Below are 72089 nucleotides of genomic sequence, written 5' to 3'. Positions count from 1 at the left end.
TGACGACAATAAGAAATGGTTTGATGCAATGCAAGATGAAATGAAATCCTTGTATGATAATCAAACATTTGAGCTTGTGAAGTTGCCAAAAGGAAAGAAAGCTTTGCAAAATAGGTGGGTTTATAGGTTGAAGCATGAAGAAAATTCTCAATGTCCAAGGTACAAGGCTAGATTGGTGGTCAAGTGCTACATGCAGAAAAAGGGAGTTGACTATAATGAAATTTTTTCACCGGTTGTGAGAAGATCTTCTATTAGGACTGTTTTGAGTTTGGCTGCAAGTCTTGATTTAGAGATAGAGCAGACAGATGTAAAAACTGCTTTCCTTCATGGTGATCTTAAGGATGAAATTTACATAGAACAACCTGAAGGTTTCATGGTAAAAGGCAAACAGGATCATGTTTGCAAACTGAAGAAGAACTTGTATGGCTTGAAGCAAGCTCCAAGACAATGGTACAAGAAGTTCGAGTCTATTATGGTAGAACAAGGCTACAAGAAGACTACTTTTGATCATTGTGTATTTGTTAAACAGTTTGCTATTAATGATTTTATTATCCTTTTGATATATGTTGATGACATGCTTATTGTTGGTCAGAATGCTTCCAGGATTGATATGTTGAAGAAGCTACTTGCAATGTCATTTGCAATGAAGGACCTTGGGCCAGCAAAGGAGATTCTTGGCATAAGAATCGAGCATGATAGAAAGGAGAAGAAACTTTGGTTGTCACAGGAGAAATACATAGAGACAATGTTGCACAGGTTTCAAATGGAGAAAGCAAAGGCCGTCAGTACTCCTCTTGCTACACACTTCAAATTGAGTTGCAAGCAAAGTCCATCAAGTGATGAAGAGAAGAAAGATGTAAGACCCGATTAATTAATGGCTAATTAACCCATAAATGAGAATTGATTCTAGAAAGCCAAAAATGTTATTTTTATGGCTTAATGTGATAGAGGAGATTGAGATGAGAATTTCGATACCAATTTTATAGAAATCGGACCAAAATTGGACCGAACGAACCAAACTGGTCCAACCGGACCCAAAGTGGGCCCTTGGCCCAACTAAACTAAACCAAAACCCTAGTTTTCAGCACTCTCTCTCCTCACAACACACTAAACACGCTGAAAATGGAGGCTATGGAGGGAAGAACACTCTCTCAAGTTCTTTCTCTCACTTGATCTTCAAACCACCATAACTTTTGATCTAGAGCTCCGATTGCCGCTCCGTTTGCGGCCACACGTTCACCGCGGAGAGCTCTACAAAACCCATACAATTAATCTTGAGGTAAGCCCCGTTTTACTGTTCGAAATTCCAGCCCTTGATTTCGAGTTTCATGAGTAAAAATGTTGAGATTTTGGGTTCTTTGATGTTATAGGACCCAACTCTCTTGAAGGAGAAGGTTAATCTTGTCTCCTTGGACCTTGGGTGTGGTAATATTCTCAACCCTAGTGTAATTTGTTGTTCTATGAGGTTTGGGCATTGAGATGTTGTGTATGGGTATGATGATTGTGGCTTAGGTTGTGTATATGTGAATATTGGAGCTTGATTGGTGATTTTGGAAAGCTTGGAAGAGGGTTTTGTGTGATAAAATCTGTTCTTGGAGGTGTTGATACCTTGAGAGCTTGTGGACAAGTGGTTTGGAAGTGCTCCGGTTGAGCTTGGGAAATTGGCTAAGATATGGTTTCGGTTTCCCGTATCTAATATGTAATGTGGTAGGAAATACTTAGGCTAGAGGCCCTAAGATAGGCATTGAATTGATGATGTTGTGGAATGGTTGAGATATATGATGTGATCATATGTGTGATTATGAATATTGATGCCTTGATTGTGTGATATGTGAGAAAATGCATGTTGTGATATATGCTTGATGAATGATTGAGGTTGAATTGATGGGTGGTGCCATATTGTTGGTGAGTATGATGATTATGTATAATGATGGTTGATTGGAAATTGATATTGTTAGAAATTGGGATGAGAAGGATGTATGACATAATATTGTGTTTATCCTTTGGCCTTTTGATTGAGAAGTGTTAAAATGGTTGGAGGTAGTTTTGAGAATTTTGGTAAAATGTCAATGCGTGAGTTGAGGATGGCTTGTTGTTGAATTTGGTACACTTTGATTGATTTCAAAGAAAAGGGATGAAATTGGCATGTTTTAATTGATTTTGAAAAGAGTTGAAAGTGGCTTGTTTTGAAAATGGCACTTTGTGGTTTTGAATGAAAATATGGTTTTTGTGCATACTTTGATGGGACATAACTTGGACTACGGATCTTTGATTTGTGCCAAATCTGTTTAGAAATGAAATTGGATCCGAGATGTCCATGCCGTTCGAAGAACGGGTGAAAAATGATTTAAAATGAGAGAGTTATGACCGTCAGAAGATTGGGGGTTGAATCTGTGAATTCTGCAGCTTTTAACTTAGAAAATTTTTAGCAGAATGACCCCTCGCGCGTAGGCGCACTTGGCGCGTACGCGCCGTTCTTCGAGAAAGCATCATCCACGCGTGCGTGTGGTGTGCGCGAGCACGTCGATGCGCTGCATCGAATGCCCAGCCATTTTCCAGAAAGTTGTGCCAGAGTTGTGCCAGTTTTGTGCCTGGGGCACAATGTACTCGCGCGTATGCATGGCTGACGCGTGCGCGTTGTTTGGCTAATTTTCAATCCGCGCGTTCGCGCGTATGACGCTTGCGCGTCGATGAGTTTTAAGGCCATCCACGCGTGTGCGTGGAGTGCGCGTATGCGTGGCCCTGTTTTCATCCCTAAGTTGATTTTTGAGTTTTAAAAGCCAAATTTCATACTTCTAAGCCTCCGATCTCACCACTTATGTCTTAAATCATTATGATATGCCTAGCATGAGGAAAAGGGCTAGTGAATGTGGTAACTTGCGAGTGAAGCAAGGGAAAAATGAATGATCCATGAGGATCAAAGATGATTATGTGAGATGTGGAGGATGGCGGTGGAAGTGCTTGTTATGCCATGGGCCGAATGGCCGTAATTGTTAATGAATTGGCTGGTTATGGATTTAACCGTGAGCCGGATGGCTGGATTATGCCGTGTGGCGGCAGAGCCATGTTTATGGCTAAGTATAAATGCATATATGCTGTTGAATGAATTGTGAATGTTGGCACTTCCACCATTGGAGATGAGGGTTTCCCTGGGTAGTAGCAATGGCTAGCCACCATGTGCTCCAGGTTGAGACTCGAAGCTCTGTTAACCCAATGTCGTAAGTGTGGCCGGGCACTGTGAAAGGCCCGGATGAGCTCACCCCCATAAATATTCACCAGTGATGGTGATGGATAAATATTCACCAGTGAGGGTGATGGATATGGATCATGATTATGATCAAGTTTATGATGAGTATAACTCGAGTTGGGGATGCACGACAGAGGGACAGTCCAATGGTTAGCTACCAGGACTTGTCGGGTTGGCTCTATAACCGACAGATGATATCATCAGCCACTAGGGACAGGCATGCATCATAAGCATACTACATGAATTGTTTGAGATTGCCTATTGACTGCATATTACTTGCTAATTGCCTAAATGCCTTATCTGTTCCTATTTGTAAATCTCTTGTCTGATATAACTGTGTTTGCTATATTATACTCCTGCTGGTGGTTGGGAGGTCTGAAGGAATTGGAAAGGGAAGTATTAGTTAGAATGAAGGATCTTTAGTCAGTTGCCACTTACGGTTTAGCTTGTTTATAAGCTTTGATATTACCTGGAGGAAGTTCTAGGATTGCCTTCGGCTTTCCTCTATTATTATGTATTATATATGTGGAAGCTGTTACCATACTGGGGACCTCTGGTTCTCACCCATGCGGATTTTGTAGTTTTCAGATGCAGGACGTGAGGCTTCTCGTTGAGGCATGCTGGAGACTTCTGGATTAGCGAAGATCCTTTGTTCTTGGGACTCTGTTTGGTTTATATATCTTGTTTAGATACTTTTATCTCCATTAAATAATACAAACTGTGATGACTCCTTCTAGAGGGGATTTTGGAGAATAGGTTGTATGTATTTGTGTCCCTTTGGGTTTCCTTTGGGGTTTCCTTATTTTATTATATGTATATATTGCTATGCTCGGACTGGTTCTCTTCGCAGCCGGATTTTGAGTCTTGATATTCTTGTTTTTGACACTCTTTATATATATGACCTCGCGTTAGCTTATCCCGGTTCGTTACGTTATCGATCGGAGTGTTGCGCGTTCGAGTTACGGTTTTTGTTTACCCCCTTTTTCTACAAAGGCTCCTAGTTATAATCAATTATTCATACTACTATACGTACTAAATTTTTGTTTTAGAGGTCGTAATACCTTGCCATCTCTGAATTATGACTTAAGCATAAGACTTTCTATGGTAGGGTGTTACATTATGGTATCAGAGCAGTTCGTTCCTGTAGAGCCTGAGGAATGGACTGACTATGCTTCTGTGCATTCTCTGTATGTGTGTTATGTGCTGTTAGTATATCTACTTGATATAGTTAGCATAAACGTTCATGAGCATGCATTTGGGACTTTGAAACACTAAACTTCCGATATTGAGACTGATCAACTTAATATCGATTGTTTGGTGTGTATAGGAACCAGATGGCATCTCATGTACGCGGTAGAGGCCGTGGGAGAGGTCGTACTAATGCTCGTGCACCGGAGAATAACCCTAATGACCCGGTGAACTTTATTACTGCGTTGGAGAACATGGCTGCCGCTATGCAAGCCACTGCTGAGGCTCTTGGTCAACAGATGAACAACCATGGCAACGACAGAAATGGAGCTCAGGGACCAATGGAGATCAGGACTTTCGTTGTGTTGGTGAACAAGTGTGGGGTTGCTGAAGAGTGTGTGAAGAGGGCAACCGCTAAGAAGAGAAGTCACAAAGGATCATTTCCACAGAACCGAGGGAATAGCTTTTCACCTAGAGGTCCGCCTTTCAAGCGAAGAGGTTCCTTTAGGAGGCCCAACAATAACAACTCCCAAGGGAAAAGGTTTGGGAAGCAACCTCAGAATGATCAAGTTTGTACTAGGTGTGGAAGTCACCATCCGAGAGCACCATGCAAGGCCGGATGGGGTTTGTGCTACAATTGTGGAAAGGCAGGACATAAGCTCCCATGGTGTCCGAAGCGGCAGAAGCAAGGTGCTGGGGAAGCACAACAAACTGGTCGAGTGTTCACCACCTCAGCTGTGGGTGCAGAAGGATCCGAGACACTCATTCGAGGTAACTGTGAAATGGCTGGTCAAACTTTAAATGCTTTATTTGATTCGGGAGCATCGGATTCATTCATTGCATTCGAGAAAGCCCATGAGTTAAGATTGAAGATCATAACCTTAGGTTATGACTTAAAAGTGTATAATGCTACTCATGAGGCCTTGGTAACTAGGCTAGGATGCCCGAAAGTTTCATTTAGGTTCAAGCAGCGTGATTTTGTCCATAATTTAATCTGCTTACCGATGATCGGTCTTGATCTTATCTTGGGATTGGACTGGTTATCTGAGAACCATGTCCTGCTTGATTGTTCTACCAAGTCGGTGTACTTTATGCCGGAGGATACAGAAGGGCCGGTTGTGGTGAATAATTATTACTTGAATTCAATGATGGTGAACTATTCTGGAACCGAATGTCAGGGTATCCTGTTGTTAACCGCGGGTGTTTCGGGTGATGATCAAAGGTTGGATCAGATTCCGGTAGTGTGTGAGTTTCCGGAAGTGTTTCCCGATGATATTGAGGAATTTCCACCTAACCGAGAGGTCGAGTTTGCTATTGAATTGGTGCCTGGGGCGGGACCAATCTCAAGTGCTCCTTATAGGATGTCACCGTTAGAGATGGCCGAGCTAAAGTCTCAGTTTGAGGAATTGTTGGGTAAGAACTTTATCCGACCAAGTGTTTCCCCGTGGGGTGCTCCAGTGTTACTGGTAAAGAAGAAAGATGGAAGTATGCGACTCTGTGTGGATTACAAGCAGCTGAACAAGGTCACCATAAAGAATAAGTACCCATTGCCGAGGATTGATGATCTCATGGATCAGTTACAAGGAGCTGGGGTTTTCTCTAAGATCGATTTGCGATCCGGTTATCACCAGATATGGGTGAGGGGTGAGGATATCCCTAAGATCGCTTTCAGGACTCGTTATGGTCATTACGAGTACACTGTAATGTCCTTTGGGTTGACGAACGCTCCTGCAGTATTCATGGATTACATGAATAGAGTGTTCCGTCCGTTTCTGGATAAATTCGTGGTTGTCTTCATTGACGATATACTAATTTACTCCAAGACTGAAGAAGAGCATGCGGAACACTTGCGGACCGTGTTGCAGATTTTAAAGGAGAAGAAACTCTATGCGAAACTGTCTAAGTGTGAGTTCTGGAAGAGTGAGGTGAAGTTTTTGGGTCACGTGGTGAGTAAGAAGGGAATAGCCGTAGATCCAACCAAGGTAGAAGCTGTGATGGATTGGAAGCAACCAACCACAGTAACTGAGATAAGGAGTTTTCTGGGTTTAGCTGGCTATTACCGAAGGTTCATCAAAGGCTTTTCGCAATTAGCTTTGCCGTTGACAAAGTTAACTCGCAAAGACACTCCGTTTGTTTGGACTCCTGAGTGCGAGGAGAGCTTTCAGACATTGAAGAAAAAGTTGACCACTGCACCTGTGTTAGTGTTACCTGAGCCGAACGAGCCTTTTGAGGTGTATTGTGATGCATCGTTAAAGGGCCTAGGGTGCGTGCTGATGCAGCATCATAATGTGGTGGCGTATGCCTCACGACAGTTGAGACCTCACAAAGTTAGTTATCCTACGCACGATTTGGAACTCGCTGCGGTTGTGTTTGCCTTGAAGGTGTGGAGGCATTATCTCTATGGGGTTAAGTTCCAAGTCTTCTCCGATCACAAGAGCATGAAATACCTCTTTGATCAGAAAGAGCTTAATATGAGGCAAAGGAGGTGGATGGAATTGTTGAAAGACTATGACTTTGAGTTAAATTACCATCCTGGAAAGGCGAATATAGTGGCGGATGCGTTAAGTCGGAAGTCGTTATATGCGTCTTGGATGATGCTTCAAGAGGAGAAGTTGCTCAAGGGATTCGAGAGTCTAAAAATTGGTGCTCGAGAAGTATCTAGAACCTTGTGTTTGAGCCGATTAGAAATCTCGAGTGACTTTAAGTCCGAACTCCTAAAGGCTCATGAAAATGATGAAGCGTTATGGAAGGTGTTACCGGCTATCGAGCAAGGAAAACAGTGGAGAGTGTCGGAAGAAAAAGATGGGTTATGGAGATTCAAGGGTAGGATCATTGTGCCGGATGTTGGCACTTTGAGGCAAGATATCTTAAAGGAGGCACACAAAAGTGGATTCTCCATTCACCCGGGGAGTACTAAGATGTACCATGATTTAAAGGCGATGTTTTGGTGGCCGGGTATGAAGAATGATGTGGCGGAATATGTTTCAAAGTGCTTAACTTGTCCAAAGGTAAAGATTGAACATCAAAGACCTTCCGGGATGTTGCAACCCTTAGAGGTTCCGCAATGGAAGTGGGAAAGTATTGCAATGGACTTTGTGTCGGGATTGCCAAGGACTAGGACTGGTTTTGATGCTATCTGGGTGATCGTGGACCGACTGACGAAGTCAGCTCACTTTTTACCCGTTCGGATGACTTACACCCTTGAGGAGCTAGCTCGGTTATACATAAAGGAGATTGTGAGACTCCATGGTGTACCTGCTACTATAATCTCTGATAGAGATCCTCGTTTCACTTCGAGGTTCTGGGGTGCATTTCAGAAAGCTTTTGGAACTCGATTAAGCTTGAGTACAGCGTACCATCCTCAAACAGACGGTCAATCCGAGAGGACGATCCAAACACTAGAGGATATGTTGAGAGCTTGTGTTTTGGACCAACCGGCGAGTTGGGATCGGTATATGCCGTTAGTAGAGTTTGCATACAATAATAGTTACCATGCGAGCATCGGAATGGCTCCGTATGAGGCTTTGTATGGGAGGAAATGTCAATCTCCGCTATGTTGGTATGAAGCTGGAGAGAAAGGTTTGTTGGGGCCGGAAATGATAGCTGAGACCACTGAACAAGTGAAGAAAATCCGAGATAGGATGCTTACGGCGCAGAGTCGCCAGAAGAATTATGCCGACCAGAGGAGGAAGCCCTTGGAATTTGAAGGAGGAGATCATGTTTTCCTGAAGGTTACTCCAACCACAGGAGTAGGTAGGGCGATTAAAGCAAAGAAGTTGAATCCTCGATACATTGGTCCATTTCAGATCCTGGAGAGGATTGGACCGGTGGCATATCGGATGGCTCTACCACCTCATCTTTCGAACCTGCACGATGTGTTTCACGTGTCACAGCTTCAGAAGTACACTCCTGATGCTAGCCATGTGTTAGAACCTGAATCGGTTCAGTTAAGGGAATATTTGACGCTTCCGGTGGCTCCAGTTAGAATTGATGATACTAGTATTAAACGATTGCGTGAAAAAGAGGTTTCATTAGTCAAAGTGGCTTGGAGTTGAGGCGGTGTTGAGGAACACACTTGGGAACTCGAGTCGGAGATGCGAACGGATTATCCGCACTTATTCTCAGGTAATTGAATTTGAATTTTGTGGGCAAAATTCCCAATTAGGTGGGTAGAATGTAAGACCCGGTTAATTAATGGCTAATTAACCCATAAATGAGAATTTATTCTAGAAAGCCAAAAATGTTATTTTTATGGCTTAATGTGATAGAGGAGATTGAGATGAGAATTTCGATACCAATTTTATAGAAATCGGACCAAAATTGGACCGAACGAACCAAACTGGTCCAACCGGACCCAAAGTGGGCCCTTGGCCCAACTAAACTAAACCAAAACCCTAGTTTTCAGCACTCTCTCTCCTCACAACACACTAAACACGCTGAAAATGGAGGCTATGGAGGGAAGAACACTCTCTCAAGTTCTTTCTCTCACTTGATCTTCAAACCACCATAACTTTTGATCTAGAGCTCCGATTGCCGCTCCGTTTGTGGCCACGCGTTCACCGCGGAGAGCTCTACAAAACCCATACAATTAATCTTGAGGTAAGTCACGTTTTACTGTTCGAAATTCCAGCCCTTGATTTCGAGTTTCATGAGTAAAAATGTTGAGATTTTGGGTTCTTTGATGTTATAGGACCCAACTCTCTTGAAGGAGAAGGTTAATCTTGTCTCCTTGGACTTTGGGTGTGGTAAGATTCTCAACCCTAGTGTAATTTGTTGTTCTATGAGGTTTGGGCATTGAGATGTTGTGTATGGGTATGATGATTGTGGCTTAGGTTGTGTATATGTGAATATTGGAGCTTGATTGGTGATTTTGGAAAGCTTGGAAGAGGGTTTTGTGTGATAAAATCTGTTCTTGGAGGTGTTGATACCTTGAGAGCTTGTGGACAAGTGGTTTGGAAGTGCTCCGGTTGAGCTTGGGAAATTGGCTAAGGTATGGTTTCGGTTTCCCGTATCTAATATGTAATGTGGTAGGAAATACTTAGGCTAGAGGCCCTAAGATAGGCATTGAATTGATGATGTTGTGGAATGGTTGAGATATATGATGTGATCATATGTGTGATTATGAATATTGATGCCTTGATTGTGTGATATGTGAGAAAATGCATGTTGTGATATATGCTTGATGAATGATTGAGGTTGAATTGATGGGTGGTGCCATATTGTTGGTGAGTATGATGATTATGTATAATGATGGTTGATTGGAAATTGATATTGTTAGAAATTGGGATGAGAAGGATGTATGACATAATATTGTGTTTATCCTTTGGCCTTTTGATTGAGAAGTGTTAAAATGGTTGGAGGTAGTTTTGAGAATTTTGGTAAATGTCAATGCGTGAGTTGAGGATGGCTTGTTGTTGAATTTGGTACACTTTGATTGATTTCAAAGAAAAGGGATGAAATTGGCATGTTTTAATTGATTTTGAAAAGAGTTGAAAGTGACTTGTTTTGAAAATGGCACTTTGTGGTTTTGAATGAAAATATGGTTTTTGGGCATACTTTGACGGGACATAACTTGGACTACGGATCTTTGATTTGTGCCAAATCTATTTAGAAATGAAATTGGATCCGAGATGTCCATGCCGTTCGAAGAACGGGTGAAAAATGATTTAAAATGAGAGAGTTATGACCGTCAGAAGATTGGGGGTTGAATCTGTGAATTCTGCAGCTTTTAACTTAGAAAATTTTTAGCAGAATGACCCCTCGCGCGTAGGCGCACTTGGCGCGTACGCGCCGTTCTTCGAGAAAGCATCATCCACGCGTGCGTGTGGTGTGCGCGAGCGCGTCGATGCGCTGCATCGAATGCCCAGCCATTTTCCAGAGAGTTGTGCCAGAGTTGTGCCTGGGGCACAATGTATTCGCGCGTATGCGTGGCTGACGCGTGCGCGTTGTTTGGCTAATTTTCAATCCGCACGTTCGCGCGTATGACGCTTGCGCGTAGATGAGTTTTAAGGCCATCCACGCGTGTGCGTGGAGTGCGCGTACGCGTGGCCCTGTTTTCATCCCAAAGTTGATTTTTGAGTTTTAAAAGCCAAATTTCATACTTCTAAGCCTCCAATCTCACCACTTATGTCTTAAATCATTATGATATGCCTAGCATGAGGAAAAGGGCTAGTGAATGTGGTAACTTGCGAGTGAAGCAAGGGAAAAATGAATGATCCATGAGGATCAAAGATGATTATGTGAGATGTGGAGGATGGCGGTGGAAGTGCTTGTTATGCCATGGGCCGAATGGCCGTAATTGTTAATGAATTGGCTGGTTATGGATTTAACCGTGAGCCGGATGGCTGGATTATGCCGTGTGGCGGCAGAGCCATGTTTATGGCTAAGTATAAATGCATATATGCTGTTGAATGAATTGTGAATGTTGGCACTTCCACCATTGGAGATGAGGGTTTCCCTGGGTAGTAGCAATGGCTAGCCACCATGTGCTCCAGGTTGAGACTCGAAGCACTGTTAACCCAATGTCGTAAGTGTGGTCGGGCACTGTGAAAGGCCCGGATGAGCTCGCCCCCATAAATATTCACCAGTGATGGTGATGGATAAATATTCACCAGTGAGGGTGATGGATATGGATCATGATTATGATCAAGTTTATGATGAGTATAACTCGAGTTGGGGATGCACGACAGAGGGACAGTCCAATGGTTAGCTACCAGGACTTGTCGGGTTGGCTCTATAACCGACAGATGATATCATCAGCCACTAGGGACAGGCATGCATCATAAGCATACTACATGAATTGTTTGAGATTGCCTATTGACTGCATATTACTTGCTAATTGCCTAAATGCCTTATCTGTTCCTATTTGTAAATCTCTTGTCTGATATAACTGTGTTTGCTATATTATACTCCTGCTGGTGGTTGGGAGGTCTGAAGGAATTGGAAAGGGAAGTATTAGTTAGAATGAAGGATCTTTAGTCAGTTGCCACTTACGGTTTAGCTTGTTTATAAGCTTTGATATTACCTGGAGGAAGTTCTAGGATTGCCTTCGGCTTTCCTCTATTATTATGTATTATATATGTGGAAGCTGTTACCGTACTGGGGACCTCTGGTTCTCACCCATGTGGATTTTGTGGTTTTCAGATGCAGGACGCGAGGCTTCTCTTTGAGGCATGCTGGAGACTTCTGGATTAGCGAAGATCCTTTGTTCTTGGGACTCTGTTTGGTTTATATATCTTGTTTAGATACTTTTATCTCCATTAAATAATACAAATTGTGATGACTCCTTCTAGAGGGGATTTTGGAGAATAGGTTGTATGTATTTGTGTCCCTTTGGGTTTCCTTTGGGGTTTCCTTATTTTATTATATGTATATATTGCTATGCTCGGACCGGTTCTCTTCGCAGCCGGATTTTGAGTCTTGATATTCTTGTTTTTGACACTCTTTATATATATGACCTTGCGTTAGCTTATCCCGGTTCGTTACGTTATCGATCGGAGTGTTGCGCGTTCGAGTTACGGTTTTTGTTTACCCCATTTTCCTACAAAGGCTCCTAGTTATAATCAATTATTCATACTACTATACGTACTAAATTTTTGTTTTAGAGGTCGTAATACCTTGCCATCTCTGAATTATGACTTAAGCATAAGACTTTGTATGGTAGGGTGTTACAAAAGACATGGAAAAAGTTTCATATGCATCAGCCGTGGGTAGTTTAATGTATGCTATAGTGTGCACAAGACCGGATATAGCTCATGCTGTTGATTATGTTAGTCGTTTTGTTTTAAACCCAGGAAGAGAGCATTGGAATGCTGTAAAATGGATAATGAGATATCTTCGTGGTACTTCTAACATAAAGTTGTGTTATGGAAGTGATAAGCCTATTCTAGTTGGTTACACTGACTCAGACATGGCAGGAGATATTGACTCTAGAAGGTCTATTTCAGGCTTCTTGATCAACTTTGCGGGTGGAGCTGTGTCTTGGCAATCAAGATTACAAAAATGTGTTGCTTTGTCTACTACCGAGGCCGAGTTTATTGCCATTACTGAAGTGTGCAAGGAGATGCTTTGGATGAAGAAATTCTTGAAGGAACTCGGGTTTACTCAAGAGAGGTATGTGTTGTTTTGTGATAGTCAAAGTGCTATACATCTTGGTAAAAATTCTACTTTTCATTCTCGATCCAAACATATTGATGTGAGGTATCATTGGATACGTGATGTTTTGGATGCTGAGTTGTTGGAACTTGAAAAGGTTCATACTGATGAATGGTTCAGATATGATGACCAAGGCATTACCAAAGATGGAAGTTTGAAATTTGTTACTTAATCGCCGGATTGGCGGTTACCTCCATATAGTCGTGAGGGGGAGATTTGTTGGGTTTTTGGGCTCCCTTCCTATGTTGAGAAAAAGCCCAAATGCTAGTATCCAAGCTCATGAATAGTTGAAGTGGCTGCAGTGAGTTAGGGTTGAGAGAGAGAAGTCATTTGCAAGGAGAACACCAAATACTAGAGAGAAAAGAAGAGAGAAAGTTATTTTCACACATACACAAAACTGTCTCTATAAATTGGTCGCTGCAGATTCGTTAACCGTTGGATCGAACTCAAATTTGGACAGTGTGTTCTACATATCTGATTCTTTGATTTCACTGTTTGGATATTTGATTCGATATCTGTAGCTGGAGATATTGGCCACGCACAGTAGCTCTGTTTTTGTGGTATTTTCATCTTCTTGTTCTTGTTTTGAAAGCTTTGAAACTTGGGTTGTTTGGCTTGTTGTATGCACGTTTTGCGCAGTAATTTGTGACTCTCTTGTACCCTATTTTTCATTATAGTGAAGCTATTTCTTGGTCTTGGTGACTCGTGATTTTTATTTCTCTCATTGAGGAGGTTTTCCACGTTAAAAATTTTGGTGTGTTAGCTTGTTTCTAATTTCTGATTTATGTAATTTTCCACTGCTATTGGGTATTATTGTGCTGGTATTAATATTTGTTGTGAGTGGATATTATTGCTTCACTAATTCTTGCAAGAAGGAAATTGTGTGTTTTATTCCTATCACTAAATGTGTAACCCAACGGGTAAATAAAAGAAATCGAAAAACTATGTGCCGCAACAAATTCGATCACCATCCAGTTACTCAAAAAAATATATTAAAAAAAAAAAAGCAAAACACCGTACTTTATGAGATAGAAATGGGTTATGTTTTACTTATTTGTATATCAAATATCAAGATAACATCTTTTATTCTTCCCTTATTTTTATATCAAATATTAAGTTGATTAACATTTTTTAATAATAAATTTTATTTTCGAAATTTTTTTCTTTCACAAATAAATATCCATTCAGCAAATATAATAATAGAGGTAGGAAATAAAAGTAATAGAATAATTAAAAAATATTTTTTTTTCTTTCAAGAACTTACTTTTTACTGTAATTTGTATCACTTTAACATATTTCAATTATTTTTTAATTTATATACAAAATGAGCACTAGTTTCAGAATCAAGAAAGTATGAATAGGTTGTGAAGCTTGTATTGAAGAAATGTTTAATTACTCTGTTGGTCTCTATAGTTTTGTAAAATTTTTAATTAGGTTTTTATACTTTTTTTCCTTTTAATTGAGTCCTTGCACAAATTTTTTTTTAATTGGGTTCCTATATTTTTTTTCCTTTTATTTAGGTCTCTATACCAATTTTTTTTAGTTAGGTTCCTATAAAATTAAGTCAATTACTACTAAGAGGGACTTAATTGAAAAAAAAATTAGTACAGGAACCCAATTAAAAAAAAAATATAAAAACCTGATTGAAAATTTCACAAAACTATAAGAACTAACAGAATAATTAAATCTCGAATAAACTACACATTTAACGCAAATATGTAATAATAAATACTTCAAAACAAATGTCTTAACTGAATGTATAATTCAATTTAAAGACATAATATTTCTATTGTATATGTAATTATATTTATGGGGTATGAAACACGTAGTAGAATAACACTGAAAAATGTCCAATTATTTAAAGAAAAAATGGTGTCTCTTTTATCATCTAGGCACTATTTATTTCTTTTTCTAAATTTTTAATTTAAATTTTGTTTCGGTCCAGTCTAACGAACCGGAAATTCGAGTCCGAACGACCAACCGACCCGACAACTGGTCATGCTCGAGCCGGGAGGCGACCCACACGACACCTCTCCCTCTGCGTGTAATTAGACAGCTGAAAAGGAAACTTTAGCAAAGAGGGTCTGGGCGCGTAGGGCCTATTACGGTACAGACTATATAAGGGGAGGGGGCGAGGGGCATACCCCTCCCCCAGGTACGTCACCCACTCTTTTCCCTAATTGCCGCCTTTGTACGGATACTGACTTGTACGTCAGAGTCCTTTTGCAGGTGACCTCCTCCACACCAAATCGCGAACCGGTGGAACCTCACACCTCGGCCTCATTCCCTTCACGTTGCCCCGGGAGATCTTAACGCGCGGAGGCGATCCGAACCCAGCTCCCCAGCGCTTCCTGGCATCTGGCACATCCGACCTGTTTAGGACCGAGCAATCGAACATTGGCGCCGTCTGTGGAGAACCTGGCTTGAATGAATTTCTTGTTGGGACCAGTTGAAGGGCATGAGGAAGGCGAAGCGCACGAGTTCCCGCTCTCGTGAAAGGCGTCCTTTCGGGGGGACGGGGGGCGATAACGCAAGAATCATGCAGGAGTTGCGCCACAGAGTGCAAAATCTTAAGAGGAAGCTCGCGGCCAGGGATCGTTATCGACCTAGCCTGAGTCTATCTCACACCCGATCACCTCCGCGGAGAGCGGAACCCCGTGGGAGAAGTCCCCAAAGGAACTACGTCAAGCGTAGAACGGGTTCCCGATCCCCCTCGGCCCACGCTGAGTCAGAAGGCCAGGACAAAAGCAGGGAAAGACCGAGAAGGCGACAAGATCCCGTAATCTACGCCCGGCCCTTCCCGACCCATGCTGAATTGGAAAGCCAGGGAGAGAGCAGGGAGAGGCCGAGAAGGCATCGAAATCCCATAATCATAGGAGCAATCCCTTTCCACCACACCATCCTCAAGGTCCGGCTGCCGAAACACTTTGACAAGCCAATGGACATGAGATATGACGGAACCTAAGATCCTTAGGAATACCTAACGGCCTTTGAGGCCAAGATGAATCTCGAGGGGTGGACGACGAGGTCAAGTGTCGCGCTTTTCCCGTGACCCTGGCAGGACCGATAATACGATGGTTCAATACGCTCCCAAAGGGGTCCGTGACGACCTTTACGGACATAACGTGCAGCTTTCTAGCACAATTCACCACACGCATTGCCAAAGACAAGCACCCGATCAACCTCCTAGAGGTTACCCAAAGAAACAGGGACCCGACCAGGAAGTATCTTAACAGGTTTAACGACGAATGCTTGGAGATTGATGGTCTGACCGACTCGGTGGCTAGCCTATGTCTGACGAATGGGCTGTCAAATGAAGACTTTAGAAAACACCTCACCACCAAGCCCGTATGGACCATGCAAGAGATCCAGAACGTGACAAGAGAATTCATTAACGATAAGGCGGTTAGCCGGGTGGTGGTGGCCAACAAACGGCAGCCCGCCAACCCTCCTCTCAATCATTCCGGGAACAGGGAAAGGCCGAAGGAGCCCTCCAAGGATGGAGGACTGACTAAACATTTCAAGCCCTTTCCCCGAGTCAGAAAGTTCACAAACTATACCCCTCTGATGGCCCCGATTGTTGAGGTCTACCAACAAATAGCCGATAAGGGCATCTTGTCGAAACTCCATCAACTCAAGGACAGAACTGGCAGGAACAAGAGTCCCTACTGTGACTACCACAAAGGCTTCGACCATAAAACCCAGGACTGCTTCGATTTAAAGGATGCTTTAGAACAAGCAATTTGCGAAGGCAAACTGACGGAGTTCTCGCAGTTCATAAGGGAACCCAGGAGGAGAGAGCGTGAGTGATCCGACGACGAAAGAAGTCGAGCTGTGAAGCCGAGACAAGAGCCCGACGAAGACAATGACTGCGGCCTCACTATCGTTAATGTCGTAGTCGGAAGAGACACAACCCCAAGGTCAAAGTCGGCAGCAAGGAAAGACGCCAAAATCTTGGCCGTATCATCAAGTAACCATGGGAACCTGTTCGGGAAAGCTCCAAGGATATCGTTTGGACCAGAGGACCAATGGTTCCACGACATCCCGAAGAACCCCCTATGGTGATCACGGCAATAGTCTGAATAGGCTTGGTCAAGCGAATCCTCGTGGACACCGGAGTCAACTCCAACATCATGTTCAGGAACGTCTTCAACGCCCTGGGTCTCCGGGAAACTGATCTAAACACCCATTAGCACGGAGTGGTCGACCTAAGGGACAACTTCATAAAGCCCGATAGAGTAGTCTCCCTCCTGGTTCGCATCGACGGAGGAAGAAGTAAGAGGTCGGTAATGGCGGAGTTTGTCGTGCTAAGGGACTCCACGAGTTACAATGCCATCCTGGAGAGGAAAACAATCAATGAATTCTCTGCCGTGATATGCACTAAGCTTTTGGTCATGAAATTTGTCACTGATAATGGATCAGTGGGATCCCTTAGGGGAGACTTAGAAACGGTAGTTGCATGCGACAACGCCAGCCTCTCCCTAAGGAAGAGATCGAAGGAAGCATCCGGGTCTTCCTAGCCGACTTAGATATTCGGGTTGATGACAGACCGAGACCCGAGCCTGAGGGAGATTTGGAAAGATTCAGGGTTGGGGACACGGAGGACAAATTCACCTTGATGAATGGAACCTCCCCCACAACTTGAAAGAGTCCCTTATGAAGGCCATAAGGACAAACGGCGACCTATTCACCTGGACACCAGCTGACATGCCAGGAGTTGACCCCGAGTTCATGTCACACCGACTAGCCGTGAGACTAGATGCCAAGCCGGTTGCCCAGAGATGAAGGAAGATGTCCCAGGAAAGAGCCAACGAGGTAGTCAAGCATACGGCCAGCTTGTTGGAAGCAGGGTTCATCAGAGAACTTGACTACTCGACATGGTTGTCGAACGTAGTACTTGTCAAAAAGGCCAACGAAAAGTGGAGAATGTGTGTCGATTATTCAGACCTCAACAAAGCATATCCCAAGGACTCTTTCCCCCTTCCTAACACTGACGCCCTGGTGGACGTGGCAGCAGGTTATCGTTTCTTGAGCTCCATGGATGCGTACTCTGGGTATAATCAAATACCGATGCATCGACCTGACGAGGAAAAAAAGGCGTTCATAACGCCAGGGGGCACTTACGGCTACAAGGTAATGCCATATGGATTGAAGAATTCAAGAGCGACTTACCAAAGACTGATGAACAAAGTCTTCAGCGATCTAATCGGGAAGTCGGTAGAGGTGTATGTGGATGATATCTTGGTGAAGACCAGCCAACCGGAAGACTTAGTCAGTGACCTGGAGACCGTGTTCATGTCTCTTTAAAGACACAATATGAGACTTAACCCCCTCAAATGCGCTTTTTCCATGGAAGCCGGGAAGTTCCTAGGGTGAAGCCATTTTGCGAATGACAAGCCCAGGGTGTATCAAGGACGTGCAGAGGTTGACCGGAAGGATTACAGCTCTATCTTGCTTCCTCGGTGTATCGGCGGCCAAAGCCCTCCCCTTCTTCAACCTCATGAAGAAAGGGATAGCTTTTGAATGGACCCCGGCTTGTGAAGAAGATTTCAACCATTTCAAAAACATACTCTCAGCACTACCGGTCCTAGGTAAGCCCAAGGATGGCGAGACACTATTTCTATATCTGGCAGTAACGGATGAAGCCTTGGTGGTCGTCCTCGTCCGAGAAGAAGGAAAGACCCAACAGCCAGTCTACTTCATTAGCGAAGCGCTACAAGGCGCGGAGCTAAGGTACAGCAAGCTGGAAAGCTAGCCTATACACTCCTGATCTCGTCCCGAAGGTTGAGACAGTACTTCCAGGGACATCAGATCATCATCTGGACGGATCAAGCGATTCGCCAAGTCCTGCAGAAACCTAACCCATGCGGGACGGATGATGACCTGGTCAGTCGAGCTGTCTCAGTACGATCTGCAATATGGGCCCAGACACGCGATTAAAGCCTAGGCAAGGGCCGACTTCCTAGTGGAAGTAACCGGGGACCCTCAAGAGACCCTAGACACACGGTGGAAACTCCATATAGACGGAGCTTACAACCAAACGTTTTGGTGGGGGGGGGGGAGGGCAGGGATAATCCTTGAAATCCCGACCGGAATGATATACGAGCAGTCCATCAAGTTCGAGTTCCGGTCTCCAACAACCAGGTAAAATACGAGGCCCTTATTGGAGGCCTGCCTCTTATCAAAAGAGGTCGGGGCGACCAAAGTGGAGGTAAATAGCAACTCTCAAGTCTTCACCTCCCAAATCAATGGAACCTACCAAGCAAGAGATTCCTTGTTACAGAAATACTTGAAAAGGGTAAAAAATTTGAGTAAAGAATTCGATGAGGTCGTGGTGCAGCACGTTTCGAGAGAAAGAAACGCATGGGCCGACCTCCTGTCAAAGCTGGCAAGCACGAAGCCAGGTTCGGAAAACCGATCCCTGATCAAGGATTGGTAAAGGAACCAATGGTCACATTGTGCATAACCCAAGCAGCCGACACCCCTTCATGGATGGATCCGATTACCGACTTCTTGGAGAATGGTAAGCTCCCTAAGGATGAGAAGGCTGCGAAGGTGATAAGGGGGGAAGCGGCCAAGTACGTGATAGTACAGGGTCAACTGTTCAAAAGAGGACTGCACCAACCCTTGTTAAAGAGCCTGCGCCCCGATCAGACGGACTATGTCTTGAGCGAGGTCCACGAGGGATGCTGCGGCCACCACATCGGTGGAAAGGCCCTAGCCCGGAAGCTCGTTAGGGCCGGTTACTATTGGCCTTCAATGATGTCGGATTCCCTAGAATTCGTGAAAAGATGCAAGAAGTTTCAAGAAAATGCAAACTTCTATAGGACCCCGGCAGTGGAGTTGAGTTTGCTGATGGCCTCCCGACCTTTCAGCCAGTGGGGAGTTGACCTTTTGGGACCCTTCCCGGTAGGCCCCGGACAGGTTAAGACCTTTCGCATTAGTCTTATGGTCCTACAGAATTACACCACAATCCTCCACCGGGGAAACGCCCTTCCGGCTTACCTATGGGGTCGATGCAGTGACTTCCGTGGAGGTGGGGGAGCCGAGCCCACGGTTACTCCTTGCTGGAGTTAAGGAAGCTGTGGAGAAGGATCTGATCAACAAGGCCAGGGAGATGGATCACTTGTCAGAGACAGCGTTGAAACAAAGAATAGCCCTACGGTACAACGCCAAAGTGTTAAAGAGAAGTTTTGAACCAAACAACCTGGTTCTATGACGCAACGATGTGGGCCTGCCGACCCCCGGAGAAGGGAAGCTGGCAGCTAACTGGGAAGGCCCGTAAAGAGTAAAAGAGGTAGCCGGCAACGGTGCTTACAAGCTAGAACGGTTGGATGGAAGAGAGGTGCCCAAGACGTGGAACGTGGTGAACCTAAAGAGGTTCTACTCTTAGAAACCTACAGCGGACCCAATAACCAGACGGGTCCCCGGTCTAGTAACACCCATTCTTTTTTATTCACTTTACTTGTCCCACTTTTGCTAGATTATCACTAAGTATGCTCTACCTATGCTTTGTTTAAATTTTTAGTCATTTCTTTTCTGACTTGCCGTTTCTTAATACATAATTCAGTTGTTTCATCTTGTTACTCGTCAAAATTGTTAGCACAACGGCACCTCGAGATTGATCACCCCAGGGGAAATAAGATTATGACTCCTAGTCGATGGCTATCAAAATAAAGGCCATACAATTTAAAATGTTTAATAACAGCCACAATCCGGCTTTAAAGTTAATGGCTTGGTAAACAAAACGGTAAACAGCTCAGTTGTGAAACTACCATATCCAAAATATACAAAACAGAAGGCCACAACGGCCGAAAATATTGAAGTATCTAAAAATCACTTCTTCGGGAGGTCAACAATCTGGCCATCCCAGATAGTCTTAAAAGCGCTAATAGCGGAGGTATCGAAGTCAGGGAAAAGCAGTTTAACCTGCACTTTGATTGCTTCCTCAGTGCCAATGATCGCCCCACAAGCATTCTTAACTGTCTCTTTGTTCCTCTTCTTCAAACCAGCGATCTCCCCCTTTAGTCTCGAGACCTCCGTCTTGGCATCCTTCGCTGACTTAACGGCCTCCTCCAACTTGTCCTCCAGACTGGCAACTTTGGCTTCCGCCGCAGAAGTCTGACCGAGGGAAGTATTGAGCTGGCTCTCCAAGGTCATCTCGCGATCGGTAAGACGGGCCACAGTCGCGTCGGAAGTCTTCAATTTCTCCTTAGTATCAGCCAACTTCACCTTTAAGGTCTCCACCTCGGCCTTCAGGCTTGCAACCTCTTGTTGTGACAAGCAGTACTTCCCGTCCAGCACCCCGGCCTGGGCGAGGACGGGCTCTGCTCTCCTCGTGATGGTCGCAACCCTGAGCATACAATGGTAGACCCACTTAGCTTGAGCAGCTAGATCTCCCGCATGAAAGAACTCTTCGGTGCCCGGCATGAGTTGCGAATCGATAAACCCCCCAGCGTCAAAGTTTCTCTCCATTACCATAAGCGCCCCTTCCGGGCTGGAGGTCGATTTCCTCTTTCAGGGATTCTTGACTATGGTCAAGTCGGGAACACCTGGCCCATCGATGGGCTCCTCTTCGGAAGGGGGATTCACGCTACTACTAGGAGCTGCAGCAGTGCTGGGGCCGGCGGGTTCCAGAGGAGGAGGAGCCGACTGAACCTCAGGAGTGGAAGAAGACAGCACGTCGGCAGTCAGGGTAGCAGAGCTATCATCGCTTTGCCCAAGGAGAAACTAGGCCATCAAGTCCTCAAGTCCAACATGCTCGACGGCCATGGACATTGAAATGGAGAAGACAAAGGAGTTACAAATTGAAGCAGAAAAATAACTAACGCAAGAAGAATCTATAGTAACGACTACTGGTGCACGAAATTGTGATTACACTTTTCACAACTCCGCACAACTAACCAGCAAGTGCACTGGGTCGTCCAAGTAATACCTTAGGTGAGTAAGGGTCGATCCCACGGAGATTGTCGGCTTGAAGCAAGCTATGGTTATCTTGTAAATCTTAGTCAGGAGATTAATGAGAAGAGTGATTGAATTTATGAAAAATAATTAATATGAAATAAATAGTACTTGTGATTCAATAATGAGAAACAGGATGAGGTTTCAGAGATGCTCTGTCATCTGAATCTCTGCTTTCCTACTGTCTTCTTTTCCAAACACGCATGGCTTCCTTCAATGGCAAGCTGTATGATCCTCTCGGATGAAAAATACCAGGTACAAAATACCATGTATAGTTACTGCACGGCTAATCATCTGTCAGTTCCCACTAGCGTCAGAATAGGACCCTTGTCCTTTTGCACACTGTCACTGCGCCCAACATTCGCAGGTTTGAAGCTTTTCACAGTCATCTCCTCCCAGATCCTACTCGGAATACCACAGACAAGGTTTAGACTTTCCAGATCCCAAGAATGCTGCCAATTGGTTCTAGCCTATACCACGAAGGTTTTGACCTCCGGACTCGGTCCGTGGATCAGAAACCCAAGAGATACGCACTCAAGCTGTTGCCCAATGACTACGTTGAGCTCAGATAGAAAGGAGTGGTTGTCAAGCACGCGTTCATAGGGTTGAGGATAATGATGAGCGTCACGGATCATCATATTCTCCATATTGAAGTACGAGTGAGTATCTTAGAATAGAATCAAGCGTGATTGAATAGAAAATAGTAGTAATTGCATTAACCCATTGAAACACAGCAGAGCTCCTCACCCCCACCTATGGGGTTTAGAGACTCATACCGTCAAAGATATAATATGAAGTGTAAAAATGTCATAAGGTCAAAATGAATCTCTAAAAGTAGTTTTTATACTAGACTAGTAACTTAGGTTTACAGAAAATGAGTAACTAAGTGCAGATAGTGCAGAAATCCACTTCCAAGACCCACTTGGTGCATGCCTGGGCTGAGCTTTCAAGCTTTCACGTTCATATGCCCAAAGCTGGCATTAAACGCCGAAAAAGGTGCTAGTTTTGGCGTTTTACGCCAGAAAGTTTTAGGCTGGCTTTGGACGCCATTTTGAGCCATCAAATCTCGAGCAAAGTATGGACTATTATATATTGCTGGAAAGCCCAGGATGTCTACTTTCCAACGCATTTGAGAGCGCGCTAATTGGGATTCTGTAGCTCCATAAAATCCACTTCGAGTGCAGGAGGGTCAGAATCCAACAGCATCTGCAGTCCTTTTTCAGCCTCTGAATCAGATTTTTGTTCAGGTCCCTCAATTTCAGCCAGAAAATACCTGAAATCACCGAAAAATACACAAACTCTTAGTAAAGTCTAGAAATGTGATTTTTGAATAAAAACTAATAAAAATATAATAAAAAGTAACTAAAACATACTAAAAACTATGTAAAAATAATGCCAAAAATGGTATAAATTATCCGCTCATCACAACACCAAACTTAAATTGTTGCTTGTCCCCAAGCAACTAAAAATAAAATAGGATAAAAAGAAGAGAAAATACAATAAATTTTAAATATCAATGAAGCTCATTTCCAATTAGATGAGCGGGGCTAGTAGCTTCTTGCTTCTGAACAGTTTTGGCATCTCACTTTATCCTTTGAAGTTCAGAATGATTGGCATCCATAGGAACTCAGAATTCAGATAGTGTTATTGATTCTCCTAGTTCAGTATGTTGATTCTTGAACATAGCTACTTTATGAGTCTTAGCCGTGACCCTAAGCATTTTTTTCCAGTATTACCACTGGATACATAAATGCCACAGACACATAACTGGGTGAACCTTTTTAGATTGTGACTCAGCTTTGCTAAAGTCCCCAGTTAGAGGTGTCCAGAGCTCTTAAGCACACTCTTTTTGCTTTGGACCATGACTTTAACTGCTCAGTCTCAAGCTTTTCACTTGACCTTCACGCCACAAGTACATGGTTAGGGACAGCTTGATTTAGCCGCTTAGGCCAGGATTCTATTCCTTTGGACCCTCCTATCCATTAATGCTCAAAGCCTTGGATCCTTTTTACCCTTGCCTTTTGGTTTAAAGGGTTATTGGCTTTTTCTGCTTACTTTTTCTTTTTCTTTCTTTTTCTCTCTTCTTCTCTCTCTTTTTTTTTTGCCAAATTTTTTTTTTGCAAGCTTTTGTTCTTCACTACTTTTTCTTACTTCAAGAATCAATTTTATGATTTTTCAGATTATCAATAACATTTTTCCTTTTTCATTATTCTTTCAAGAGCCAACAATTTTAACATCATAAACAACAATATCAAAAATATGTACTGTTCAAGCATTCATTCAGAAAACAAAAAGTATTGCCACCATATCAAAATAATTAGATTATTTTCAAGATATAATTTGAAATTCATGTACTTCTTTTTCTTTTTCAGAAAATATTTTTCATTTAAGAAAGGTGAAGGATTCATAGGACATTCATAGCTTTAAGAGATAGACTCTAAACTTTATTGATCATGAAATAAAAATAAGACATAAAATAAACATAAAAGCAGACAAATAATAATAAAAGAAAGGAAATTAAAGACATAAAAATAAATGACTCTAATACTAATGCTTATGTGACTCTTAAAATAGGTTTCTGATAATAAAAGTTATCACAGAGTTAGGACTCAACAACCTTGATTTTGAGGGGTAGGTGCTCCTTCAATCTGTGGGACGCTTGGCTCTTCAAGGATCAGCTTCTGGCGCTTTAGTTCCTGTAACTCACGCCCTTGCTTCTCTTGTTCTCTGAGCAGTTTGCAGAGCATGTTGTTCTGATTCTGCTGCTCTTCTTTGAGTTGATCCATAGATTCTTGCAGCTTGTTGACAGATGCTTCTAAGTGGGCCCAATAGTCAAATTGAGGAATTTATGGAAGGAGCTCATGCGCCCTCCTCTTGATGAGGTTGTCCTGAACTTGAGGTCCATCCATTACCCTTTTGGTGATTGGGTGTTCAACTGGGATATACTCATCCACACCTATCTGTACTCCCGCGTCCTTACATTACAGACTGATCAAGCTTGGGTAGGCCAATTTGGCCTCAGTGGATTCCTTGTTTGCAAATAAGTAAATCTCACAAGGAATTAATTGATGAACATCCACTTCTTTTCCCAGCATAATACAGTGGATCGTCACTGCTCTTTTGACAGTGACTTCAGAGTGGTTGCTGGTGAGAAGTATAGATCGCCCAATGAAATCCAGCCAGCCCCTAGCAACTGGCTTGAGGTCTCCTCTCTTCAGTTGGTTTGGGACACCTTTTGAATTGGTTATCCACTTGGTTCCAGGGAGGCATATGTCCTCTAGAACTTGATCCAACTTTTTATCTTTAGCCATTCTACTATTAAAGGATTCTGGATCATCCTGTAGTTGAGGAAGTTTGAGGACTTCTCTCACTTTGTCAAGATGGAAGTAGATAATCTTCCCTCTGACCATGGTTCGAAAAGTATGAAAGGCAGTTCCCTCCATTCTTTGCTTATCTGTCAGCCACAGATTTGCATAGAATTCTTGGATCATGTTTTTTCCCACATTCATCTCAAGATTAGCTAGGATTTCCCAGCCTCTGTTTCGAATCTGCTCTTGGATCTCCGGATATTCGTCTTCTTTCAGATCAAACTTGAATTCTGGGATCACTGATCTTCTGCACACAATTTTGAAGTAATGATCTGCATGTTTTTTGGTGCAGAACCTCTCATGCATCCATTGTGGTTTTGGATTGTTTTCTTTCTTGCTTCTTGTAGTGGTTTGTTTTCCTTTAGGGGCCATGATCTTGGTCAGTGATCACGAAAAATCACACCAAACTTAGAGGTTTGCTTGTCCTCAAGCAAAAGTAAAGAAAGAAGATGAACAGATGGAGAGAATGATTCGAATGATGGAGGAAGGGGGATGGCCGAATGTATAAATATAGGGGAGGGAGGGAATGGTTTCTGGTGCGCGGAAATCGTGACGGTTCATTCCTTGGTAACGGCGCTGAAAACTTAATACGCACGTTCATAATCTTAGCTCTTTGTCACAACTTCGTACAACTAACCAGCAAGTGCACTGGGTCATCCAAGTGATAAACCTTACGTGAGTAAGGGTCGATCCCACGAAGATTGTCGGCTTGAAGCAAGCTATGGTCACCCTGTAAATCTCAGTCAGGCGGATTTAATTGGTTATGGGGATTTAATAATTAAAAGATAAATAAAACGTAAATTAAGGATAGAGATACTTATGTAATTCATTGGTGAGAATTTCAGATAAGCGTATAGAGATGCGTTCATTCCTCCTGAACCTCTGCTTTCCTATTGTCTTTATCCAATCATTCATACTCCTTTCTATGGCAAGCTGTATGTTAGGCACCACCGTTGTCAATGGCTACATCCTGTCATCTCAGTAAAAATGGTCCAATGCGCTGTCACTGCATGGCTAATCATCTGTCAGTTCTCGATCATACTGGAATAGGATCCATTAATCCTTTTGCGTCTGTCACTACGTCCAACACTCGCGAGTTTGAAGCTCGTCACAGCCATCCCTTTCCATATCCTACTCGGAATACCACAGACAAGGTTTAGACTTTTTGGATCTCAAGAATGGCCGTCCATGGATTCTAACTTATACCACGAAGACTCTGATTAAAGAATCCCAGAGATACTCATTCAATCTAAGGTAGAACGGAAGTGGTTGTTAGGCACGCGTTCATAGGTTGGAATGATGATGACTGTCACGATCATCACATTCATATTGAGGTGCGAATGAATATCTTAGAATTGGAATAAGCTTGAATTGAATAGAAAAACAATAGTACTTTGTATTAATTCATGAGGAACAGCAAAGCTCCACACCTTAATCTATGGTGTGTAGAAACTCTACCGTTGAAAATACATAAGAACAAGGTCCAGGCATGGCCGAATGGCCAGCCTCCCAAGGAGGGTTCAATCATCAAAACATGATCAAAAGGTGTAAATACAATAGTAAAAAGTCATATTTATACTAAACTAGTTACTAGGGTTTACAGAAATGAGTAAATGATGCAGAAATCCACTTCTGGGGCCCACTTGGTGTGTGCTTGGGCTGAGCATTGAGCTTTACACATGTAGATGCTTCTCTTGGAGTTGAACGCCAGTTTGTAACCTGTTTCTGGCGTTTAACTCCACTTTGCAACCTGTTTCTGGTGTTTAACTCCAGAATGCAGCATGGAACTGGCATTGAACGCCAATTTGCGTCGTCTAAACTCGGGCAAAGTATGGACTATTATATATTGCTGGAAAGCCCTGGATGTCTACTTTCCAACACAATTGAGAGCGCGCCATTTGGAGTTTTTAGCTCCAGAAAATCCACTTTGAGTGCAGGGAGGTCAGAATCCAGCAGCATTTGCAGTCCTTCTTCAACCTCTGAATCTGATTTTTGCTCAAGTCCCTCAATTTTAGCCAGAAATTACCTGAAATCATAGAAAAACATACAAACTCATAGTAAAGTCTAGAAATGTGATTTTTATTTAAAAACTAATAAAAATATACTAAAAACTAACTAAATCATACTGAAAACTATGTAAAAACAATGCCAAAAAGCGTATAAATTATCCGCTCATCACAACACCAAACTTAAATTGTTGCTTGTCCCCAAGCAACTGAAAATCAAATAGGATAAAAAGAAGAGAATATACTATAAACTCCAAAATATCAATGAAACTTAGCTCCAATCAGATGAGCGGGACTAGTAACTTTTTGTCTCTTGAATAGTTTTGGCATCTCACTTTATCCATTGAAGTTCAGAATGATTGGCATCTATAGGAACTCAAAATTCAGATAGTGTTATTGATTCTCCTAGTACAGTATGTTGATTCTTGACCACAGCTACTTTATGAGTCTTGGCCGTGGCCCTAAGCACTTTGTTTTCCAGTATTACCACCGGATACATAAATGCCACAGACACATAACTGGGTGAACCTTTTCAGATTGTGACTCAGCTTTGCTAAAGTCTCCAATTAGAGGTGTCCAGGGTTCTTAAGCACACTCTTTTTTTTTTTGCTTTGGACCTCGACTTTAACCGCTCAGTCTCAAGTTTTCACTTGACACCTTCACGCCACAAGCACATGGTTAGGGACAGCTTGGTTTAGCTGCTTAGGCCAGGATTTTATTCCTTTAGGCCCTCCTATCCACTGATGCTCAAAGCCTTGGATCCTTTTTATTACCCTTGCCTTTTGGTTTTAAGGGTTATTGGCTTTTTGCTCTTGCCTTCTGGTTTAAAGAGCTTTTGGCTTTTTCTGCTTGCTTTTTTCTTTTTTCTTTCTTTTTTTCGCTATTTTTTTTCTCTTTTTTTTTCTGCAAGCTTTTGTATTCACTGCTTTTTCTTGCTTCAAGAATCATTTTTATGATTTTTCAGATTATCAAATAACATTTCTCCTTTTCATCATTCTTTCAAGAGCTAACATATTTAACATTCATGAACAACAATATCAAAAGACATATGCACTGTTCAAGCATTCATTCAGAAAACAAAAAGTATTGTCACCACATCAAAATAATTAAACTAATTTCAAGGATGAATTCGAAATCATGTACTTCTTGTTCTTTTGTTTTTAGAACATTTTTCATTTAAGAAAGGTGATGGATTCATAAGACATTCATAACTTTAAGGCATAGACACTTAGTCACTAGTGATCATATAGTAAAGACACAAACATAAATAACACATAAAGCTCAAAAATCGAAAAAACAGTAAAATAAATAGACAAGGAGATTAAGGAATGAGTCCACCTTAGTGAGGGTGGCGTCTTCTTCTTCTTGAAGAACCAATGGTGCTTTTGAGCTCCTCTATGTCTCTTCCTTGTCTTTGTTGCTCCTCCCTCATAGCTCTTTGATCTTCTCTAATCTCATGGAGAATGATGGAGTGCTCTTGGTGTTCCACCCTTAGTTGTCCCATGTTGGAACTTAATTCTCCTAGGGAGGTGTTGATTTGCTCCCAATAGTTTTGTGGGGGAAAGTGCATCCCTTGAGGCATCTCAGGGATTTCATGGTGGGGAATTTTCTCATGCTCTTGTTGAGGTCCATGATCTCTTATTTGTTCCATCCTTTTCTTAGTGATGGGCTTGTCCTCTTCAATGAGGATGTCTCCCTCTATGTCAATTCTAGCCGAATTGCAGAGGTGGCATATGAGGTGAGGAAAGGCTAACCATGCCCAAGTGGAGGACTTGTCAGCCACCTTGTAAAGTTCTTGAGGTATAATCTCATGAACTTCCACCTCCTCTCCAATCATGATACTATGGATCATGATGGCCCAGTCTATAGTAACTTCAGACCGATTACTAGTAGGAATGATTGAGCGTTGAATGAACTCTAGCCATCCCCTAGCCACTGGTTTGAGGTCATGCCTTTTTAGTTGAACCGGCTTGCCTCTTGAGTCAATTTTCCATTGAGCTCCTTCCTCACATATGTCTATGAGGACTTGGTCCAACCTTTGATTAAAGTTGACCCTTCTTGTGTAGGGGCGTGCGTTCTCTTCCATCATTGGCAAGTTGAACGCCAGCCTTACATTTTCCGAACTGAAATCTAAGTATTTCTCCCGAGCCATGGTAAGCCAATGCTTCGGATTCGGGTTCATACTTTGATCATGGTTCCTAGTGATCCATGTGTTTGCATAGAACTCTTGAACCATTAAGATCCCGACTTGTTGAATGGGGTTGGTGAGAACTTCCCAACCTCTTCTTCGAATCTCATGTCGGATCTCCGGATACTCATTCTTTTTGAGCTTGAAAGGAACCTCAGGGATCACTTTCTTCTTGGCCACAACTTCATAGAAGTGGTCTTGATGGACCTTTGAGATGAATCTCTCCATCTCCCATGACTCAGAGGTGGAAGCAATTGCCTTTCCTTTCCTCTTTCTAGAGGTTTCTCTGGCCTTAGGTGCCATATATGGTTATGAAAAAACAAAAAGCTATGCTTTTACCATACCAAACTTAAAATGTTTGCTCGTCCCCGAGCAAAAGAAGAAAGAAAGTAGTAGAAGAAGAAGAAGAAGAATGGAGGATAGGGAGAGGGGTGTGTATTTGGCCAAGGGAAGAAGAAAGGGTTGTGTTGTGTGAAAATGAAGAAGGAAAGAAGGGGTTTATATAGGGGTGGGATGGGAGTTAGGGTTCGGCCATTAGGGTTGGGTTTGGGAGGAAAAATAGTTTGAATTTTGAAGGTAGGTGTGGTTTATGGGGAAGAGAGGATGGATGTGAGTGGTGAAGAGGTGATGGGAAAGAGTGATTGAGGTAATTGGTGAAGGGTATTTGGAAAAGAGAATTATGAAAAGGAGTGAAGAGGAGAAAAAAAGTGGTGGGGATCCTGTGGGGTCAATGACTTAACATCCCTGCTCCAATTAGGCGTGTAAAACGCCCTTGCTGTGCAATCCTGGCGTTTAACGCCAGATTGCTGCTTGTTTCTGGCGTTAATGTAGCCTGTTTCTGGCGTTTAACGCCAGGCAAATGCTTGTTTCTGGCGTTAAACGCCAGCTTGGTGCCTGTTTCTGGCGTTAAACGCCAGACAGATGCTTGTTTCTGGCGTTTAAATGCCAGACTACTCTCCTCCAGGGTGTGCTATTTTTAATGCTATTTTTCATTCTGTTTTTTTATTTTTCAGTAGTTTTTGTGACTCCACATGATCATCAACCTAAAGAAAACATAAAATAACAATGGAACATAAATAAATATAATTAGATAACATTGGGTTGCCTCCCAACAAGCCCCTCTTTAATGTCAATAGCTTGACAGTGAGCTCTCATGGAGCCTCACAGATGTTCAGAGCATTGTTGGAACCTCCCAACACCAAACTTAGAGTTTGAATGTGGGGGTTCAATACCAAACTTAGAGTTTGGTTGTAGCCTCCCAACACCAAATTTAGAGTTTGACTGTGGGGGCTTTGGTTGACTCTGCAGTGAGAGAAGCTTTTCATGCTTCCTCTCCATGGTTACAGAAGAAGATCCTTGAGTTTTAAACACAAGGTTGTCCTCATTCAGTTGAAGGGCCAACTCTCCTCTGTCCACATCAATCACAGCTCTTGCTGTGGCTAGGAAGGGTCTTCCAAGGATGATGGATTCATCCTCATCCTTCCCAGTGTCTAGGATTATGAAATCAGCAGGGATGTAAAGGCCTCCAACCTTTACTAACACGTCCTCTACTTGTCCATAAGCCTGTTTTCTTGAGTTGTCTACCATCTCTAATGAGATTCTAGCAGCTTGCACCTCAAAGATCCCAAGTTTCTCCATTACAGAGAGTGGCATTAAGTTTATTCCTGACCCCAGGTCACACAGAGCCTTCTCAAAGGTCATGGTGCCTATGGTACAGGGTATTAAGAATTTTCCAGGATCCTATTTCTTTTGAGGTAATTTCTGCCTGTCCAATGCATTCAGTTCATTGGTAAGCAATGGAGATTCATCTTCCCAAGTCTCATTACCAAATAATTTGGCATTCATCTTCATGATTGCACCAAGGTACTTAGCAACGTGCTTTTCAGTAATTTCTTCATCCTCTTCAGAGGAAGAATACTCATCAGAGCTTATGAAGGGCAGAAGGAGGTTCAATGGAATCTCTATGGTCTCTAGATGAGCCTCAAATTCCTTTGGTTCCTCAAAGGGGAACTCCTTATTGGTCACTGGACGTCTCAGGAGGTCTTCCTCACTAGGATTCACGTCCTCCTCTTCCCTTGTAGGTTCGGCCATGATGGTCAAATCAATGGCCTTGCACTCTCTCTTTGGATTCTCTTCTGTATTGCTTGGGAGAGTACTAGGAGGAGTTTCAGTGACTCTTTTACTCAGCTGGCCCACTTGTGCCTCCAAATTTCTAATGGAGGACCTTGTTTCATTCATGAAACTCACAGTGGCCTTAGATAGATCAGAGACTATATTTGCTAAGCTAGATGGATTCTGCTTAGAATTCTCTGTCTGTTGCTGAGTGGATGATGGAAAAGGTTTGCTACTGCTAAACCTATTTCTTCCACCATTATTAAAGCCTTGTTGAGGCTTTTGTTGATCTTTTCATGAGAAATTTGAATGATTTCTTCATGAGGGATTATAGGTGTTTCCATAGAGTTCACCCATGTAATTCACCTCTGCTATTGCAGGGTTCTCAGGATCATAAGCTTCTTCTTCAGAAGAGGCCTCATTAGTACTGTTGGATGATTCCTTCAATCCATTCAGACTCTGAGAGATCATATTGACTTGCTGAGTCAATATTTTATTCTGAGCCAATATGGCATTCAGAGTATCAATTTCAAGAACTCCCTTCCTCTGAGGTGTCCCATTACTCATAGGATTCCTTTCAGAAGTGTACATGAACTGGTTATTTGCAACCATGTCAATGAGTTCTTGAGCTTCTGCAGGCGTTTTCTTTAGGTGAATGGATCCACCTGCAGAATGGTCCAATGACATCTTTGATAATTCAGACAGACCATCATACAATATATCCAGGATGGTCCATTCTGAAAGCATGTCAGAAGGACACTTTTTGGTCGGTTCCTTGTATCTCTCCCAAGCTTTATAGAGGGATTTACCTTCCTTCTGTCTGAAGGTTTGAACATCCACTCTAAGCTTGCTAAGCTTTTGAGGAGGAAAGAACTTGGCTAAGAAAGCCGTGACCAGCTTATCCCAAGAGTTCAGGCTATCTTTAGGTTGAGAGTCCAACCATATTCTAGCGCTGTCTCTTATAGCAAATGGGAAAAGCATAAGCCTGTAGACCTCGAGGTCAACCCCATTGGTCTTAACAGTATCACAGATCTGCAAGAATTTAGTTAAGAACTGGAAGGGATCTTCGGATGGAAGTCCATAAAACTTGCAATTATGTTGCATCAGAGAAACTAATTGAGGTTTCAGCTCAAAATTGTTTGCTCCAATGGCAGGGATTGAGATGCTTCTTCCATGTAAATTGGAATTAGGTGCAGTAAAGTCACCAAGCATCTTCCTTGCATTGTTATTATTTTTGACCATGTCTCCTTCTTTTTCGAAAATTTCTGTCAGATTTTCTCCAGAGAGTTGTGCTTTAGCTTCCCTTAGCTTCCTCTTCAGAGTTCTTTTAGGTTCAGGATCAGCTTCAACAAGAATGTTCTTATCCTTGTTCCTAATCTGAGCAACAAGATGAACCGTCATTTGTCCAAACTCGAACAATCCCCGGCAACGGCGCCAAAAACTTGGTGCGCAGAAATCGTGACGGTTCATTCCTTGGTAACGGCGCTGAAAACTTAATACGCACATTCATAATCTTAGCTCTTTGTCATAACTTCACACAACTAACCAGCAAGTGCACTAGGTCGTCCAAGTAATAAACCTTACGTGAGTAAGGGTCGATCCCAAGGAGATTGTCGGCTTGAAGCAAGCTATGGTCACCTTGTAAATCTCAGTCAGGCAGATTCAATTGGTTATGGGGATTTAATAATTAAAAGATAAATAAAACGTAAATTAAGGATAGAGATACTACTCAGATCCTACTCAGAATACCACAGACAAGGTTTAGACTTTGCAGATCTCAAGAATGGCCGTCCATGGATTCTAACTTATACCACGAAGACTCTGATTAAAGAATCCCAGAGATACTCATTCAATCTAAGGTAGAACGGAAGTGGTTGTCAGGCACACGTTCATAGGTTGGAATGATGATGACTGTCACGATCATCACATTCATATTGAGGTGCGAATGAATATCTTAGAATCGGAATAAGCTTGAATTGAATATAAAAATAATAGTACTTTGTATTAATTCATGAGGAACAGCAGAGCTCCACACCTTAATCTATGGTGTGTAGAAACTCTACCGTTGAAAATACATAAGAACAAGGTCTAGGCATGGCGGAATGGCCAGCCTCCCAAGGAGGGTTCAATCATCAAAACATGATCAAAAGATGTAAATACAATAGTAAAAAGTCCTATTTATACTAAACTAGTTACTAGGATTTATAGAAATGAGTAAATGATGCAGAAATCCACTTCTGGGCCCACTTGGTGTGTGCTTGGGCTGAGCATTGAGCTTTACACGTGTAGAGGCTTCTTTTAGAGTTGAACGCTAGTTTGTAACCTGTTTCTGGCGTTTAACTCCACTTTGCAACCTGTTTCTGGCGTTTAACTCCAGAATGCAGCATGGAACTAGCGTTGAATGCCAATTTGCGTCATCTAAACTCAGGAAAAGTATGGACTATTATATATTTCTGGAAAGCCCTGGATGTCTACTTTCCAACGCAATTGAGAGCGCGCCATTTGGAGTTCTGTAGCTCTAGAAAATCTACTTTGAGTGCAGGGAGGTCAAAATCCAGTAGCATCTGCAGTCCTTCTTCAACCTCTGAATATGATTTTTGCTCAAGTCCCTCAATTTCAGCCAGAAATTACCTGAAATCACAGAAAAATACACAAACTCATAGTAAAGTCCAGAAATGTGATTTTTATTTAAAAACTAATAAAAATATACTAAAAACCAACTAAATCATACTGAAAACTATGTAAAAATAATGCCAAAAAGCGTATAAATTATCCGCTCATCAGTTTCGAAATTTTAGAAAAGGATATGATTGAAAGATATGATTGATAAAAGATAAGCATGATATGAAGAAGATGAGATTCTTTTCAAAAATTTAAAAGATTGGAGAAGATATGAGGAAGTTAAATCTGAATTTTTGTTTATGCATCTAAGAAATAAAAGATGATATGAATGAATTAAAAAGATTTGAAAAGAAATTGGAAATATGAATGAGGTTTTGAAAAGGAATTGAAAAGAATTGAAAGAGAATCAAGAAGAATTTATAAGTTTATAAATTTTCGTTAATGGAAATTAAAAAATGAATGTTTGTAATGTTTGGATGCAGAAAATTTTGATTTAAAACATGAAAATTCGAAGAAATTTTTTTTTGAATTGAAACGAAATTAAATCTCTCCTAGCTATTCTGGCGTTAAACGCCCATAATGATAGCCATTCTGGCATTTAACGCACAGCCAGATACCCTGGCTGGCGTTAAATGCCAGAAATCCTTTCTCACTGGGCATTTTTCTGAATGCCCAGGATGCTACTGTTTCTGGCGTTAAACGCCCAGAATGGTAGCCATTCTGGCGTTTAACGCCCAAATTGCCTCTTTACTGGCGTTTTGACGCCAGTGAGCTCATTTTCTCTGTGATTTCTCTGTTTTATGTCTTGAACCTCTATTTTCCTGACTTATTCACTGAAATGCATTAGCTAACATTAGGAACAAAATTAAATAAACTTATATAACTGTTATAAACATCTAAATAATGGCTGGGTTGCCTCCCAACAAGCGCTTCTTTACTGTCTTTAGCTAGACTTAACTGAGCTTTTTAATTTAGTCTCAGTTTTGAGCATTCTTGCTCAACATTGCCTTCAAGATAATGTTTGATTCTTTGTCCATTAACAATGAACTTTTTGTCAGAATCAATATCTTGAAGCTCAACATAACCATATGGTGACACACTTGTGATCACATATGGTCCCCTCCACCGGGATTTCAATTTTCCAGGGAACAATCTGAGCCTAGAGTTAAACAGTAGGACCTTCTGTCCTGTCTCAAAGACTCTAGATGACAGCCTTTTGTCATGCCATTTTTTTGCTTTCTCTTTATAAATTTTAGCATTTTCGAAAGCATTGAGTCTGAATTCCTCCAACTCATTCAACTGGAGTAATCTTTTCTCTCCAGCTATCTTAGCATCAAGGTTTAGGAACCTAGTTGCCTAGTAGGCCTTGTGTTCCAGTTCTACCGGCAGATGACAGACTTTTTCATACACAAGCTGGTATGGAGAGGTCCCTATAGGAGTCTTGAATGCTGTTCTGTATGCCCATAGAGCATCATCCAGACTTTTTGCCCAATCCTTTCTATGGGTACTTACAGTCCATTCCAAGATTCGTTTTAGTTCTCTATTCAAGATTTCAGCCTGCCCATTTATCTGTGGATGATATGGAGTTGCCACTTTATGGTTAATTCCATATCGGACCAGAGCAGAGTCAAGCTGTTTATTGTAGAAATGAGTGCCTCCATCACTGATCAGTATCCTAGGACACCGAACCTGCTGAAGATATGCTTCTGGAGGAACTTCATCACTGTCTTAGTATCATTAGTGGGTATTGCAATTGCCTCTACCCATTTAGATACATAGTCTACTGCCACCAGAATATAAGTGTTTGAGTATGATGGTGGAAAAGACACCATGAAGTCAATACCCCATACATCAAACAACTCAATTTCTAGGATCCCTTGCTGAGGCATGGCATAACCGTGAGGTAGATTACCAGTTCTCTGGTAACTGTCACAGTTACGTACAAACTCTCGGGAGTCTCTATAGAGAGTAGGCCAGTAGAAACCACATTGGAGAACCTTAGTGGCTGTTCGCTCACCTCCAAAGTGTCCTCCATATTGTGATCCATGGCAATGCCATAGGATCTTCTGTGCCTCTTCTCTAGACACACATCTGCGGATTACTCCGTCTGCACACCTCTTAAAGAGATATGGTTCATCCCACAAGTAGTACTTTGCATCAGAAATCAATTTTTTCATTTATTGCTTACTGTACTCTTTGGATATGAATCTCACAGCTTTATAGTTTGCAATGTCTGCAAACCATGGTAATTCCTGAATGGTAAAGAGTTGCTCATCTGGAAAGATTTCAGAGATCTCAGTAGGAGGGAGAGACGCCCCTGCTACTGGTTCTATCCGGGACAGGTGATATGCTACCTGGTTTTCTGTCCTTTTTCTGTCTCTTATTTCTATATCAAACTCCTGCAGAAGCAACACCCATCTTATAAGTCTGGGTTTTGAATCCTGCTTTGTGAGGAGATATTTTAGAGCAGCATGGTCAGTGTACACAATCACTTTTGATCCTACTAAATAAGATCTGAACTTGTCAATATCATAGACCACTGCAAGCAACTCCTTTTCTGTGGTTGTGTAATTCTTCTGTGCATCATTCAAGACACGGCTAGCATAGTAAATGACGTGCAGAAGCTTGTTATGTCTCTACCCCAGTACTGCACCAATGGCATGATCACTGGCATCACACATTAGTTCAAATGGTAATGTCCAATCTGGTGCAGAAATGACTGGTGCTGTGACCAGCTTAGCTTTCAGAGTTTCAAACGCCTGCAGACACTCTGTGTCAAATACAAATGGCGTGTCAGCAGCTAGCAGATTGCTCAGAGGTTTTGCAATTTTTGAAAAATCCTTTATGAACCTCCTATAGAATCCTGCATGCCCCAGAAAACTTCTGATTGCCTTAACATTGGCAGGTGGTGGTAACTTTTCAATTACCTCTACCTTAGCTTGATCCACTTCTATTCCCTTGTTTGAAATTTTATGCCCAAGGACAATTCCTTCAGTCACCATAAAGTGACATTTTTCCCAGTTTAAAACCAGGTTAGTCTCTTGGCACCTTTTCAAAACAAATGCTAGATGGCCAAGACAGGAGCTGAATGAGTCTCAAAATACTGAAAAGTCATCCATGAAGACTTCCAGAAATTTCTCTACCATATCAGAGAAAATAGAGAGCATGCACCTCTGAAAAGTTGCAGGTGCATTGCACAGACCAAATGGCATCCTTCTGTATGCAAATACTCCAGAAGGACATGTGAATGCTGTTTTCTCTTGGTCCTGAGGATCTACTGTAATTTGGTTGTAACCTGAATAGCCATCCAAAAAGCAGTAGTATTCATGACCTGCTAGTCTCTCTAGCATCTGGTCTATGAATGGTAAAGGAAAATGATCCTTTCTGGTGGCTGTATTGAGTCTTCTATAGTCAATACACATACGCCACCCTGTAACTGTTCTTGTAGGAACCAGTTCATTCTTTTCATTATGCATCACTGTCATGCCTCCCTTCTTGGGGACGACTTGGACAAGGCTCACCCAGGGACTATCAGAAATAGGATAAATAATCCCAGCCTCTAGTAACTTAGTGACCTCTTTCTGCACCACCTCCTTCATGGCTGGATTCAGCCGCCTCTGTGGTTGAACCACTGGCTTGGCATCATCCTCCAATAGGATATTGTGCATGCATCTAGCTGGGCTAATTCCCTTAAGATCACTTATGGACCACCCAAGAGATGTCTTGTGTGTCCTTAGCACCTGAATTAGTGCTTTCTCTTCCTGTGGCTCTAAGGTAGAGCTTATGATTACTGGAAAAGTGTCATCTTCTTCCAGAAATGCATATTTTAGAGATGGTGGTAGTGGCTTGAGCTCGGGTTTAGGAGGCTTCTCCTCTTCCTGAGGAGTTTTCAGAGGTTCTTCTGTTTTCTCTGATTCCTTCAGATCAGGCTGAACATCTTTAAAGATGTCCTCTAGCTCTGATTCAAGACTCTCAGTCATATTGACCTCTTCTACCAGAGAGTCAATAATGTCAGTGCTCATGCAGTCTTTTGATGTGTCTGGATGCTGCATAGCTTTGACAGCATTCAACTTAAACTCATTCTCATTGACTCTTAGGGTTATCTCCCCTTTTTGGACGTCAATGAGGGTTCGTCCTGTTGCTAGGAATAGTCTTCCTAGAATAAGAGTTGCACTCTTGTGCTTCTCTATTTCTAGTACTACAAAGTCAGTGAGAAAGGCAAATGGCCAAACCTTGACAATCATGTCATCAATTACGCCTGATGGAATCTTAATGGAGTCATCAGCAAGTTGAAGGCATATCCGGGTTGGTTTAACTTCATCAGTCAAACCAAGCTTTTTGATAGTAGATGCAGGTATTAGGTTGATACTTGTCCCAAGATCACATAAAGCTGTCTTGGTACAAGCACCCTCTAATGTGCATGGTATCATAAAGCTTCCGGGATCTTTAAGCTTTTCTGGTAAGCTTTTCAGAATGACTGCACTGCATTCTTCAGTGAGGAAAACGTTTTCAGTTTCTCTCCAATCCTTCTTATGACTTAAGATCTCTTTCATGAACTTAGCATAAGAGGGTATTTGCTCAAGTGCCTCTGCAAACGAAATCTTTATTTCAAGAGTCCTGAGATAGTCTGCAAAGCGGGCAAATTGTTTATCCTGTTCTGCTTGGCGAAGTTTCTGAGAATAAGGCATATTGGCTTTGTATTCTTCAACCTTAGTTGCTACAGGTTTATTTCCTACAGAAGTGGTTGGAGAAGCCTGCTTAAAGGGGTTGTTATAAGCACTTGCAGGTGTCTGATCCCTTAGTGGCGTTTGAACGCCAGAATTGGGGGCTGCATGGGTGTTTAAAGCCAGATTGCCACCCTTTGCTGGCGTTTGGATGCCAGAACTGGCCATCCCTTGGGCGTTTAACGCCATCTGTCCACCTTTTTCTAGCGTTTGAACAATTATCTATTTATAACAATTATCTATTCATACGCAAAATTTTTTATTTTTTATTATATACTACTACTTATTTCTTTTAATTTTTGCTTTTATTTAGAAATAAGGAAAAAATAAGATGCACACTGTGGGATTGATAAACCACTTTTTTATGGTTTATCTTGTGCTCAATTGAGTGGATTTTATCAATCTTTCATACACTCATTCATACAAAATGCATGGCTTTACAATTTTCTTCCTGATTTTGTGCTATGATTGAAAACATGCTTCTTTGGCCTTAAATTTGCTATGTTTAAATCCTCTCTTATTACCATTCGATGCCGTGATATGTGTGTTAAGTGTTTTTAGAGATTACAGGGTAGGAATGGCTTAGAGGATGGAAAGGAAGCATGCAAAAATGGAAGGAATACAAGAAGTTGAAGGAACTGCTAAAGTTGTCCAGCCTGACCTTTTCTCACTCAAACAGTCATAACTTGAGCTACAGAGGTCCAAATGATGCGGTTCTAGTTGCATTGGAAAGCTAACATCCGGAGCTTCGAAATGATATATAATATGCTATAGTTGCTCTGACGATAAGTGACGCAAACGCGTGATTCACGTGGACGCATCGTAGTGATGAAAAACCAACGTGGTAGATTTCGCAACCAGCGATTTCTGGGCTGTTTTTGACCCAGTTCTCGGTCCAGAAAACACAGATTAGAGGCTATATAGTAGAAGAATGCATCCATTCATAAAAAAAATTTAATACAACATTCATAATTCACAATTTCAGATTTTAGATGTAGTTTTAGAGTGAGAGAGGGTCTCTCCTCTCTCTTAGGTTTTAGAATTAGGATTTCTCTTAGGATTAGGGTTTCTTCTTCTCAATTTCCAGGTTCAATGTTCCTTTTATTTATTTTCCCAATTTAATTTATGAATTTCCATGTTAGGATTGATTTTCTTAATTAATGCAATTTGAGGTATTTCAGATCTATAATTTTTACTTAGCTTTGTATATTCTTGGCTTTAATTGATGAATTGATTAATTGGAGACACTTGAGTTATCAAACTCCTTGTGATTGATAATTGTTATCTTTGCTAATTGATTTGGATCCCTCTAAAGCTAGTCTTTCCATATGAATTGACTAGGATCAGAGGAATCAAATTGATTCATCCACTTAACTTACCTTCATAGTTAGAGGTTAACAAAGTGGGAGCAAAATCTAATTCTCATCATAATTGATAAGGATAACTAGGATAGGACATCCAGTTTTCATACCTTGCCAAGAGATTTTATTATTATTAATTTATTTTTCTTATCATTTAAATTACTTGTTCCTTATTTCAAAAACCCAAAAATACACTTTTACTCATAACCAATAATAAATCATACCTCCCTGCAATTCCTTGAGAAGACGACCCGAGGTTTAAATACTTCGGTTATTAATTTTTATTGGGTTTGCTTAAGTGACAACCAAACTTTTGTACGAAAGGATTCTCTGTTGGTTTAGAAACTATACTTATAACGCGATTATATTTGTGAATTTCTTTACCGGCAGGAATCCGATCGTCAAAATGGCGCCGTTGCCGGGGAATTGCAAACGTGTGCCTTATTATTGGTTATTGTAAATATTTACTTTTTGCTTGTTTATTAGTTTTTATTTTTGTTTTTATTTTTGCTTTTTCATAAATTAAGAGGTTATTGGTTTTTATTTAGTTATTAAAATTTTCAAAAATAATATTTTAATTCCTTAAAAATTTTTCAAAAATTTGTTCTTGGTGTTCATTTTGATCTTCAAGTTGTTCTTGGTTATTTTCTTCGTTTTGATCTAAAAAATTTTTAAGTTTGGTGTCATTTTATTATTTTTCTCTTTCCTCATTTAATTCAAAAATATATTTTCTCTTTATTTTAATTAATTTTTTCAAAAATTACAAAAAAAAAAGTTCAAATTTTTATTTTAAAATTTTTATCTTATCTTATCTTAGTTTTAAATTTCAAAATTCAAATCTTTTTCAAAAATCATATCTTTTTTAAAATCTTATCTTATCTTATTTCAAAATCAAATTTCAAATTTCAATATTTAAATTCCAAAATTCAAATTTCAAATTTTAAAATTTAAATTTAAAATTTTAAAAATCAAACTTTTTCAAAATTTAAACCTTTTTCAAATTTTTATCTTATATTGTTGTCAGTGTTTCTAGTTTTAGGAGTTTATTTTCATTAATTTTTTTTATTTTCTTTAGCTACTATGAATTCTCACCCCTCTAGCTTTAAGTTTGGTTCCAATGTTGTTGTAAGGAATGAAAACTATAATGAAAATAGGCATCAAGGTTGGAAGAATCAAAGATGGGAGGAGCCACAAGGATTTGATCAACCCTCTTGGCAACAACCCCCTCCAATGCGCTATAACCAACAACCATCCTACAATGCCTACCAAGATGATAGATATGGTGGACCCCCTTGTAGTTACCAACAAGCCCCATCATATGCTTATGAACCACCTCCCCAAGACACCTTTGAACCACCATACTCACAAGCCCCTTTACACCATTCACCTCCATATGACCCTAACCCATATCCACCCCAACCTCCACTGGATGACAACACCATTGGTATTATTCACCAAGGGCAAACAGAGTTTCATACCACACTTGCCTCTATCACTAGTCTCACCTCTACTCTTCAAGCACTTATATCCCGCATGGACCAACCCTCTACCTCCAACATTCAACCCTCAAGCTTTAATGCGCTTCCTTTTCAACCACATAATAATCTTTCCATCCCATCACCACCATCCATGGAAGAGCACCCACATCTATTAATCCAAGAGCAAGATGATCCCAGCTATGCTATTGACAAGGAACAAGAAAGAAGGAATCATCTTCGTGAATCCATACTTCATAAGAAGCTAGAGGAGGTCCTACAGATGAAGGTAGTGAAGACCCTTGAAGTCGAAGGAGTGGTTGAAAAATTAGTGAAGGAAGACATTAAAGAGGAGTCTGATTTTGTCTTAAAGCAAGAGGAGGCCCAAAATGTGGAGATAGGAGAGACCCTTGAAGATGAAGGAATAGTTGAAAGGAGTTGTCATGGAAAGGAAATCATCAAGGATGAGTACGATTTTATACTAAAACAACTAGACAAAGCAATAATTATTGAAGAGAAAGAAGTGGTTGAAGATCTAGGAGATGCAGAACCTCCATGGGAAAGTCCAGTCATAGAACCTTCTTCCAAGACGTTTGAATTTGTTGCCAAAGAGGGTGTACAACCTCCAAGGCATATCATGGCTAAAGACTTTGAAGAGGTTGATCAAGAGATGGAGATTAAAGAAGAAGAAGCACAACCTCCCATGCCCTTGGTAAGCCATGAAGAAGAGTTTGATTTAGAAAGCTACCAAGAGGAAGAGGTTGAAACTGAAGAAGCTTGCAAATAGGTGGAAGTTATCAAGGGAGAGCACAAGGGAATGGAGCTTGAAATCACCTTGCCAAACTTGTTGGAGACCTCATCCCCAAAGTCATTGCCATCCAATACAACATTCAAGTGGGTAAAATTCTTATCCTTGACCTTTACTTTTCCACTTGAATATGGTTTACTTGAGACACATGGTCAGCTCAGAGCTCTTTGTGGCTATAAGAGTAAGAGAGAGATGGTCAGTGGTTGGCAACACCATCCTAGGTTCGTTATGGTTGGAAGTTCAAGGCCTGATTGTAAGGGTTGGCATAATTCTCAATTAATTGGGTCTAGGAGGATGTTTGGGTGCCTAAATGAGATTTCTAAGGCTGAATCACCCGGATGGAATCATCATGATCCACTTGACGACGGGTGTAGAAACAAGATTTGGGATCCAGAAATATACGAGGATCAAATTTGGGAGCTCAAAGCTTGTGAAGAACTCTATCAAAGCTTGAGAAATTTACTTGGTATTGATATAGCTTATTGGAAGTCCAAGCATTGGTGGAAGTTTCAAGACGAGTTCAAGCACAAGCCACCATGACAAAGAGCTCACCAAATGTCCAACTTAAGGACTTTAACTAAAAGTGCTAGGTGGGAGACAACCCACCATAGTATATTATTTCCTTTTTGTTCTTAGTTTTGTTTTATTTTGTTTTATTTTTAGTTCTATTTTATTTTATTTTTCTTAGTGTTCATTCATAGTGCTGCATCAGCATTTGCATTCTGCATACTGCATAAAAAAATGTACGCAACGCGTAAGCGTCGCTGACGCGTCCGCGTCATAGATGCGTTCTGAAGAAAAAATTGAACAGAAAGTCACGCGAAAGCGTGGCTGAAGGCGAGCCTTAGGCACAAATATGCCCACGCGTCCGCGTCATTTTGAAAAAGAGGCTCCCACGCGTCCGCGTCACCCACGCAAACGTGTGGCCCTGCAAAATCAACGAAAATGGGTGTATGGCAGCAAGTTATGGTGGAGTAGGGCTGGAATGATGCTGGAAGCACAAGCCTTACCACGCGACCGCGTGACCCACGCGGCTGCGTCGTTTTTCAAAATATGGTCATTCACGCGACCGCGTCACCTACGCGAACGCATCACCCTAAATTTTGGCAATATGCGTACGAAACAGAAAGTTGTGCGTGCGCGAAGCTGCACTCGCGCCAATAGCACAAATCAGGTCACGCGATCGCGTGCCCCACGCGTCCGCCTCGCCTTCACTGCACAGCTTATCCAGATAAATGCAAGAAATCTTATCTTTTCTTCCCTAATCCTAATTTTTTCTTCTGCCCTTCTTTCTTTCTTTTTCTTCATCTCTTTAACTTCTCATCCTTCTTTTCTTTCATTCTATTTTACTTAATTTATCTGCATACTTTCATTCATTGCATTTTAATTTTGTGCATATTTTAATTTTCTTTTCTAAATTTATTATTTTTTCTTTGGTGTTAAGTTTTCTTATTTAACTGTTGCATCTTCTCTTGAATGATCCTGGTGCTTCATGACTTGTTTTATTCTGATTGGGCAATATTATTTAAATCAATGCTAATCTTTTATGATACTTGTACTTCTCTTGCAGTGATATGAACTTATACTGTCTTTCATTACCCACACTCTTCCCCTTTGTTGCAATTTTTTGCACCACTGGTATGCCTTGTGCTTCTATTGTTTTCTCACTTGCATGTTGTAGCTACCATGTAATTGAGACCCTCATTATTTGGCATTAAACTACACAGACTTTATTTTCTTATCTTTATTTCTGGGTTACTTTTTCTTCTTTTTCCTCTTCTTTTAGGCTGGCCACCGAGGAAGGAAAACAGAAGACGTTTACATGGGGAGACAGAAAAGTCCATCTGCCCATTCTCTGGAAGAAAAGCGTCAGTTGGAGCAACCCGTCCACCTGCACATCTTAGCATGCATCGAGGACGGTGCAATCTTTAAGTGTGGGGAGGTCGATACCGATCTCCATGGGTTAGTTATTTTCTTCTCAACACCAATATTTTATTTTCTTTGTTTGTTCATTGTTGCATTTACATGTTTAATTGCATGTTTGTTTGATTTTTGTGCATATTTTACCACTTGGTTAAAGTAATATTTTCTTTTTCAAGAAATTTTTTATAGCATTTCACTAATTTAAATTAAAATCTTTTGTTAAACTTGTTTGAAGAAATATTATTCTGAAACATGGTTTAGAGCTCGAACACACAAAACCAGTGAAATTTTGAGCCTATTTGATTGGTTGTATTTTATCAACCAATATTTTATTTTTTGGTGTGTGTTGTTCTCTCTAAAATTGTGATCTTTGTCATGCTTAATTCTATATTTCCATGATTTGATGTATGCATGCACTTATATGATTGAGGTCTTTGTTTCACTAAGCTTACATACCCATATGGCCTTAACCTTTCATTATCCTTTGCAAACCAATTTGAGCCTATTTTACCTATTTTATTCTTTACTTTAGCACATCATTAATTCTAAGCGGAAAATAATAATGTCCTTAATTTGAATCCTTGGTTAGCTTAGACTAGTGAGAGTGCTCATGAATTAAGTGTGGGGAAAGTGGATTTGGAAATGTTTGGTTTAAGAATTGGGTGTTATATATCTTTATGAAAATGAGAAAGAAATGTTTAGGACATGTTCATGCATTCAATAATTTAATCATATGCATTGAGAAAATTAGAAAAAAATAAAATAAAATAAAATAAAATAAAAAAAAGAAGAAAAAGAAAAGAAAAAGAGCAAATAAGTAAAAGGGGACAAAATGCCCCAAAGTAAATGGTGAAAGCAATGCATATGTACTGTACTCGAAATTAGGATGCATGAATATGTGAAAAACATGGCTAATGGATAGTTAGATGTGGTATTATGATTATATGGATTGTCTAAAGTTAGGTGGAAAGTTTAAGTTAATTAAGGATTCAGATTTTAGTCCACTTGGCCAAATACAATCCTACCTTGACCCTAACCCCATTACAACCCTTAAAAGACCTCTTGATATGTGTATCTGTGCATTAAATTTATGTTGATTGTTAGATGAAGAGCAAGCCTTAGAAAGTAAGGTTAGTAGAAAATTGAAAGAGTCAAACCTTAAACACCTGAGTGATTAGAGTGTATACACTTCCGGTGAGGTTCGATCCTCGATTCTTTGTTCCCGGCTTTCACGAGCTATTTTCTTTTACAAGTTCACTTGTACTTTATTTTGTGATTTGAATTAGTGAAATCCAGTTCATATTTGTTCTTAAAAGATTTGTTTACTTTTAACCAAGTAGAAAAAAAGCATTCTGCATGTAGTTGCATTCATATAGATAGGTTGCATTTCATACTTATCTACCATTCTTCTTCACTCTTTTATAGCTTCTCTTGAGCTTAGCATGAGGACATGCTAATGTTTAAGTGTGGGGAGGTTAATAAAATATTATTTTATGGTTTATCTTGTGCTCAATTGAGTGGATTTTATCAATCTTTCATACACTCATTCATACAAAATGCATGGCTTTACAATTTCCTTCCTGATTTTGTGCTATGATTGAAAACATGCTTCTTTGGCCTTAAATTTGCTATGTTTAAATCCTCTCTTATTACCATTCAATGCCGTGAATGTGTGTTAAATACTTTCAGAGATTACAGGGTAGGAATGGCTTAGAGGATGGAAAGGAAGCATGCAAAAATGGAAGGAATACAAGAAGCTGAAGGAACTGCTAAAGCTGTCTAGCCTGACCTCTTCGCACTCAAACAGTCACAACTTGAGCTACAGAGGTCCAAATGATGCAGTTTTAGTTGCGTTGGAAAGCTAACATCCGGGGCTTCAAAATGATATATAATATGCCATAATTTCTCTGACGATAAGTGACGCGAACGCATGATTCATGCAAACACGTCGCAGTGACAAAAAACCAGCGTGGCAGATTTCGCAACCAGCGATTTCTGGGCTATTTTTGACCCAGTTCTCGACCCAGAAAACACAGATTAAAGGCTATAAAGTAGGGGAATGCATCTATTTATAAAAAAACAATTAATATAACATTCATAATTCACAATTTTAGGTTTTAGATGTAGTTTTAGAGAGAGAGGGGCTCTCTCCTCTCTCTTAGGTTTTAGAATTAGGATTTCTCTTAGGATTAGGATTTCTTCTTCTCAATTTCTAGGTTCAATGTTCCTTTTATTTATTTTCCCAATTTAATTTATGAATTTCCATGTTAGGATTGATTTTCTTAATTAATACAATTTGAGGTATTTCAGATCTATGATTTTTACTTTGCTTTTTTATATTCTTGGCTTTAATTGATGAATTGATTAATTGGAGACATTTGAGTTATCAAACTCCTTGTGATTGATAATTGTTATCTTTGCTGATTGATTTGGATCCCTCTAAAGCTAGTCTTTCCATAGGAATTGACTAGGACCAGAGGAATCAAATTGATTCATCCACTTAATTTACCTTCATAGTTAGAGGTTAACAAGGTGGGAGCAAAATCCAATTCTCATCATAATTGATAAGGATAACTAGGATAGGACGTCCAGTTTTCATACCTTGCTAAGAGATTTTATTATTATTAATTTATTTTTCTTATCATTTAAATTACTTGTTCCTTATTTCAAAAACCCAAAAATACACTTTTACTCATAACCAATAATAAATCATACCTCCCTGCAATTCCTTGAGAAGACGACTCGAGGTTTAAATACTTCGATTATTAATTTTTATTGGGTTTGCTTAAGTGACAACCAAACTTTTGTACGAAAGGATTCTCTATTGGTTTAGAAACTATACTTACAACGCGATTATATTTGTGAATTTCTTTACCGGCAGGAATCCGATCGTCAGGGATCAATTTGCAACTCAATTACTCAATTATCTACGTGATCACCAAGAAACCGAATACATACTTATCCAATTATCTACTCAATCATAGTCCATGAGGTCATTTAAATAGTAAGAGCCAATGCATGATCAATGGTAAATGCTTAAAGTTTTTTCCCAAAGCCTTCAGAGATAGGACAATTATTGACGAAGCAGGCTTTTCAAGATATTAAAGAAGAGATGATGGGCGAACTCTATATAAAAAAATGTTGAGGTTGACAAGTCCTTCATAGTTCCATACAATGCCGGTCTTCTTCTAAAATTTGGATGTCACATCAATGTTGAGTATATTTGTCAAACTTCAGTAATCAAATATCTGTTGAAGTATCTTTACAAAGGTAATGATAGGGTGACAGCTGCATTTTATTAAAACAATGGATCTCAGGTAGATGAAATACGTAATATATATATATATATATATATATATATCAGCATGTGAAACTGCATGGAGATTGTTTGGTTATCCTATTCAAATGAAGGAACCAGCAGTAATAAGATTGACATTCCATCTTCTTGATGATATGTCGATTGTCTACAAAGATAATGACACAATTTAGTTGATTGTTGAGACTTCTTTTTTCAAGAAATCTATGTTGATTGGATAATTCAAAGAAAATGAAGCCCATAATGATACAAGAAATCTAACTTATTTTGAGTTTCCAACAAAATTTGTTTCGAATGGAGAGCATCATATGTGGACTCATAGAAAGCAAGGCTATGCCATAGGAAGGATATCTCATATATCACCAATGAATAAGGAAGATTACTATCTAAAGCTAGTTTTAAACATTCAAAAGGGATGTACGAGTTTCAGTGATCTAAGAACAGTTGATGGTGTGGTTTATGACTCCTTCAAAGATGCATGCTATGCACTAGGACTATTGCAGGATAACAAAGAATTCATTAGTGCAATCTCTAAAGCAGAAACATGACACTCTACAACTTTTCTAAGGAGACTTTTTGTTATTTTATTAACATCAAATAACATGAGTAGACCAGATTTTGTTTGGCAAAAGACTTGGAACTTTCTCTCTGATGACGTACTATATGAACAAAGAAGATTACTGCCAATGAAAAATAACTATAGCCTATTATAAATTTTTATAGCCATGGTAGAATTCAATTTAGCCTATAATTATGACAAAAACATTGGATAAAAAATTTTAAGAGTGATGTTCTTTAACAAAATGCCTTTCTTGGGAGTAAAATTATCATACATATGACAAAATTATTTATTAGTATTCACTTTAACTTTTCCTCTTTCTCTGATAATATTTAGAAAATATAACAAAACAAAATATATTAAAAACTATTACTCAAAAATTGGATTATATATATATATATATATATATATATATATATATATAAAAGAAATCGTAACTAAATCCACATACTTTCAATACTTGCATTTGCATCGATTGTCTGTGTGCTTTTTTTTATATATTATAATAATTTTGATATCCATGTTAATCACAACAATAATTTTTAAAAGGACATGTTACTAATGAAGTATTTTTTAAACAAAAAACAAGGAGTCTTATTTATCATTCAACAATGCATTTTAGACTTTTTTGTCAGAGACTTATTTAATAATTTTTCAAATAATTATGTTATTTTAAATTGAAAAAATATAGATTTGATGATGTTAGAAGCCCAAATAAAAGATATTGCACTTACAAAAATTGAAGATTTACTCCAGTCAAATGGCAAGTCATTGAAAGAATATTGTGGAATGCCATATCCTCCAGAAAATTTGGTGTCCATCTTAGAAGACAGAATTATAATGGAAGAGTTAAACTTTGACGTTAATGCTCTTGTGAGTGAACTAGGTGGGTATTTAGAAAAGCTAACTGATGAGCAGAAACTTGCATACAATCAAATAATTGGTACTGTTAGCGGTAATATGGATGGACTTTTCTTCTTACATGGTCAAGGTGGTTATGGAAAAACATTCTTATGGTCAATTATATCATACTCAATTAGGTCTAAAGGAGGTATAGTTTTAAATGTTGCTTCGAGTGGGATTGCTGCACTTCTATTGCCTAATGGAAAAACTGCACATTCAAGGTTTAAAATTCCTTTGACCATAAATGAAGATTCTTTGTGTAGCATTAAACATGGAAGTCCTCTTACAAGGTTAATAACTAAGGCCAAATTAATCATATGGGATGGAGCTTCAAAGATAAGTAAGTATTATTACGAAGCTTTAGACAAATGCCTCAGAGACATCTTGAGGTGCTCAAATTTGTACTATGCTCATTTGCCATTTGGAGGTAAAGTTGTTGTTCTCAGAGGAGATTTTCGACAAATTTTACCTGTGATTCCTAGAGGCTCAAGGCAAAATATAATTCATTCTTCTATGAATTCTTCATATTTGTGGCATAACTGTAAGGTTCTGAAGCTTACAAAAAACATGAGATTGTCACTGGGTGAAAACAACAACATACAAGAACTCAAAAATTTTGCAGAATGGCTACTCAAAAAATTGGTGATGATTTGGCTGGTGATACAACAGATGGTGAATTGATCGTTCATATACCATTTGACATTTTGGTTAAGAACTCTGAGACAGCTTTGGATGACCTCATTGATTTTGTGTATCCAGATATGTTATCCAATTTATCCGTTGAAAATTATTTCAAGAATAGAAGAGCAATTCTTGCACCAACTCTGGATTGTGCCATTGATGTCAACAACAAGATAACTGTAGGGTTACCTGGACATAAAAGAGTCTACTTAAGTTCTGACTCTATGTGTGCTGAGGAGGAAAATATGGAATTTGAGTTAGATGCTTTCTCGCCAGAGATTCTAAATGGAATAAATTAGTCAGGTCTACCACCACACAAGTTGGTTGTGAAGGTTGGCGCTCCTGTTATGTTGCTGCGGAATATAGGCCAAACTAATAGTTTGTGAAATGGAACGAGAATGCAAGTTAGAAGAATGAGAAATCATGTGATAGAATGCAAGACTTTAACCGGTAACAAAGCTGGAAGTATTGTTCTTATCCCAAGACTGAATCTAATTCCAAATAATGAAACATTACCGGTCAGGTTTCAAAGAAGACAATTCTCAATTATTATATCATTTGCAATGACAATAAATAAGTCTCAGGGAGAAACTCTATCGAAAGTTGGAATATACCTTCCAAGGCCATTTTTCACCCATGGTCAATTATATGTTGCGTTATCAAGGTAACGAGTAAAGATGGTCTGCGAGTGCTGTTGCAAGATCACGGACACTTGGAAGATAACTGCACGATGAATGTGGTATATAGAGAAGCTTTTGAGAACCTATAATGAAAAGATAATAATGAAATCTCTAACTTAAATTTATTTATTTATTTTAATTTATTACTATCTATTAAAAAAATTAACAAATTCTAGGTGCTAATGGATAATGCATTCTTATTGTACATTAATAGCTTGAGAATATTAAAATTATCATAAAAATCCGTATTATTTTATTCTCCTGATAAATAATTTTATAATTACGTTAATCATATAATTTTATATACTAACATTGATATAGTGTTGTTTCAGGTATATATTTTACAGGTATCAAAGGATAGCGTTGAGTTGATATTCAATGGGTTTAAATTATTTATTATTTATTACAGAACTTTCTGCATTAGGATTCTCTATTAATTTGTTGTTTATTTTGAGCTGATTTTAATATGTTCTTACTTCATAGTAAACCAACATATAAAATTTTGTTGGTGGATTTAAGTATTACTAGATTATTTATAGTCAATACTAATATTGGTTAATAACTATTTTACCGTTAATACAATTAACACTATATTAAGAAAAAAAATAATACATAACATGTTATTTTTTATTAATTAAAAAATTATAATTCAAATTAATTTTAATACAACAACTTAAAATTATAATTTCAATCTTATCACGTGTATGATACGGGTTATTACATTTGTATATTCTAATTTTGGGTCACACTAGCATCAGTGGCGGAACTTGAAACAAAATTTTGGGGGGGCCAGATAGAAAATAATTGTCAAAATATTTTTGATATGGACCCCATTTAAGATAAGCTCGTCTAATCTCATCTCTTTGGTTTGGGTGATATTGCCAAATTTAAAACCGTTTTTCAAGATCTCGTTCCAAAAAGTTAAGGTTAATGACGCCGAGACGTCGCTTAGGTCACCAATCTTGGCGAGGTTAACAACCCTACTATGGTGACATAGTTTAGATTCACCAATCTTGGCGAGGTTAGCAACCCCACTATGGTGAAAATAGTCATAAACCCATTTTGGTTGGCCAAGCCAAGGATGCACCTCTTACTCTCAAAGAGCCTAGAGGAAAATAAGCACACAGCTTATTTCATATTCAAAAATCAATTTCAACTCTATTTCATAAATAAAAGGTACATGAGTTATTTATACTAGTGGGAGAAGGAAAAGTCTTCATAACTTGGACGATGTGGGACTAATTCATAACACAAAAATCACTATCCTAAACAATATGGGACTTGTATTCCCTTATTACAATTAACTAATATAATTAACCTACTAACTCTACTTGCTTCTGCGTCATTCTCCTTGGGTTGAAAGAACTCTTGCGTGAAAAGACTTGTGATAGCAGATGATTTCCTTGATGAATCCACACCAAAAGATCTCCTTGATGAATCCACACCAAAGACCCACACTCACAAATCAGATAAAATTTTACAAGATCCGTGGCAGCAGACGATCGCATTGATGAATCCACACAAAAAAAATTCCATTGGCGAATCCACGCCAAAAACCTGCACCTACAAATCAAATAAAATTCCACTAAAGCAAGGTGAAAGCCACAAGGACCGACCTTGCTCTGATACCAAACTGACGCCGGGACATCGCTTGGGATACCAATCTTGGCGAGGTTAACAACCCCACTATGGTGACATAGTTTAGATTCACCAATTTTGGCGAGGTTAGTAACCCTACTATGGTGAAAATAGCCATAAACCCACCTTGGTCGGCCAAGCCAAGGATGCACCTCTTACTCTCAAAGAGTCTAGAGGAAAATAAGCACACAGCTTATTTTATATTCAAAAATCAACTTCAACTCTATTTCATAAATAAAAGGTACATGAGTTATTTATACTAGTAGGGGAAGGAAAAGTCTTCATGACTCGGACGATGTGGGACTAAAATATAACACAAAGTTCACTATCCTAAACAATATGGGACTTATATTCCCTTATTACAATTAACTAATATAATTAACCTACTAACTCTACTTGCTCCTGCGTCAGTTAAAGTCATCAGATGTAATTTTTTGAACTTTTGAAAGTTATATCACACTTTCTTCGTGATTCATTAAAGTAGAAGAACTATCTACAGGTGTTGATATTGTAAAAGTTATATGTTCTTCTTAAATATTAGTCTTCCTCTTAAAAAATGTATCAATTCTTTGATTTTTCATTATTATTTTATATAAAAATTTGAATATATATCCTGTAAAATATGTAAAGAAGAAGTTAGAAGGACAAATATTAAAATTTATAATATTTATTGAATTTTTTTATCAATTTATACAAATACAATAATATTAATACTTATTGAATATTCTATTTTTTTATCATATAAAAAATTAAATTAAATAAATAGTAAAATATAAAATAATATTAAATTAAATAAATAAAAATATCTAATTTTTTATATTTGAACTTAAAGATAGAGAGAGTGTTGTTTATTGAACTTATTAGATACTTTAAGTCATAGTAAAATATTTAAGTCAATTGAACTATTTTTTATCTTCTAAAAAAATACTACTAAGTTTTTTATAAAAAGTTTGGGGGGGCCATGGCCCCTCTTTGTCTGAACTAAGCTCCGCCACTGACTAGCATACATACGTAAGTTTATAGAGATTTTTCTTTGTTTGACACGTGTTGCAGATTTTAGAAATGAGAACTTTGGATTGATGGCTTGGTCACGGACACGGCTTAGCCAGCTCTTATTATGGGGTGATATGATTTCACACAATTGAGTTTCGATAAGGGGAGTTTTTGGCATGATTGGATGGTATTTGCCTAGTTTTTTTAGTTTTCCTAACTAGTGTCTACTTTACTTTCTTTCATATATATGCGCATCGAATTCCATTTTTTTTCCTTTTAAATTTTCAAAAAAAAAAAGCCAATGAGTTATAGCTCAAATGACATAATCTTTCCAGACTCATTTAAGAGGTTGTGGGTTCGAGTCTTCCTATCTTTGATAAAAAAAATGTTCAAAAAAATATAAAGTTGGATTAGAAACAAAAAACAATAATCACGTAAAACAAATCTATTATACTAAAAAGAAAAAAAAAGAGTATATTGAGAATAACAGATTTTTTTATTTTTTAGAATATATTTAATTACAAATATAAGTTAAAATTGTAAGATTTTTTTTCTTATATAAAATTCAAACGAAAATAGAAAAGGATTAGTTGAAAATTTAATACAGAAAACAGTTAATATAGAAATACCACATCAAACATATTTCACAAATATACCTATAAAAATTTTTAAAAGAACAAAATAATTTTTAAAGATTGATTTTAAAAAAACTAAAATACCTTTTAATTTATTCTTAAAAGACTAAGATATTCTTTTAAGCATTAATTTAAAAAATATTAAATTATCCTTATATGATTAACTAAAATTATCCTTAACATTACAAAACATTATAAAATCATCCTTTTGTCTATAAATAATATTTTTTGAACAATTTTGCTCTTAAACAAAAATAGAAAAACCCTCACCACTAACCTCTACATCATCATCACCACTGCTACACATCTCTTTCTCCTTTTCCTTATCGCCATCACCTCAGCCACCATAACTATCACACCTTCTTTCTCTCTATTACCAGTTCAACATTCTAAATCATTACCATCCACCCACTGTCCCCAACCCTTTTCTTTCCACCTGAACTCTTTTTTTTGTTGCAACAATTCAACAATAGCAACAACCACAAAAATTTCAAATTAAAGTGCACTACAAGAAAACAGGTCTATCGGTACCCTTTTTTTCGCCACGCTATTGCCACGCTTTTGCGAGGGTGGCCACTGATTTATGATTTGGCCACGATTTTTTTTTTTGCAGAGGGCTGTCGGCACGCTTTTTTTAGGGTGGCTACTGATTTGAAATTCGGCCACGCTTGAAAAGCATGGCCATAGAGGGAAACTGACAAGCTTAAAAAGCGTGGCTAGTTTGTTGTCCAATAGTCACCTTTTTAAAGCATGTCCATATCCTGTATTTATTTTGGCACCCTACAAAAGCGTGCCAACAGAGTTCCCTCCCCCAAAATTTAGTTTTCCACCCATTTTGTTCACACTTTACTTTTTTTTCTCTAAGTTTTCAGTTTTCAGCATACTAGAGTTTAACTTCATTTCCAAATTCCCTTTTAACCCTAAAAGTGAAGCTGCGCCGTCACATGTTCATCGATCTTCATCGCACCCAGTCCTCAATGACCATCGCACAGCCTTCATCGTCGTCTTCATCAGTGAGCGTCGCACAGTCCACAATGACTGTCGCATAGCCTTCATTGTCATCTCCATCAATGACCGTCACACAGCCCTCAATGACCGTCACACAGCCCTTCCTCTAACCCTCGCACCGGGCCCTCTCTTTGTCGCCACCTAGCTGTTTCTCAACCCTCGGACCCAACCCTCGCACCATCAATGCAACCCTCGTTGGATTCGGAACCCTCAATTGTTCGCCCTCTCTCTGTCGCACCATCAATGCATCGGCAATGTTCTGTTCTATTCTTGTTTTGATTTTAGGCTTTATTACACAAAAATCAAGTTCGGCACTCCTAGTACTGATTACTGGGTGCAAGTTGATATTGGAAGTGACCTTCTATGGGTGACTTGTTCTGGCTGCTCATCATGTGCTATAAGAAGTGACCTTCTATGGGTGACTTGTTCTAGCTGCTCATCAGATTTGCAACCTCGCACCCTCTCTCGCACCTTTCATCGGTGCTGCCCCGTTGGCACTGCTCCGTCGGCGTGTCCTCCCTTAATCGGCGTTGTCTATCGCTGCATATCCCTCACTCGGTGCTCAACCATTGAGGTTTCTTTGTTTCTTTATTTAGACTCTGTCACTGCCACTGTTACTGCCCACCATGTGTTTGATTAAATGTGTGTGAGCAATGCAGTGCAGATTTGATGTTAACTATTTTGAGGAGCATCCAATGCAATGCTACTATTATGTGTGCTTCAAGGGAATTCGATGTTAACTATTTTGAGTTTGAGTCTGTGTTCACTATTTGTGTTAGATTGATTATTGTTGATGGTGTGTTTGTGTTAATTTCATACACAATCCATATAAATATTTTTTATTATTGTTGCTGGTCTGTTAGATTGATTATTGTTGATTATCGTATTGTCATTAATCTTTTTATAAATATTAAATTTATGAATTTTCCCCATATATTATAAATTAATTACCCTACTTAATTTAGATAAAACTTTTTTTACTATGTACTTGTCTTCACTGATAGCAACTGGAACCTCAGCTTCTTGGCTGCTGCTTGTGCTTCATTTGCTCCTAAAGTTATCTGATGAAATAGTTTCAAAATTTGGCGAGAAGCCAACCTGTCCAGCAAGACTTGCAAGAGTGCTGAAACGAATGCACTCAACACGAAGGCCACCATTATGATTTCTTTTTGAGTTGTGACACTGACATTCAATACTTTCACAGAAAACACCAAGCGGAGATCCAAACAAAGTAAGTAACTTGCAATAACATGTGCTCCCAGCTTAACCTTTAGTTCTGTGCATGTCAAAACACAAAAGGGCTGTTGAGTTTTAGTATTATTTTAAAGTGGAAATGGAGTGATATATATCAAGGTTTTGAAAACTGAACCGGTCATCAAACCGCTCTAGTTACTGGTTCACTGGTTCACTGGTCTAACCGGTGGTTCAATCGGAAAAACCGTTTTAGAATAAAATAATGAATAAATTATAAATAAACATCTTAAAATATCTTCCAAATTTAAAACACTATACAAAAAATCATCAACCAAATTCATATGATCTTATCAAAATACAAACTCAAAAGTTAAATAGTTAAAAAAATATATAAATATTAAATTTTGACTTTAAGGGTTAACGGGATCACTTAACACCTCAGAGAATAAGAAAGCATAACATATCACCAACTACTTATACACTTTGACTCTCCTTCTACTACCATCATCATCATTCATCAATTTATTTATATATGGCATTGGCAGGTAGCTACCCTACTCATTCAGCAACAACCAGCATTTGATTTGATTTCCACTTTTAGCATTCAGCAGCAACCATTACAAAACAGCAGCATAACAACAACAGTGCCATAACAAAACAGCAGCATAACAACAATAGCAGCTTAACAAGTCATTAATCACAAATTCAAAATTCTAAACTAGAATCCAACATCGCATTGCTTGGTTTGATATCTCTGTGAACAACACATTGTTCCCATTCTGTGAACAACACTTGATATCTTCTTAACAGCAACAACCAAATCTAGATCAACAAAGTAGCCTCTATACACTGCTCTAAATCCACCTTGGCCTAACTTCCTGTTTGGGGAAAAATCATTGATAGCAAAGACAATCTCTTCATAAGAGAATCTTCTTGGTCCTGCTCCTCTTTCAAAATCATCAATAATAGAGCTCACCCTCTCTATTTTGGCATCCTTTTTCTTGCTCTTCCATCTTCTAAATATCACACAATCATAGTGCCATAACAAAACAGCAGCATAACAACAACAGCAGCTTAACAAGTCACTAATCACAATAAAAAATAAAAAAAATCCTCAACAAGACCATATCTAAATTCTACCTACAGCATTCAACAATATTGCAACAAACAAATTAGGAGCCATCAGAACCAGTAAAACACTATCAGCAACTGCCATCAGAACCATACATACAGAATCATACAATTAGAATCATACATAAAAATTTGCAAATTTGTAAAATTTCCACCATTAGCAACCAGCAAATACAAGACAGAACCAAAAGAAGAATTGAAGAACCAACCTTCAGAACCAAACTTGAAACAGTTGAAACCAAGACCGAAGCAGACTAGGGTTCAGTGAAGAAGAAGAAGAACCAAAAAACTGAAGAAGAAGACCAAACATTCAGTGAAGATGAAGACGAGAAGCCACTAACCTGAGTTCGTGCCGAGAAGCCAGCGTAGATGAAGAGCTGAAGAGGACCTGCCGAGTTACTGGGTTTCAGACACGAGGAAGAGGAAGAAGCGGCGGTGCTGGGGACCTGGGTTAGCTGGCGACGATGGAGGGCTAGGCGGCTAGGGTTTCTTCGATCAGAGTTCTCTATTCTCCAGTACATGAATGAATGAAATCAATGAATGATTGGGGGAAGAGGGGAGGGGGGTTGAGTCACGCGTGGATGATCCATTTTTTTTTAACAATTTTAAAACGACGTCATTTACTCTGAACCGGCCGGTTACCGGTCCGGCCCAACTAACCGGTTCTCGATCGGTTCGACGGTTTTTCAGCGGTTTTCTTACAAACTGTTATAGGGAGAGGACCGGATCGTTTGAATTGCCGGTTCCCAGTTGAACCGGTTCGACCGGCCGGTCCGGTCCGATTTTCAGAACCTTGAGATATATAACTGATAAGGCTATAGGCTTTAGCAAATCTCATCAAAACAGATATATCAGATTATCAACTAAATAAACATCACAGGCTTTTAGCAAATCTACATTGCTGTTGGTGTTATGGAGTAATAAATAGAGACCTGTCATAAAAAATTCGAATTCTATACTAAAGAAAAATATTATTTGACAACAAAAATAGAGATTAATACTTTTAAGGAATAAATCAAAATAATTTCGTAGGTGCATATATGTACGTGTTCGGTTTTGATTTATCTTTCTTAACAAAATTAGCCTCTTGGTGACGCCAGGTTTAAGAAAGACAAAAGACAATACGCTAGTGGTGGGCTCAATATGTCCAAGAAACTTAAAAAGAAGGTAGCAAATGAATTTCATGGTAAATTAAAGGACCAGAATTAGTAGACTAGAGATTTTTATTTAGTTTAATTTAGTCAAAAAGAAAAGAAAAGAAAAGTCAGAGCTTATAGCATTTATAAGTCATTTTCGGTTCCTTTTGGGAAATTAAAATTTCTAGCTTATTAATAAGAACTTTTTGAAATAAACACTTGTACTGCGGTTAAGCTCATAGCCTCAAAGTCAAGTCTCTTGCTTTCAAGCCTGGATTATCCCTTGTCAAGTTGTCGTAGCAAATCTTGTATCTGAGGACTGTTCGCCATCATTTTCTGTTCGCCATCATTTTCTGTTCAATGCAAGATTGTTTCCCATACTAAAATTTTTTATTTTTCTTTTGTTCAATAGATTGTTAACTTGCTTTATCAGTAAATCATGTCTTAAATTGAAGGTACTTGATGGGTACTAAATTTGAAACAATTGAGGCAAGAATAACACCTAATGTGAGTGTGGCATTCTACAAAGATTGGTCTATAAGAACAGGAACCAGCATCGACGTTCTTCATATTTCCAGCATCTTTTGAAGGTACAAAAATTGAAAGTTTTCCTTTCAATGATATGAATAGCTTTCAACGAAACATTTTTCTTCCTTCTTTTTTTTAAGTTTCATGGGCATGCTATGTAGTATGTATTTATTTGTCATTTTGGGTTTTGTGTGGAATTGTAATTGGAAGGCGAGTAGAGATATAAAGCTTCTGCAATCGGCAAACTTGGAGGAGCTTGTGTCATCTTGTTTACTAGTTATCAAAGGAGATAGACCAAAACAAAATGTTCATCTTTTTCGAGAGGTATGTTTGACTTGTTTATTTTTTGGATTTGTTTTGTAGTTTTCCATATCCATATATAGATGGTTTAGTGAAGCCATAAGAGTGTGCAAGGCACAGAACAGAAGATATTGAAATTCTTATTTCCTAAGAGATTTCTTACTTTCATGTATAACTTAATATTTTGCATCATCATGCTTGTTTATTGCCCATGAATTTGTCACTGGTTCTTGAAATATATTTTTCTTAAATACTTTCTGTGCATATAAGATGATAAGCCCTATTGTTTTCTTACTGCTTCATGTCAGCTTAAAAAAGAGGAAATGTGACAATGGAAAGTATATAACTTTATGGAACGCCTTTTAGGAGCTACACGCTTACTAGCAGAGGTAAAAACTGTAGTAGAGTATTCTTTAGTGTTTCTCGTTTTTTCTCTTATTTATTTTGTAAATTAAGGTCATTGCCTTTTACAAGTGGAGAGCTCATTCATTTCTTGCTCTTCCTATGCATACAGAATTAGGATTTCAAATAAATTATTATTTCCTTGTATTAACAGTAGTGTTGGATTGCTGATATCTTCTGGAAGACTCGAACATGTTTAGTTATTCTTCTATATTGATGAGGGTTTTCCCCTATTGTTCTTCAAATAAACTATTGTTCTTCTTATATATGTTTCAATTATGTGCTTGCTAAAATATTTTTTCTCCATTATTATGGGACCTAATTAAAGTGGCCTTGCCATTTTCAATTTTTAATTAATTTAGACTTGGAATTGGATTTGTTGGACTTAATTAAAGTAGCCTTTATAACATGCACTAACTTCAGATTATTTAAAATTCTGCAGGACAATGGTAAAAACAATGGAGCTCATAATAGATGATCACACTAATGAAATTTGATATTTTGTAACTAAGTATATAAAGAAAGTAGATATGTGATACTTGGAATTGTAATTCTTATTTTCTTGTTATGACTTTGATTTTTAGTACTTTGTGATCAAAGTCTACTTTTGTGGTGACAATTTTATATATAAGTTTTTTTTTATGGAGAAGTTTATATATATTTGGTCTATGATTTTAAAATTATATATGAATTTTGCACGAAATATTAAGAAGATTAATAATGAAAAAAATTTTCTGACCTAATTTATGGCCACGCTTTAAAAGCGTGGCTATATCTTACTATTGGGCTCAATAGCCACGCTTACCAAGCATAGCTATATATTACCCTATTGGTACATTTAATAAGTGTAGCCATATCTCACCCTATCGGCAAGCTTTAAAAGCATAGCCAAAACAATCAATCTGGGATGCTTTAGAAGCGTGGCAAGAGTTGAAAGCGTGGGAAAAAAGAAAGCGTGCCGATAGATCCACAAAAGCGTGGCGATAGAGCAACCGGCACGCTCACGGATGTGACCTTTTCAAAAGCGTGCCGATAGCTCAAAAAGCGTGGCAAAAAGTTTTCGGCACGCTTTTTAGCACTTTTTGGCACGCTTTAAAAGCGTGGCAGAAAGCTTATTTTCTTGTAGTGGTGATTTTTCAACAGCCATCCCCAAGCCCCACACATCACATACAACTTCACTTCAACATTCTAAAATAATCAAACTTCAATAGAGTGAATCGAAAGGCATCAAACATTGGTGAGGAAATTGAAGATCAACAACATAGACTTAGTATAGGTTTTGTATCAAGAGAACCCAATCCTAGCCTTCACCAAATGATTCAAATTCAAATCAAACTTCCCTGGGTACAAACGGGTCCTCCACATGCGTCATTGTAAGTTGATTCCAACACCAATTTTTCAAGAACAGGACACCCAGCGAGAAGTATCACCATATAGTCATGGCACCCAAACAAAACCCTATCCCCAACGTGCAGCACCTTTGGCGAAGGCAGGGACACAGCAAAGGGAGCCCCGAACATCGTCGACTAAGTGTCTCACGTTCTCCGGCGACGATGACAACGGCCCTAATGAACGAAGTTTGTTCCTTTTTTCCGTTCTAGTTTTTTCTGTTTTAGATGCAGTGGGAAGGGGTGGGGGTAATGGGTGGGTGGGGATTGAGGTAATTAGTGGTAATAGAAAAAGGGTATTTGTGTCATTTCAAAAATTATTATGTTTAAAAGGATGATTTTAAAACGTTCAGTAACGTTGAGGGTGATTTTAATAAAAAAAAAGGTTAGGGACAATTTTGATTTTTACCGAAGATATTAAGGACGAAAAAAGTATTTAACCATTTATATTACAACATAAATTTTCTTTCGATATCATCAAATTTTTTCAAATTATTCATATAAGCAATTGTCAACAACATGAACAACGAAAATTAAAGTGTATATTAAACTACAAAATTTAAATTAATATAAAATATTAGAAAAAAAGATTTACTAAATTGTTTGAACCAACAAAATAAAATAAACATAACGGTAATATAATTGTCTTGAGGAACCTGTGTAAAAATTAATATTAATATGTGTTTATGATAAACAAACTCTAAACGAGTTTAGCTTTCTTCAGCTCTAAAGTTGAAGTTATGAACTGGTTCCATTCAAAACAAAAGTTGCTCATTTTTTCAAAGACAATGACAAGTATCAAAGAAAAGATATATTTGATTTAAATATTAAACACTTAAAGATGTGATAATTAATTTAAATCAGATCTAATTTATATTTTAAATTTTTAAAAATACTATTAAAAAAATTAAAATTAAATTAAATCTTTTGACAAATTCAAACAACAAATTAAATTTAAATATAATTAGATAAATTTAAATTTGTGCTTCTTAACTCAATAAATCTTATGAGTGTGTGCCATAATTTTAGCACCACTATTTTTTAGATAAATTTTTGGTCTTTTTGATATTCAGTGTCAATATAGTGTAATTCTTTTAATATTTAGATTTTTGAACACGATAAGATTATCATTTTATATCTTGTTTCTAAAATAACGAAGATATTCTCTTAAACACGTATCAGTTAAATATATGACTTTGGACTAAAATGAGTAGTAAATTTAATCTTTTAATCTATTAACAAAATATATATAACCAAGGATAAATGACTAAAATAAAAATATATTAAATATATTTTAAATTATTCAAGTATCTTTTCTTTTTAATTTTACTTTGGAGAATTCATTTGTATATTATACTAGCATTGCTAATGCAAAAAATTTATTTTTCTTAAGCTATTTATTATTTTTAAATATTGAATAAAAATTAAAATAATTTTTTATACTTTTTGAGTTAGTTCATTTTTTATCAAAATTGAATTTATTTTACTTATTTATTTATTTAGTTACTAGTGGAAGTGCAAATATTTAAGAATGTATTTAGTTTCTTAGTTTAGCATACTATATGCATTTGAACTGGATTCATTTATGTAATAATAGTGGTTCTTACAAATATTATTGATTGACTTTATAGCCGCAGCTTGATCATACCAGTTGCCAAGCCAAATATGAGTCTATAACTCTTTCAGAAGCTAAGTCAAAATCTATCCAACTACTCTATTGTCATTCCACGTAGGGCTGGCAATGGGTAGGGTAGGGTAGGGTTTGGACTCTACCCTAACCCTACCCACGGATTGAAAACTTTCTTAAAACTCTACCATACTCTACTCGCGGGTTGAGAATCTCTCAACCCTAACCCTACCCGTACCCTAAAATTCTAAACCCTACCCTACCCGACCCTACCCGCAGAAAAATAAAAAATTTTCAAGCAAAATGGGAAAGAAAAGGGAGGAAAGAAAATGAGAAGGAAAATGATTATTTTCCATTGTTTGGTTGAGGAGGAAAATTAGAGAGGAAAGAAAATGGATGAAAAAAAACTGGTGGGGTCCACCAATTTTTTTCTCTCCAACATTGGAAAGAAAATGGAAAGAAAACTAATGTTTCTCTCTTTACTTCCAATACTACCCCTTCACTTTTTTAATATATTTTATAATATAGGGGTAAAATTGTCTTTTTATAACATTTCTTTCCTTCTTATTTTTCTTCCATCCAAACACATCTAAAGAAAATAAAAATCCACTTAATTTCTTTTCTTTCTTTTCTTTCCTTTCTATTTCCTTCCTCTCTATTTCTTTCTTTCCAACCAAACATAGCCGTAAGAAAAGAGAGCTATTTTAACATAATTTTTTTTAACAGCCATAGTTAAGTGTAAAAATTAATATATATTTTTGACAAATATCACAAATGTCAAATTTTCTATATTTTTTGATTTATAATTTAATTGTAGAAAATTATTCCTCAATTTTGACACTGTTGTGATAAGTACTGATGTGGATGCCCATTTCCAATGAAACTCTCTTTACTAAGGATTACTCTATTAAATGTAGTTTGAAAATGTTTCATTATAAATAGAGGCTTAAGCCTCTGGATGAAACACACTACAACAATAATAAGAATAGCAAATATTTTTCATTCTCTCTTTCATATTATTCTCTCTCTTATATACTTTATTATAATATAATTAAATATATTAATTATATCCATTATATTGATATAGTAATTCTAGTGAATATTACTAGTAGAGTTATGTAATTATATTTCTATATTTTATATTTGTTACCTCTTCCCTATTTATTTATTTAGTTATTTCACAACACGTTATCAGTACGAAACTCTAACGAAGTTTTAGGAAAACTTCAGGTAACAAATTTTATTATGTCAAAACTCTTTCATCTTGAATATAATGCTTTTGATATATCTAGAAACAAATAGTTATCATAAATACTAGATGCTAAAATCCTTCTTGATTCAATGGATCTTGAAGATACCGTTAAGGCTGAAAATAATACATCCCAGAAGGATAAAGTCAAAGCCATGATTTCCTTCATCGTTATCTTGACGTATAATTGAAAAATAAATATCCCACATTAAAAGATCTTGTAGATCTGTGGAAAGATCTTGAAGAAAGGTACAATCATGTGATACTTCCTCAAACCCGATATGTTAGAGAAAACTTTCTCGACCTTCCATGCCTCGAATGTGCTCCTGCAGTAGCAATCGAGAAAAAGGATTTAAAAAATATTCTGAGCTAATTTCTTGTTTTCTTGTTGCTGAACGCAACAATAAATTGCTCTTAAGAAATCATGAAGCGCGCCCAGCTGACGCCGTCCCATTTTCTGAAGCAAATGCGGCAAATTATAACCCCGGAAGAGGTAAATGGCAAGATTTTGATAACAAGACAAATTATGGAAGGAAAAGAAATTATATTCACAAGAAAAGATCCCACCAGAAGTGGGATAAAAAAAGAAACAATAGGCAAAGTAAATCAATTGAGGATAAATGCTTCCGTTGTGGTGGAAAGGGCCATTGGTCACGTACCTGCCGTACCCCAAGGCACCTAGTTGATCTTTATCAAGCATCCTTGAAAAAGGATGACAAAGTAAAGGAAACAAATTTTGTTTCAAATGATGAAAATTCTACCACTCATTATGATGTATCTAATTTCTTTGAGGATCCTAAAGGAAATGTTGGCTATTTGATCAATGATGAAATAGTTTAATATATGTGTTTGTTAAGTATTCATATGAATAATTTTACTGTGCATGTACTTCTACTTATTTTATTATTATTATTATTTGTCTTTGAAGAAAAATGGCAAGGACATATCCTGAAGATAAATTGCCTTGCGGATAGTGCAAGTTCGCACACTATTCTCAAAAGTGATATATATTTTACGGATTTGGATCCTCTAAAGTTTGAATTTCACTTTAGAGAGTAAAGTGTGATCTCTCACCATTGATTTCATAAGTGGGACCAAGAATAAATATGAAAGAGAAACTATTCAAGGGTAGAAGATCACACTTTACTCTCTAAAGTGAACTTCAAACTTTAGAGGATCCAAATCCATATTTTACCCATCTTGTGCCAAAAGAAGAATATGTTAATACTATTATTGGCTCAGGCAATGTGATTGAAGGCTCCGAAAGAGCTATAATTTTGTTTCCTGGAGGAACAAAATTTATAACAAATAATGCACTATTATCTACCAAGTCTCTGAGGAACTTGTTGAGTTTCAAAGATATTCCCCGAAATGGATATCATATTGAAATAATGAATGTGGGAAATCATGAGTATTTATGTATCACAACTCATGATTTAAATAAAAAGGTTATATTAGAAAAGTTACCCTTACTTTCATCTGGGTTGTATTATACCAAGATTAGTGCAATTGAATCACATGCCATTGTAAACCAGAAGTTTACTAGCCCAAATGAATTCATAACTTGGCATGATAGATTGGGTCATCCGGGAACAACCATGATGAGGAGAATTATTGAAAACTCTCATGGACATTCACTAAAGAACCAGAAGATTCTTAAATCTAGTGAAATTTGTTGTGCTGCATGTTCTCAAGGGAAGTTAATTTTAAAGCCATCACCAGTAAAGATTGGATTTGAGTCTCCTGAATTTCTAGAAAGGATTCAAGGTGATATATGTGGACCTATTCATCCACCATGTGGATCTTTTAGATATTTTATGGTCCTGATAGACGCATCTTCGAGATGGTCACATGTGTGCTTATTATCTTCTCGCAACCTGGTATTTGCGAGATTACTGGCTCAAATTATTCGATTAAAAGCACAATTTCCATAAAATCCAATCAAAGCAATTCGCCTTGATAATGCTGGTGAATTTACTTCCCAAGCTTTTGATGCATATTGTATGGCTAATAGAATAAGTGTTGAACATCCAGTAGCTTATGTTCACACACAAAATGGGTTAGCAGAATCACTTATTAAGCGCCTCCAATTAATTGCTAGACCCTTACTTATGAGAACAAGTCTCTCAACCTCGGTTTGGGGGCATGCTATTTTACATACCGCAGCACTTATTCGTTTGAGGCCAACGAGTTACCATCAGTTCTCTCCTATGCAATTAGCTTTTGGCCAGCAGCCAAATATTTCCCATTTAAGAATATTTGGGTGTGCGATATATGTTCCCATTGCACCACCTAATCGCGTCAAAATGGGACCCCAAAGAAAATTGGGAATATATGTTGGATATGATTCTCCCTCTATAGTGAGGTATCTTGAGATACAAACTGGAGATGTATTTAAAACCTGGTTTGCGGATTGTCATTTTGATGAATCAAAATTTCCAACATTAGGGGGAGAGAATAAGCTTCCTGAAAAGAAACTTAATTGGAATGCATCATCGTTGATCCATTTAGATCCTCGATCAGGGCAATGTGAACTAGAAGTTCAAAAGATTATACATTTGCAAAGAATAGCAAATGAATTACCTGATGCATTTTCCGATACAAAGAAGATAACCAAATCTTATATACCAGAGAAAAATGATCCAATTTGAATTGATGTCCCAGTAGGACAAGTAGTGACTGAAGCAAATTCACGCCAGAAGCGTGGCAGGGCAGAAAATGCCCCAATTCGAGTTGATGTCCCAGTAGGACAAATAGCCACTAAAGCAAATACACGCCAGAAGCGTGGCAGGCCTGTTGGTTCCAAAGATTAAAATTCTCGAAAGAGAAAAGAGGTAAATACGATTCCTGTTGAAAAAGACATTGTAAAGACACCTGCAGTTGTCCAAAATTCTTATATAACGCCAGAAGATGTTCAGGTACCTGAAAATTATGAAAATGACGAGATCTCGATAAATTATGTCTTTACAGGAAAGAAATGGGATCGAAATAAGACAATTGTCAATGAAATATTTGCATATAATGTGGCATTGAATATCATACTTGAAAGTAAGGATCTTGAGCCAAGATCAGTCGAAGAATGTCGACAAAAAAATGATTAGCCAAAATGGAAAGAAGCCATGAAGGCTGAATTAGACTCACTTGCAAAACATGAAGTCTTTGGACCTGTAGTCCGTACACCTGAAGATGTATGAAGGTTGTGGTAGGCTTAGAGAAGGAGGGTTGAATCTATGCCTTCCTTTTCTGTTGCTCTTATTACCCTTTTAAAACAAACTTTTAATTTAGGTTCTATTTGAACTTAGCAGCGGAAATTTATGAGACAACTTATTTTTGTCTCATGAATATCAGAATACAGAACTCAGCAGAGAAGAAAAAAGCTAACACCAGCATGTATCCTGGTTCGGTTGCCTTGTGCTATGCAACCTACATCCAGTCTCCTCCACAACTATGGAAGAATTTCACTATAGTTAATAGTATTACATACACCAATTTCACAGGATTGACCCAATCCTTTCACACTCAAGTTCTAACCTAACTTGACATTGGCTATGCTAATACTTAACTAATCACTCTTAGTGCTAACCCAACTAAGAAAGGGATACTTTACAGGTACAAGATACAAGACACTTAACCAACCTAAAGAAATCAGAAAATAACTCTAGGCTTTTCTCTCAAGTGTTTCTCTCAGCCTTTTTCCACTCATGGCTTTTTCTTAAGCTTTCTCACAATGCCTTTTCTCACAAGAAATTACAGAAAGATAAACTTAGAAAAGTACATTACAATCAGTAAAACATGAAGGAGATTGACTTCATCAACAGCCTCTTTGCTATGTGCAAAACCAGATTTGCAAACCTCAGATATAGTTCTTCGGTATTGGCCGAATGCTTCTTTGAAAGAAAGCATTATCCAAGTAGAGGAACTTCTTTGCAGAACATTGTTCTCTCACTCTGGTTTTCTCTCCTTGCTTCTGAATGAGTAGAAAGTCTTCTTTTATCTCCTTGCATGTTGCTGGGTTCTTCTTCCAACCTTGAGCCTTGAGCTTCACCAACCCACTGATTCACTTTTTCACCTTAATCCCCAGAGTAGAAACTCTCCTTCTGACTTTCTCATCTTGACCGAAAGCCATAAAGCAGTAACCGTAGAAATCTTCCCATGGTCAACTTGATCTTAGCCATTGAGAAACTACTTGGTCTCCAAGTATCACTTGTGACCGTAGATGTACAGCAGAATAGGGCAGAGAACAACTTTCCCTTGTATGCCATTTTCAGACTTGCAGAGAGATTGGAAGAAGAGAAGAAGATCTGATGCATGCAAGAGGAAATGTGTTACATTTAACCTAAGCTTAATTTGGTTTGGATTTTCTGATTAGACTTCTGTGTTTCAAGCTTAATCCTTCTCTCTCTTGCTTCTTTGGTGATTTGCTTAGGGAAGAAGCTTTCTCTCTTTCTCTTTCTTACTTTTCTGAAACTCTGATTTGACTAAGGCAAAGGAGAGAAGAACGTTGCTTTGGTAAGAGCAAGATGGAGGGAATTGAACTCAACTCGGGCTTGGATCGGATTCTTCTCAAGTTCAGCCCGTTGGTGCCTTGCCTTTGCTTCTTTGAAGAATTTTTCTTGAGATGAATGACTTGGGCTTGTCTTTATTTTCTCTTACCATTCAGCCCATTAGCAGATATCTTTTGTTTGATGTTGGGTTGCTGCAACACTTGTTTTTGGCCTGCATCACTTATCAAAACTAATTGGGTGATTAGCCCACTAATCAAATGTTTGTCATCATCAATTTTATTAATTAATTTCTTAACTCAATAATCTCCCCTTTGATGACAAACATAATCAAGCAATGATCAAAGGAATTTAAATTTTTAGTAAAGTTAGAAAAACTTCCCTTTGATGTTACTTGCTTTAGTGTTGCTCCCCCTTTCCTTTTCAAGATTAGCTCCCCCTGGATTTATGCTTTCCTCTTTATTCCTGTTTTACATTGTACTTAAAGAGAACACAATAGAGAGTTGTACACAATTTTCTTGTCTAAGGGATATCAAGCAAACAACATTATATAATCAGCCGAACATTAAGCTAATGTCATCAGCAAAAGGATTCAGCATGTGAATTCAAGTATTAATGTAGCAATCAGACAAAAACATGATAATAAGCATGATCAAGTATTATCCTATTGCTATTACTCCCCCTTTTGTCATCAAGGGCAGATAGACAAAATACAAATCCTACAAGAAAATGTTAGATCACAGTCCAAAATTCTAACCAAACTAACAAAAGTGCAGCAGTATTTAGAGTTATTACAGTCATCCAAGATAAAACAGTTCAATAGTAGTAAAATAAACAGAATTTATGAGACAAAAAGAGAGTAGCAGCAGCAGTTTTCATGAGACAAATCCTAGGCATCAGAACCATTCCCTTCCGAAGTAGCTTCCTCTTCAATATCAGTGGCAATGTCTTCATCATTTTGAAAGGAAGTTATCATGCTTGCTAGCCAGCTTCCTTTGCTCTTTGCTCATTTCAATCAAGTGATTTGATTGGGAAACAAACTCTTGAGCGACATCCTTGACCACATTCAGCAGAGCATATTTCTTCCCAGTGGAGATGGAAGTACCCTCAGTGGAAGGAGCAGGAGAATCCTCAGGGACAAAATCATCATCTTCATCATCTAGGACCACTCTTTCAGATCTAGTGGGTCCTTTGTTCTGTTTCACTGAACCACCCCATTTTTAGGTATGAATGTCTATTTTCATAGTCCTCATTGGTCAAGTCAACACCAAAATACTCAAATATGCAAGTTAGAAACATGCCATACGGAAGTGCTTTGTCCTTTTCACTCCTAACAGAGTCAAACATATATTTAACCATCAAGTATGCAAATGAAATTTCAGTTTTGGTGAGAAGGTCATATAAAACAAGAGTATCAGTGTAGGAAACCCTTTGATATGAGCCACTTTGAGGCAGAATAATGTGGTTGACCATTCGGTGCAATTGAGCACGCTCATATCCTAGGACTTTGTGAGTGAGTGTAATGCCATCAATTAAAGAAACATGTTCACAGATGTGTGCCAATGCATCATGATAAGAAATTCCAACACCTTCATCCCACTTAACCGAAGTGTAAGCACAAGGCCCAACATCAGTATACTTTAAAGCATTACTGATAGTTTCATTGTTTAAAACTATGTCTCGACCCTTTATATATGAGTGAGCAATGCCTTCATGATAAGTCATGTTTGCATAAAATTCTTTGACCAACAAGGGATAAACAGGCTTTTTGATGTCAAAAAGGTGATTCCAGTCCAGAAAAATCAAGTTATCAACAAATAGAAAACTTTTTCTTTTTAAAGATGGCAAATCAGCGAGAAAAGAGGGACATAGGGTACGATACTGGATAACCCCCTCATAAAAATCATTGTTCATGGCAGATTTGAATCTATAAGGGTTATAATTTGAATGAGAAGTCAAAAAGTGAGCTTTATGATCAAAAGGGCCAATGTCTGGTTCTTTAACTGACTTAAGAGGAACTCGAGTTTTACCTCTTTGAGAACGTGATGGAACATACCTAGATTTTGGTTGTGTGGACTCAGGTGGAGGTTCAGGTGCTGCTGGTCGCTTCCCCTTGGACGAACTCGGTTTCGATGACCCTGGCTTGGATGGAGGTTTTTTCATCTGTGGTGTCTTCTTGGTGGAAGGAGTAACCCTAGAAGGATTTTTGGTTCGTGCCATGGGATCACACCGAGGAGGAGAGGTAGGAGGAGAAGGAGATGGAGTGAAGGTTCGGTCGTGAGAGCGGGTTGAGGGCTTTGTGAGAGGCTTGAAGATTTTTTCACGATGAGGTCTTTTAGCAATGGTTTTCTTCCTCATTTGGTGATATTTAGGCTTTTGAGGGAAGAGAAGCAGTAAAGAGAGTGGGAAGAAACTGAAGAGTTTGAGGAGAAGTTATGGAGAGAAGAGAGGGAGTGTTGGTAACCGTACCCAAAAGTAAATTTCCAAAACCATGCAACTGCATCACCTTTGAAAAGACTTGAAAAGACATGACCTCATAAAAGAAAGATTTTATTTGATTTTAAAATAAAACTGAAAATTAATTTTAAATTTTGAAAAACAACCAAAAAATAAAATCAGACTGAAAATCCTTTTTGAAAAAAAATGAAAATCCTTTCAAAAGATATTTTAATTACACAACCCATCAACAAATAATAACCAAACAAAAAATTGTGACATTCATATATGGGCCCAGGGATAGTTGGATTTAATGGAAACACATTGGACCATTCTAGATATGATTTTTGAGGTTGGCCCAAATCATTTTGCACTTGAAATAAGCCCAGATCACGCTGATTAAGGGGAACGCTCTTCTTCTGCCCAGAATTGTCTCATACCTGTTTATGAGACAAAAGGCTCCAGCAAACACATCAACATTTTTCAAATAAAGAATCATAACTCAAAATTCCTAGACAAGTCCTAAGCATGCAGAATCTATCCTCAGCTAATGGTTTTGTGAAAATATATGCTAATTGCTCCTCCGATTTAACAAATTGAATGCTAATATCTCCCTTTTGGACATGCTCTCTTATTGAGTGAAACTTCACTTCAATATGTTTAGTCCTAGAGTGCAAAACTGGATTTTTAGAAATATTAATGGCACTCATATTATCACACATCAAAGGAATATTTTCAGCATTTAATTTGTAATCGGCAAGCTGTGTTTTTAACCATAAAAGCTGAAAACAACATGAAGAAGCAGCTATATACTCAACCTCAACAGTGGATAGAGCCACAGTTGGCTGTTTCTTACTTGACCAAACATTCAAGGACTTCCCAAGGAAGCAACATAAGCTTGAAGTGCTCCTTCTATCAACTCTATCACTAGCAAAATCTTCATCACAATAACCAACTGCAGAAAAATCATCAATCTTAGGATACCAAAGACCAAAATTGGATGTGCCATGAACATATCTAATGATCATCTTAACTGCAAAAAGATGTGACTCTTTTGGTTTGGATTGGAACCTAGAGCACAATCCAACACTTTGCACAATATCGGGTCTAGAGGAAGTTAAGTACATAAGAGAACCAATCATTCCTCTATACCTAGTCTCATCAACATCTTTCTTAGTTTCTCCCTTATCTAATTTTGAACTAGGATGCATGGGAGTTCCCATATGTTTGGCATTTTTCATACCAAATTTCTTAACTAATTCCTTAGCATACTTTTCTTGATGAATGAAAATACCTTTTTCAGTTTGTTTAATTTGCAACCCAAGAAAAAAATTAAGTTCACCCATCATACTCATGTCAAATTCACTTGTCATGAGTTTTCCAAAATCAGAACAAAGAGATTCATTGGCTAATCCAAAAATAATGTCATCAACATATATTTGGACTAGGATGAAAGAATCATTAGAATTCTTGATAAATAGATTTGTGTCAGTGGTGCCTCTTTGAAAACCATTTTTCAAAAGAAAAGAGCTAAGTCTCTCATACCAAGCTCTAAGAGATTGCCTTAAACCATAGAGAGCTTTAGATAATTTGAAAACATGATTAGAATGCTCTTTATTTTCAAAACCAGGAAGCTGCTCCACATA

The 72089-nt window shown here is 38.5% G+C and overlaps 2 protein-coding genes and 1 non-coding gene across 3 annotated transcripts; all 3 read left to right on the top strand.

Annotated features, from left to right (window-relative positions):
- The first annotated feature begins 18952 nt into the window (after positions 1 to 18952).
- On the top strand, positions 18953 to 19666 carry LOC112742966 (uncharacterized). Its single transcript, XM_025792205.1, has one exon. It carries the CDS (start codon positions 18953 to 18955, stop codon positions 19664 to 19666), a length of 714 nt encoding a protein of 237 aa, XP_025647990.1.
- Positions 19667 to 31965: 12299 nt separating this feature from the next.
- Positions 31966 to 32073, top strand: LOC112746184 (small nucleolar RNA R71). Its single transcript, XR_003174079.1, has one exon. It is a non-coding gene; the product is annotated as a small nucleolar RNA R71 (small nucleolar RNA).
- Positions 32074 to 48852: 16779 nt separating this feature from the next.
- Positions 48853 to 49502, top strand: LOC140178681 (uncharacterized). The gene is made up of 2 exons (XM_072215901.1): positions 48853 to 49342; positions 49462 to 49502. Exons 1-2 carry the CDS (start codon positions 48853 to 48855, stop codon positions 49500 to 49502), a joined length of 531 nt encoding a protein of 176 aa, XP_072072002.1.
- The last annotated feature ends 22587 nt before the right edge of the window (positions 49503 to 72089 follow it).

The sequence above is a fragment of the Arachis hypogaea genome, chromosome 14, assembly GCF_003086295.3.
Source record: "Arachis hypogaea cultivar Tifrunner chromosome 14, arahy.Tifrunner.gnm2.J5K5, whole genome shotgun sequence".
In the NCBI taxonomy this organism is placed as follows: domain Eukaryota; kingdom Viridiplantae; phylum Streptophyta; class Magnoliopsida; order Fabales; family Fabaceae; genus Arachis; species Arachis hypogaea.
The sequence above is the reverse complement of the archived record's forward strand: the minus strand, read 5'-3'. Positions and strand labels throughout refer to the sequence as shown.

What these genes read in the sequence shown, in the direction of transcription:
- LOC112742966 (XM_025792205.1), top strand. Translation starts at nt 18,953, where the DNA reads ATGGGCCGACCTCCTGTCAAAGCTGGCAAGCACGAAGCCAGGTTCGGA.
- LOC140178681 (XM_072215901.1), top strand. Translation starts at nt 48,853, where the DNA reads ATGGAAGAGTTAAACTTTGACGTTAATGCTCTTGTGAGTGAACTAGGT. An exon ending in TGCTCATTTGCCATTTGGAG is followed by an intron (nt 49,343 to 49,461) that starts GTAAAGTTGTTG and finishes CATAACTGTAAG; the next exon opens with GTTCTGAAGCTTACAAAAAA.